The 72,089-nt window shown below is 37.5% G+C and overlaps 1 protein-coding gene and 1 non-coding gene across 2 annotated transcripts; both read left to right on the forward strand.

Annotated features, from left to right (window-relative positions):
• Nucleotides 1–8,838: 8,838 nt before the first annotated feature.
• LOC128566749 (trafficking protein particle complex subunit 2-like) lies at nucleotides 8,839–9,924 on the forward strand. The gene is made up of 2 exons (XM_053563769.1): nucleotides 8,839–9,078; nucleotides 9,351–9,924. Exons 1-2 carry the CDS (start codon nucleotides 8,863–8,865, stop codon nucleotides 9,573–9,575), a joined length of 441 nt encoding a protein of 146 aa, XP_053419744.1. The 5' UTR covers nucleotides 8,839–8,862; the 3' UTR covers nucleotides 9,576–9,924.
• A 32,109-nt stretch (nucleotides 9,925–42,033) lies between these two features.
• On the forward strand, nucleotides 42,034–42,134 carry LOC128567132 (small nucleolar RNA U13). The gene has a single exon (XR_008374787.1). It is a non-coding gene; the product is annotated as a small nucleolar RNA U13 (small nucleolar RNA).
• The last annotated feature ends 29,955 nt before the right edge of the window (nucleotides 42,135–72,089 follow it).

Here is a 72,089-nt window from a genome sequence, read left to right on the forward strand (position 1 = left end):
ATTAACATGGTGACAAAAATGTAACTTTAGCAGGACTCAACAGAAGTCTCTACTTCCCAAAGCAGAGGAGGGCTGGCAGGGAAGACAGAAAGAAGGATTGTTAGTCAAAACAGTGAGCGGTCCCCCAGAACAGCTTCACTCTAGGGTGAAGATGCCTGGGAAGGGGTGCTGGGATGGTGAAAAAGAGTGAGAGGGAGTAGCAGGTCTTTGGGAAGAAGGCGGAGAACAAAAAGATGCAGGGTTTCAATAGCGCTATTGGTGACCCAGGGGTAAATCTCCTTGAGGTCTGTCATTCTTCCATCTCTCTCTGTATTTATTCCCGGGCCTAGCACAGTGCATTGCACACATTGCTTTGCAAAAGCACTTAATAGATGATGAAGGTATTTTTAAATGGCTTGAAGTCAATAATTCCTATAAAGTTATCAAGAGAAAGTAAGCACCTTGGAAAAGATAGAGAAAGAACTAAGCTGCAAAATGTGTGTGTTTGGGGGATATGGATATAGTGGTGACCATTCAATTAGCCTTCAGCAAGCTGCACATTGCCAAGCCTTGATTTTTGGTTTTATGCTCCAGTGAATTGGCGAATCTTTACCCTTCTTTCTCTGTGGTGTGTATGAATGACAGTTTTTGGAGACCTTGAAACACACAACTTGGTCCAGGCTGATGAGGCAAGATGATTTCTGGCAGATTACTGATCGTGGAAAGGAGCAGGCACTGAGTGGGGCTGCTGTTCTGGAGACATAGAATATTCACCTTCTTTTTTTTTTTCTCCTGCACTCCAAGGGGCAGGAAAGAAGGCAGAACACTGAGGAAGGGCAAGGATTGAGCTTCCTGTATCTCTTTTGGGTTTGGTTGGAGGAATGATAATTTAGTTCTATCACTTCCCTGTATTTTTAATTATAAGGAGCTGTCACATATTGGCAGCATTTGATAAAGTGTCATATGTGTACCGAGATCATCATCATTACATCAAATCAATGATTTTCTGTGTCTTTGAGAATATTCATAATCATACTGCAGCCTCATATAAAGTGCATTAATCAAATCAGGAAAAATACATTGCAATAAATCAAAAGGCATGCAGAAATAATAATGTAACCGAAAAGGAGGGAGAGAATTGTTGCTTATTCAAAAGTTGATAACAAATTTCAGTGTCTGTCAGTTTACTTTTCTCTCTTAAGATAATTTTGATGCTTAGAACAGTGCCTGAAATATTTAGGTGATCAATATATATTTGTTAACTGAATGAATGAATTTTCAGGCCCTCATACTCATTCTATCACCTGTGTAAATTAATTACAATTACTCTCTTGGATTAATAATGGACTTGTGGAAATGAATCCCTCATTTTTGAACCTAGTTTTAGTGCCATATGTGAGTCATATCTCTATGACTCTCTAGAGATATGTAAGGTAGTGTTATTTCTTAGGATATTTGGTTTTTATGTTCTTATTTACTTTTATTTTTGTTTGGTGAATTTGTGTGAAATTAGTCTGAGTATCAGAGTAGTAAATTTAAATCCATATATCAGGAAGTGACTTTAATGCATTTATCTGGGCCATTAAGATAAGCAACTATTATATAATCAGCTACTTTTGATTCTGACCTAAAAACTGGGTGGATGGGATCACACTTTAGATTAATGGCAGGTGGTTGGGCCTCCTTATTCTATATCCATTCCCAATTATAGATAAGTTATGTGACTCTTGAGTGACATAGTGGTGTGAGGGTAGCTATGTAGGAAAGTCCCCACAACTTGCCTCCCTTGCTGTGTTCAAAAGGGAATTTCTAGGTAGGCCAGGGAATTTTTGTTTCATTGTAGTGATATAAACCTATGATAGCCCATCTCATTCACTAAGTATACCAAAAACTCTTGACATAAAAACAAAAATTTAGGCTGGGTGCCCATAGCTCAGGGGTTAGGGTGCAGGCCACATGCTCTGGGGCTGGTGGATTCGAACCCGGCCTGGGCCTGCTAAACAAATAAATCAAAACCTGAGCATTGTGGTGGGTGCCTGTAGTCCAAGCTACTAGGAAAGCTGAGGCAAGAGAATCTCTTGAGCCCAAGAGTTTGAGGCTGCTGTGAGCTATGATGCTACAGCACTCTACTAAGGGTGACAAAGTAAGACTGTCTTAATTAAAAAAATAGAGAGTGAAAAGTAAACAAAAGAAAATTTAAAAAAATATATAGCAAAGACTCATGTATTGAAGTAAACAAAAGTAGGCAGATTGTGAAGAAGCAATCCATAGGGGGTGGGATTTTCTTTATTTTCTTTTCTTTATTTCTCTTTTAACTTTGACACAAGGGTGGACCTCAATTGTGGAGCTACTTAGCAGAGGTTGTTGAAACTCCGGAAAATACCCTGTCTCTCTAAGAGAACCAGGGAAAGGGACATATGTGGCCCTTTGGAGAGGAGAGGGTAGAGGAAACCCTTTTTTCTGTGCATGAATCCACACAAGTCTTGAACTAAACCACTAAGCTATGCATTTATGATTAAGATACAAATAAGGTAACACAGGATTAGAGATATAACCTAAAATTTAAAACATTGCTCACAGAAGATGAGGCAGAATTTATAATCTGACCCTAAATGAGTTAATTGCCTGCTAAAACAAAAGCTTTAGCACTCTTCAGAGAACTATGATAGGACCCAGGTTCTATAGACAATAATACTCATAAGGTCCAACATACAATCTAAAATTATTCAAAACAAAAACCAAACAGAAACAAAACAGGAACATGTAATAACAAATTTTCAATGGAAAGGACAATCCACAGAACTAAACCCAATATAATTCAGATGTTAAGCTATTAGAAAAAGATACTAAATAATCTATAATGTATATAACCTAACAGGTAAAGGAAAACATAATACATTTCAACAGAGAAATAGAAAGTGTAAAGGAGAACAAAATGGAAATTTCATAACTGAAAATATAATATCTGAAAAAAGTATCTTACTGAGTATATTTGATAGCAGAATGGAGATTACAAAAGAAAGAGTCAGTGAACATGAAGGCTGATTAATATAAATTATTCAACCTGAAGAACAGAGAATAAGACAGATTGAAATAAACAAGCAAGCAAGCAAACAAACAAAAACAAATTATACCCAGAAATTCAGGCACCCATGGGACAATATAAAAAATATAATATATAAAAATGAAGTTCTAGAGGATAGGAGAAAGATTGAGATAGAAAAATATTTGAAGAAATAATGGCCAAAACCAATTTTGTGAAAGGAAACAATTTATAAAATCAAGCTTGATGAAGAGTAAACAGTATGGACTCAAAACAAAACAAAACAGAACTATACCTAGTTACAATTGAACTGGTGAAAATAAAAGATAAATATAATGTTGTAAAAGCAACTATACAAAACACCTTACATGTGGGTGAACAATAATTTGAATTACTGTGGATTCCTCATCTGAATCTATGGAGGCCAAGTGACAATGGAACATTTTTAAAGTGCTGAAAGAAAAGAATTGTTAATTCACAATTCTAAGTCCTATTTTAAATTATTTCAGATTTTAAATTTAAATTAAAATATATACATTACTGAATGAAGGAGACTTCATTACAAGATGAAGAAAATTTGTCTCTAACATAGCTCCTTTATAAGAAATGCTAAAGGATGCTTTTCACGATGAAGAGAAATGATGCTAGAGGGAAAATTGGTTTTTAGGAATGAAAGAAGGTGAGATGGTACATAGCTGGATAATTATAAAAGACTGTTGTTTTCCTTCTTAGTTCTTTAAAATACATATGATTGATTAAAGCAAAAATTATAACACCGTTGGGTGAAATTTTAAATGTATGTGGGTGCAACACATATAGCAACTATAATATATACTTCGGTTGGAGAGAGTGGTAAATGGCCAATTTGATTTAAAGTCTTGTCCATTTTACATGAAGTGAAACAATATTAACTCTATGTAGACTATGAAAGATTAGGTACATATATTACAATTCCTAGAGAAACCACTAAATGCAATACAAAAGGATATAGCTAAAAATGTAACAGGGAAATTAAAATGGATACTAAAAAATATTTAAATAACCAACAAGAAGGCATCAAAGGAGGAGCACGAAAACAAACTACAGAGAGAATAAGAGAAAAGAAATAACAAAATGGTTGACTTACATCCAGACACACCCTTAATTACATTAAATGCTAATGGCTGAAACACTAAAATTAAAAGGCAGAGATTGACAAAGTGAATAAAAAACTCAGGATGTTATGATATACTTCTTACAAGAGCTGTACATAAAATATGAAGAGACAAGTTGCTTGAACATAAATTGATGGAACAATATATACCATGAAAATAATAAACATTTCAAGGTTGGATTGATTTTTTATAAGTTCAGATTAAATAGATTTCAAGACTCAGAGTATTAAAGTTAAAGAGATATTTTATCATATGACCATTCATTAGGAAGACAAAACAATTATAAATCTGTATGCTTCTAACAATACAGCATTAAACTTACTTTCCAGATCACCTGGCTACCTTGGGAAAGGCAATGTTCAGCCACCTTGGACACTCCAAGGTGTCCTCATGCAGAATGGCTTCAGTTAGTCATGATGAACAGGGTGGCCATAAAGTTTGTGTGCAATTGCACACGGACTTTATGGCCACTCTGTGTGGTCCTTGAGTCACAGTTGGGTCTAGTGTAAAGTTAGGGGACCTGATTGTTCCTTCATCATTCACTAGTGTTCAACTTTTCATTTTTTATTTTTCAGGTATTTCAAAGTGATGACTACAAATATGAAGAAGAGAAATACAAATTAAAAATTAAAAAATTAAAACCTTAGCTTTTGAATCAACCCTGCATAGTTTTAAAAATTTAGCAGGCTCATTTCTTTATTTTTGTTGTTGTTGCAATTGCCATGGAAGTCTTCTTCATGAAGTCTTTCCCCAGGCCAATATCTTGGGACTTCATTCAACTAAAAAGCTTTTGTACAGCCAAGGAGACAACAACCAAAGCAAAGAGACAACCTACACAATGGGAAAGGATATTTGCATATTTTCAATCAGGCAAAAGCTTGATAACTAGGATCTATAGAGAACTCAAAGTAATCCACATGAAAAAAGCCAACAATCCCTTATATCAATGGGCAAGAGACATGAATAGAACTTTCTCTAAAGACGACAGACGAATGGCTAACAAACACATGAAAAAATGTTCATCATCTCTATATATTAGAGAAATGCAAATCAAAACAACCCTGAGATATCATCTAACCCCAGTGAGAATGGCCCACATCACAAAATCTCAAAACTGCAGATGCTGGCGTGGATGTGGAGAGAAGGGAACACTTTTACAGTGCTGGTGGGACTGCAAACTAGTACAACCTTTCTGGAAGGAAGTATGGAGAAACCTCAAAGCACTCAAGCTAGACCTCCCATTTGATCCTGCAATCCCATTACTGGGCATCTACCCAGAAGGAAAAAAATCCTTTTATCATAAGGACACTTGTACTAGACTGTTTATTGCAGCTCAATTTACAATCGCCAAAATGTGGAAAGAGCCTAAATGCCCACCAACCCAGGAATGGATTCACAAGCTGTGGTATATGTATACCATGGAATACTATTCAGCCATTAAAAAAAATGGAGACTTTACATCCTTCGTATTAACCTGGATGGAAGTGGAAGACATTATTCTTAGTAAAGCATCACAAGAATGGAGAATCATGAATCCTATGTACTCAATCTTGATATGAGGACAATTAATGACAATTAAGGTTATGGGGGGGGAGCAGAAAGAGGGACGGAGAGAGGGGGATGGGGCCTTGGTGTGTGTCACACTTTATGGGGCAAGACATGATTGCAAGAGGGACTTTACCTAACAAATGCAATCAGTGTAACCTGGCTTATTGTACCCTCAATGAATCCCCAATAATTAAAAAAAAAATCTAATCTGTCTCCTTGGCACATTTGAAAAACAGTCCTGAATTATGTGTTTTCTTTGTGGAAATGAAATTCCTGTCCCCATTTGTTCTAAAAAAAAAAAAAAAATTTAGCAGGCTCTTCTTTTTGGCAGAATACCATGCCAAGTGGTACAGAAGCAGATGATATAACCTTATACAACTGAAAAATAATCTTCAAGTACTATAGGCTGATTCATGTTCCACCAAAATTCACATGTTGAAGTCGTAGGCCCCAGTTTCTCAGAATGTGCCTGTATATGGAAAGAGGTCTTTAAATAGATAATTAAATTAAAATGAGGTCATTAGTCTGTAGGTATGTTTATATGTAGAGGAAATTGGGATTCAGACATACTCAGAGGGAGGACCATGTGAAGACATAGGGAGAAGATGGCCACCTGCAAGCCAAGGGACGAGACCTCAGGAGAAACCAATCCCCCTGACACCTTGATCTCAGATCTTCCAGTCTCCAGAATTGTGAGGAAACAAAATTTCTGTTGTTAAAGCCACCCAATCTTTGGTACTTCTTTATGGCAACCCTGGCAAAGTGATAAACTAGGCAAATGTCACAGAAGTAGCAGGAGAAAAGTATGGTCCTTCCAAGACTGAGCAACCCCTAAATAATCTGCAATTGCAAATCATTCCCTGCTGTGCAAAGGTGGTCATTCCTATCCTAGGATTTTATTGTTAATACTCAATAACTTTTATTGTTAAGTTTTTCAATATGTATGGGTAGGTACTCACGATTTTCCTGTGTAATGAGAAAAATGGAAGTAAATTATTATTTCCATAAAATGTTGGAGTGGATGTAATTGTAGCTAACAGGATGGTTTTATTATTTGGGGAAGGACACTGTTGGCCAGAGCCAATTCATTAGACTGGTCTGGCAGGCTGTTGGTATTATTATTATTTCTAGCCTTTCCTAGATTTCATTCTTTTAGATAAAAACATGCATATCAGCTTTGGAGTTTGATTGCCTTATGGGCATAAAGCTTTGCATATTTACTGCCCATGAATCATACCAGCATGTGAAATGCAGAGAAGATTCAATTTTTCCTGCTAGATGCACCTCCAGCCGTTTAATTAAAATATGTATTATTAATAAAACTATATTTAAGTCATATTTTTTACAGATATGACTAAAACATTAAGTGCAAATTGTTTCATACTTTCATAGTAATTTGCTTTTAACGTTTTGTGCCTTAATCAAGGTAGCACGCTAGTCAGAGGTTTGTGATACTGCAGACTTCTCAATGATGAAATTGAGAAAAAATAAGTGGAGTGGTGACAAATGAAAGGACACATTTGCTTTTCAGAAAGACTCTATGGTTTTATTGCAAAAGGGATCTGTACTGAATTGGCAAGTGCAATAAAAGAAATAGCAGGAAAGAATAGTCTCTATTTTAGCACATAGCAATGACATTTGCCATTTGCACGACAGCTTTTTGCATGTTTCTGAGCCGGTGCTGTGTTTAAGCCTTGCAGTCTGCCTTTAGATGTCACAGTTGTTCTTCCACTGAACTGAAATGACTTCAGTTCTGTGTTCACAATTCTTTCACTTTCCAGCATCCTTGTATAATCAGTACTACTGATGAAGGGCACTAGCGCTCACTTGCACAGTCCTTAGGAAGGGATTGATTCACAAAAGTTTTATTAAAATAGGTGGGAAAAGCAATGGCTGGGTGACTCTTTAGACATTGTATAGCTTGCTGTAAGAATATACCCCTGGTTTATGGAGTTTGTTATTCCTGATACAATTTCTGAGCTCTTGCATTTGGTGAAAGTGATGATAGTGAGAAGTAGGGCAGAGAAAACAGAAAGGAAAAAGGTTTGTATGCAATGACTTCTTACTATTTGCCAGACATTATGCTAATTATGTCAATAATTAGCCAATTTCTGTTATTTAATCTTCATGACAAAACTTCAAGGGAGAAATGAATTTCTCCCAGGTTCACATGAAGAAAAGTAGGCCCTGGGAAGTTACGTGACCAGCGCAGCTGTGCGGCTGGTAAATGACTGAATCCAAAGTCAGACCTTTGAATTTTAACTTCAAAGCTCAAGTGCGCAACTATTATATATTCTCTTGCATATTGGGCTTCCATGAATGCATATTTTTTATATGTCTCTAATTAATCCTGTGACCATCATCAACAACTTCCCCATGTCACAAGTGTCGGTGTCGCAGGGCCGCTGACCAGCAGGGACGAGGACACCAACGGAAGGATCAAGGGCACTTTATTGTAGAGATGATACAGCTCGGGAAAACAGCAAGCTCTCCTCTTCCTTCCTCTTCTTTCTCCTATCAATCGATCCTCCCCGGTTACAAACTCTCTGGTACTTATATCCCCCGGGCTTCCGCCTCCCCCGCATCCGGTGCTAGCTCTCCGGACTTTCCAGCCACTCCACCTAATGGGAACCCTAGGGGAGGCAACCTCAACAGTTGCTAGGGAAGGGGCTCCATTATTGGTTGCCTAATGTAGTACAAGCAGTTAGCGCGTCATCTGTTTCTGGGGAGCAGCTGTCTCTACAGGTTAGGTTTTTCCCATCCCTCTGCCATTCTAGGCCAGCGGCGGTCACCGTCCTACAGGTCTCTCCACAACAAGGTCTCCAGACAGTCAACGGCTCTTGTTCTTACACTTGCCTGCTCCTGCCCTTTGGTAGTCCTGTGGTCCTTCCCTTCACCTCACTGCTTTTCTTTCTATCCACAGTGGAAGTCTAGGTTACTCCAAGTGGAGTAATGGTGAACCCTCCATTTTGATGTGTTCTTTAACATAAGAATCTTACATTGTTATGCTATTTAGCCTTTTTTAATTAAATGCATTGTAATAGTTCTTTGCTAAGTGGCCTGACTACTAAAATTTAATTTTTAAAAGTAATTCATTTGTCGTCTGCATCTTGCTGCAGGAGCCATATATTGAAAACAATGTCTGGAAGCTTCTACTTTGTAATTGTTGGCCACCATGATAATCCAGTTTTCGAAATGGAGTTTTTGCCAGCTGGGAAAGCTGAATCCAAAGATGACCACCGTCATCTGAACCAGTTCATAGCTCATGCTGCTCTTGACCTGGTAGATGAGAACATGTGGCTGTCGAACAACATGTACTTAAAAACTGTGGACAAGGGCGGCGCCTGTGGCTCAGTCCGTAAGACGCCGGCCCCATATACTGAGGGTGGCGGGTTCAAACCCGGCCCCGGTCAAACTGCAACCAAAAAATAGCCGGGCGTTGTGGCGGGCGCCTGTAGTCCCAGCTACTCGGGAGGCTGAGGCAAGAGAATCACTTAAGCCCAGGAGTTGGAGGTTGCTGTGAGCTGTGTGGCGCCACAGCACTCTACCGAGGGCCATAAAGTGAGACTCTGTCTCTACAAAAAAAAAAAAAAACAAACAAAAAAAAAAAAAAAACTGTGGACAAGTTCAACGAGTGGTTTGTGTCAGCATTTGTCACTGCAGGGCATATGAGATTTATTATGCTTCATGACGTAAGGCAAGAAGATGGAATAAAGAACTTCTTTACTGATGTCTATGATTTATATATAAAGTTTGCAATGAATCCATTTTACGAACCGAATTCTCCTATTCGGTCAAGCGCATTTGACAGAAAAGTTCAGTTCCTTGGGAAGAAACACCTTTTAAGCTGAATGCAGAAAAACTCCGAAACAATGTTACAACAATGGGGTATACTCAGGAATGTGTACATTGTAAGTAACTTGATTAAATAGCCTGGAAACTTTTACTTGTAGTGTCAATTTATCTAAACCTAATGAAACTGCTATTATATTTAAACATAGTACATTCTGTTTCATGACACTTACAAATAGATCAATATTTGCTTGTAAACAGTGTTATTTATAAAAAGCTCCTTATCATTATTAAAATATTTTTTATTTTAGAAGTTGAGAATAAGATTTTAACTTTCCTAATTCATATAGTTTGATCTTGATATAACAGTTCAAAAACAAATGCCATAATCAAGATTTGATAGATTTAAAACTAAAAAGATGGCTTGGCGCCTGTGGCTCAAGAGGTTAAGGCACCAGCCACATATACCAGAGCTGGTGGGTTTGAATCCAGCCAGGGCCTGCCAAACAACAATGATGGCTACAACCCCCCCGCCCCCAAAAAAAGGCCAGGTGTTGTGGTGGGCACCTGTAGTCCCAGCTACTTGGGAGACTGAGGCAAGAGAATTGCTTAAGCCCAGGAGTTGGAGGTTGCTGTGACCTGTGATGCCATGGCACTCTACCCAGGGAGACAGCTTGAGGCTCTGTCAAAAAGATAAGGGAATTGATAATATATACATTGGTTTACTTATACCTTTAGAGATGTTGTCATAAAAACTTACAGACAGTATACCCAGCACTACCTAAGAAACCAGAGATTTTTGCAGTGCTAAATGTCATGGGCCTGCCTCTGTCATGTCTAGATCCTTCCAGAAGTTTTAGAGTCATAGATCCATGTTTATCAAGTTAGGAGGCTGGGACCACTTACAGTTCACAGTGACCTGGGTTGCTTCTGTCACCTTGTTGTCGTCTCCTTTCTTCAGACTGCAAACTAAAGGCTAAGTGAACCTGTTGATGTCTATACTTGTAAAAAGTTGTGAAGCAGTCTTAGAATCACTATCAGAGAAAAGCCTGAAGTACACTAACATTTATACTATTAGCCTTTTAGACTGTACGTCGGAGGGGGCTGCGTGTGTGATCTTACAGTAAAGTAGTGAATGTCCGTGGAAAAACAAGTAATCGTATATTTTCTGAGTTAATTGTGAGAATGTGAAGAATTTTGTTCCATTCTGAATTTGAGCAAGTAATTCTAAGCTTGGTCTTGTATACCTGTGTGATCCATTTGAAATTGCTACCATCAGTTTTTACCCTATTTATTTGATTTCTTAAATAAAGATGTTTGTCCAAAAAAAAAAAGTAATTCATTTGTGACTGTAGAGCCTGTAATGATAGAGTTCAAATTTAGTGATGTATCCTCCTGTATTTTAAAATAAGCTAGATGAGAAGTTACCGGCTCTATTAAAAAGGAGATAGCATTTTAGCATGTTTTCTTTCCATATGCGTGTGTCTTTATGTGTATATACATGTTTGTGTATATACACACACACACATAGACACACACACACACACATATATAGTGTGGTTCTGACTACATGACATCTATTTAGGTGGTATTGACCTGGATAGTTCTCCTTAATAGCTTGGAACTAAGTCAGGTTATAATACAAAAATGTTCACTCTGTTTGCTATGGTACAGGCACTTCTCATACTAAATTCACATTTCAGAGACACTTGTCTTTTGCCTACAATTTCCCCATTTTTCCACACCAACTAGAGCAGTTGAAACACATTGCCACCAGAAAAATGGATTCCTTTTTCTTATTTCTAACCATTGAGGGAGTTGGCTTGCATTTAAAATAATGATGACGACTATGCTTAAAAACCAAGGGAAATAAGACAAAATAAGATCTAATTTTCCATAATTGCCAAAGGATATCTAGACAAAGAAACAGAAAGCTCCCAAAGCCCAAGACAATCTAAATTCCAAGAAAAAAAGTGGCAAATTCCTGAGTCTGGTTTTGCAGGGTGCTGGCAAGTTTCTGTGCTCTGTACCTTTTAAAATTGTCTTTCCCTGAGCATCCTTGGAGAGAATTCCGTTGGCTTCCCAGAGGGTCTGCTGCCTCTTAACTCCATGGAACTCCTGGCATGGAAATTAACCAAACTCCAAAAAGCCTTTGTGTTCTGGAAAACAAACAAAACATACTCTGAGGGACTTATTATTTGCAACACTTAAATTCCAAAGCACATGCATGAGCACACACACACAGACTTATCCGTATTTCAAAGTCTGATGACCTGTCTTGAAAATTTTGTAACTAGGCCCCCAAAGCAGCATAATCTCTCTCAAACCAGCCCAACACATACAAAGTAAAAAAAAAAAACTAAAATAAATACAATTATCTGGGTACCACAGTTGCACAAACACAAACATTCAAAGAAGAAAAGCCTGAGAGGAAATAATCTAGAGAAAGCCAGTGACTCTGGCAGGCAAGGGTAACAGAGAAGCCCTTTATGGGGTGGCAGCTGTTAAAACACCAATCATGCCATATGGTCCGATTGAGCAAGACTTGGCCTCTGAAAATATTGTTGAGTTAGGTGCTGCTTTTTCCACTGTGCCACATACATTTTCAGAATTGGAAATGTCCCAGGGGAGCCCCATGGCAGCAAAGTGACTGAGATCTGTTAAAGTGTTATCTGGTGCATATCTTATTTATAATTCTCCATTCTGCTCTCTGAGTCAGGGGAAGTTCAATAAGTCTCATTTTCAGGCAGATATGGATGAAATAAGACATGGAAAATTTACTTGAGTGAGTTTAATCAGTTTTGTTTTTAAACTTACATATGGTTTAAGAAAAATTGAAATGCCTTAGTCACTTTCTTTTTGTGTTTAACAGTCCATCCTGTGAGATTGGACCATGTTCTTCCTGATCAATCTCTTGTTGGTCCACCCCAAATACCTACTATTGTGTTTATAATGAGAGGGCCTGCTGCAAACAAAAGTTGTAATGCTCACCTACATCCCTAACTTCTCTCCAGTCTGGTTTTTGGAACACTCATTTTTATTTATGTTTTATTTATTTATTTTTTATTATTTCAGGTTGAGGGTACAATGTTTGCATTTGTTACGTAAAGTCCCTCCTATAATTATGTCCTGCCCCCCAGAGGTGTGCCATACACCCTAACATTATGCCCATTAAGGGCACACGCATGCCCTCCCTCTACTTCCCTCCCAACTCCCTCATACTTCTACTCCCACACCTTGAATTGAGTTTTTTTCTTATGTGGATATTAGATCGTCTACTGGCTTCATATAGAATGGAATGCTCATTTTTAAATTGAAATTTTTAAAAAGTAATATTGTGCCGGTGTTTATCCTAAAGGGCTTCTTCCAAATACTCTTCTCAACGTTAGTAAGAGCCTTGTGAGAGGTGCCCCAGTTCAGTTCTTCCTTCTGCTAATGGCTCCTAATATAAGCAGCTATCATTTTTTTTCCTTTTTGAATGAGCAATGCAACTGAGAAGTTGATGAATTACTTGCGAGCTTGTTGTAGATATTTCAGAAAAAAATTCAGAGACGTTTAAATTTTTTGGTACATTTTGCTTAAATTGTGAAAAAGGTCACAAGTAAGAAAAACAATTTGATGCCTCAGGAAACCTGTACCTTTTTTTCTTTCAAATGCAATTCTTGAACCCTAAGATGGACTGTGTGTCTGTCCTTTGTGGACCCACAACACACAGGGCAAATCTTTTGCACTTAACACTTTGTATTCAATGGATACGCTTCGTGTTTATTTCTCTCAGTAGTCTGAAAGCTCCTTGATGGCAGGCACTCTATCTGATTTATTCGTATGCTCAGTTACCTAACAAATATGTGTTTAACAGAACTGAAATGGGGGTAGGGAGTAGAGGGAACTACACTTGGGGTAAGAACCTACATTTATTTTGGAGCACTCTTTATTTAAGAGCTGAGAGTGAATCTGGCTACAAATACCTGCCAGGTTTTTGCCAAACTTTTAATCTTGGATTTGCTCATTCTCCTTTCCCTGGGCATTTGCCGAATCTATTGATTTTAGAAACTTTTCTCTGGTTAGGCATGTTATTGTACGATAATTCTCTGTCATGAAAATTAATTTCTAGACCCTTAAACATAAATTTGCAAAAGATTCTTCCATTTAGAAGCATCTCTCCTGTGTTCGCTTGGTAGTCTCTACCATCTGTGGACGAGACTACCAATATTTCTACGTGTAATATACAGTTCTAAGTATTTTCCAATTTCTGTTGTTTTTTGTAAGCAATGTGTTATTTAGAATGTTATTTTTACTCTAAAAATGATTGTTCATTTAAACTATCCTTTTCTATTGATATCACTATGTTGTAGAAAATGTTATCCACATGATATGGATTTTTTAAAAAATATATTTTATTATTTTTAGGGCAATTTTAGGTTCACAGCAAAATTTAGCGGACAATGCAAAGATATCTCCTCTATCTTCTATTTCTACACATACATAGCCTTCCCCATTATCAACATCCCACAAGATTGGTACATTTATTGCATTGACACATCATTATCACTCAAAGACATTCAGAGTTTACTCTTGGTGCCACTAATTCTGTGAGTTTGGACAAATGTGTGATAATATATACCCTCCATTCTGGGTAGTATCATACAGAATAATTTCACTATCTAAAATGCTCTGTGCTTTGTGTTTTCATCTCTTCCTCCCCTTTAATCCCTGGAAACCACTGATCTTTTCACTGTTTCTATAGTTTTGCCTTTTTTGAATGTCATACAGTTGGAATCATATACATATAGAAGGTGGCCTTTTCAGACTGGCTTTTTTCACTTAGCACTGTGCATTTAAGGTTTCTTGTTCTCTTGTTGTGTCTTGATGGGTTATTTTTTTTAGCACTAAATAATATTTTATTGTCTGGGTATGCTACAGTTTATTTACTCATTCACCTACTGAAGGGCATGCTGGTTGCTTTCAAGTTTTGGCAATTGTGAATACTACTGCTATAAACATCTGCATGTAGGTTTTTGTGTGGACATAAGTTCAACTTCTTTGGGTAAACTCCAAGGGGTATAGTTTCTAGAATCTATGGTATGAGTATGTTTAATTGGTACCAAACTGTCTTCCAAAGTAGCTGTCATCATTTTGCCTTCCCTCCAATGAATGAAAGTCTGTGCTTCATTCATTGGCCATTGTCTTATGTGGGTAGTGATATATCATTGTTGCTTTAATATGTATTTCTCTGATGACAAATTTCTCCATGAAAAGACACAACTACCAGAATAGCAAAAATAACATATTCATGGAACAAAAAGAACAAAGTTGGAAGACTGATACTACCTGACTTCAAGACTTGCTTTTAATAAATAGCTACAGTACCCAAGACATTATGGTATTAGAAGAATAAACAAATATACCAATGGAACCTACTAGAGAAATAGACCTACACAGGATACAATCAGCTGATCTTTGACAAAATACCAAAGGTAAGACAGTGAAGAAAATATGCTCTTGACATCTGCAGACAAAATATTTGCCTAGACCTAGAGTTTACGCCTTTCACAAAGTTCAACTCAAAATGGATCACAAATTTAAAAATAAAAAGCAGAACTGTAAGATTCCTAGGAAATAACATAAGGGAAAAATCTAGATGTCCTTGGCTCTGCCAATGGCTTTTTAGAAAGAAAGAATTGGTAAACCAGACCCCCTTAAAATTAAATATTTCTGCTTTGCAAAAGATACTGCCAATAAAATAAAAAGAAGATATATAAATGGGAAAATAAGCACACGAAAAAATGCTCCATATTATATGTCATCAGAGAAATGGGTTCTTTTTATTTATTGATCCTTTATGGCCTAGAATAGTCAATTTTTAAAAAACGTATGTACACCTAGATGTAATGTATCACTAATTATTCAATATAAGATTCTATATATGTCTAGTGTTGTTCAAATTTTCTCCATATTTATTTGTTTCTTGAATCCCTGAATCTACATATTTTTGGAAGAAATGCATTAAAAATCGTTCACAGCAGCCTCCACCTCTCAGGTCAGTTTTTTGTTTTTTTTTTTCTATTTTTAGTAGAGATGGGGGTCTCGCTTTTGCTCAGGCTTGTCTCAAACTCATGAGCTCAAGCAATCAACCTGCCTTGGCCTCCCAAAGTGCTAGGATTACAGGTGTGAGCTATCACGCCCTGCCTATCAGTTAAATTTTTAAAAAGAAATATATATCTTTAATCATTTGTTTGTTCTCCTTTCTCTGGGAATTTGTTGAATCTATTGTTTTAAATTTTTATGCAATAATTCTCTGTACAAAAATTAGAATAGGTGTTGCCTTAATGTTTGCTCTCCTTTATATTAATATTGCCTGACCAGTTTTATTTTGATTAGTTTTACTATCTCACATATATCATATACATACTTAACATGTGTATATGTACACATACACTATATAGACACACACACACACAGAGTTCATTACCTTATATCCAATATTTTTATTTCATTGCATTTTAACATTTCTGTTGTAAACAGACCTGAACTGTGATTTTTGTTTTTTAAATTTTATTCTAATCTAAGTACAGATGCTCCTTGACCTATGATGAGGTTATATACAGATAAACCCATCATAAGTTGAAGATTGTGTTGAGTGAATATGGCTTTTGTACCATTGTAAAGTAAACAATTATGGGTTGAACCATCATAAATTGGGGACTGTCTGTATTCCGTCTTTCACCAAGAAAGTTTAATCTATTTACATTTAGTATGATTATTGTCTTAGGGGTATTAATTTATAACATCTTATTTGCTGTTTTATATTTATTATACTTTATTTCCTTTTTCTTCTTTCTATTTTTAATTGTATCAAGGTTTTTGTTGTTTTGGTTTTTATTTTGCTTTGTATCCTTTTAATATGAAAGTTATACATTAAATGCTTATTCTTGTTGTAATTGTTCTGAGTTGTCTGCAATTGTCTTTTAGTATACAGTTGACTTAACATTATCTAAAACAGTAAATATTTCTATCCTCCTATTGAACAATGTTTTAAAAATACTTTAATTCAAATCAATCACTGATGTATTTTGTGTAATTGTTGATCAATGTTTTAATTTGCCCTTGTATATAATGTCTTTAATATACTTGGTAATTACTATAAGTTGTATTCTTGAATTTTAAGAGTTATTCTTTCTGTACATTAACCTACTATTGATAATTATTTTGCGTACCATTTTTTTATGTACTTATCCTTATTTCTTTTTATTCAAAGAATGCCCTTTGAGTTTTTTGTTTATTTGTTTTCTATAATGGATTGTCTATAAATGGTAAAAATTTTGGAGTTTCTATGTCTTAAACTATCTTTGCTTTTGTTCTTTAAAATTATAGTATTACTGGCAATAGAATTTTATTTTGACAGCTATATTCACCAACTATTTGAAAATGTCATATCAATGTCTTTTGACTTCTATTAGGATAATTTCTTTCTTGGGTTTTTTATGAGTAATCTCTTCCCCTATTAGCTTGTAAAATTTTCTTCTAGAAGTTCTGTTTGTTATTACTTAAATATGGCTATTTTTAGTTACCTTTTTTGGTCATATTTCACCATGGTCTCTCTTTGTTATATGGTTATTATTTTAAACATACCTTTAATTTTTTTTCTCCAAATTATTATAACTATTTTTTGTAATGCCATTTCTTATTTGTTATATTTGATCCTGCGTCATGGTGGGCTTTTTTTTCTTTCTTGTGTTTCACTGTGTTTGACGGAATTTTTTTCCTTTGTTTTCTTGGAAAGTTGTACATATCTTGGGTAGAATATATTTTCTTATGGTTCAATTATACAATTTTTGTTAAAATATTAGAAGTTTTCATTTATTAACTTGGAATTCCAACAGCACAGGGATAGCATTTATCCTTCCACATGTGTGCAAGGTACAATGTTGAAATCTTCATTTTATGTGTAATTTTTCCTTCCCAGAGACAGGGCCATAACAGCAATCTTCCTTGTTATGTCTTCAAGTCAGTAAACAGAGTTTTCCTGTTTCTTTTTACTAGCTGGGTAGGACCTTAAGGATGTTGGTTTTATAAAATGGTCTTTGTCTCAGCTCCCCTTCCAAGATCACATTTCTTCATTTCTGCCTTGGCGTTAAAACTGCAGTTCCTCAATGCCTAGGATAACACCTGGCTTTAAAATGCATCTTGGTGTCTGAGCTTTTCCATGAAACTATTGTCTTAGCTTTAATTCTCTCCTTTATTCCTATGTCTGGAGGACTTACCTTCTTTTTAAGTGTGGATATGTATTTAGACATAATTTTTAATATCTTTAATCTAGCATCTGGAATTTTATTACATCTATGGGTTATAGCTAATGTGGAATGCCTACTAACTCAATCTGCCGTGATGATGACACTGGGACTAATCTATTCTTTAAAGAAGAAGAAAGGGGTATACAAAAATACTTATTAAAATACATTAAGAAGAATTTTATAATTTATTTCTAATTCTACATTTTTAAAAAATCAACAATTTGCTTTGGGTCTGTGTTAAAATTGTTTGCTTCGGTTCACTCAGAAAAATTATCCTCCTTAAGTTCAGTTGAGAGGCAAAAAATATTTACTATCTTTTGGGGTACAAAGGGCCTAACTGAGACCAATTTGCTGTTACATTATGTTCTGTGCAGGAAAAAGGAAGGAATATGTTATGCTTTTTATGTTTGTTTTCGTGTCTTTTAATTGGTGTTTGAAATCCTCAGCGATTTGCCTACAGGAACCATTTGAAGACTGTTTTCAAACTTAAGCCAGTGATCCTGAACACACAACTGGAATCAGGACTGTGCAGATTTGTTTCCCATTCTAATTCCACAGGTAGCACAGTCCTAATATATGGTAGTGCTCTCAAAATATGTATTAAATAAGCGCCACCTTGTGAATGGATGAACATGTCCACAACAACTCTCTAAAGTACGATAGCAAAAATGTGGTATATAAGTTATTGCCGGAGAAGTGCTGCTTTACAAAATTGTCCTTATCACTCAGTGGTTTGAAACAATAATTGTTTATTCTTACATTAAGGTGTTTGGCTAATATAGGCCATATTCAGCTGGGCTCACTCATGTGTCTGTGTGTTGGGGATTGAAAATCCAGATTGAATTCACTGAAGGTGGCTTGGCTGGGCTCCAGTGTCTCTCTTCTCTTGGAGCTGCAGGTATCAGTGGGCTGGTCTGTATCTGTTATTTTAAGGTCAATGGCAGAGGCTTTTGGCAGCAGAGCAAGTCAATTGCACTATACTCATAAAATGTTTTCGTTTGCCCCATGTTGACTAACAACCCATTGGCTTAAACAAGTTACTTCAATTCATAGAAGTATATTCCTCCCAGGGAAGGGAGGAGAAGAGAGTATATTTCAGAACAATATCCAATCTACCTCCTGTGGGAAAAGTTGGAAATGTATTAAGGCTTAGTTCACCAAAGTACTTTATTGAAGGCATCTATTCACAACTGTAGAAATTTATGAAACTCTTCTTTTAAGAACTGCACTGTGTTCTCTTCTTATTATTATGAATGGCTGTTGTTTTCTGAGTACCTACCATGTGAGAAGCAATTTATATATACTTTTGAAATCAAATTCTTAGAACATTCCAGCAAAGGAAATATTTTATTCATTTATTTTTATTTTTTTATTTTTGAAAAAGTGACTCAGAATGCTTATATCACTGACTCTAGGTCAAACAACTTATGAATGGTGGAGTATGCATTCAAAATCCAGTTCTCCCTGAATTTAAAATCCATGCGGTTTATCCATGCTGTGTTTTCACAAATGCAATCCTAAAGCTATTTCAAAGGGATGAGTTTCCAGTCTGAATAAGAAACTGATATGAAGACAAGATTTAACTTTTTAGAGACCGCGTTTTCTTAACTATGGATTTTTTTTTTAAGGGAAAATGTCTCTATTATTGGTTTGTATAGAATCAACTAATGAAACTTTCTGTAGATTTTTCAAAGGAAAATCAATTTGTTGCTTTACTTCCTTTTAGCAGTATTGTCATTTTAATTGAATATTTGTACTTGTGATTACATTTTTTTCCTGAAAACTTGATTTGCATTTTTGAAAGACAAATATATTTTGATTCAGGATATCCCAGAAACTCAAACCTTCAAATGTTTTCAAATTTCAAAAATACATTTACAATTTTTGAAAGTAATTTTCTGAGCATTATATCATAAAGTAAAAGTTCCAAATTATTTTCCCTGGTGGAAATGTCTGCAGTAAAACGATGTTGCCTGACAGTTTTATAACTCCAGGACAAACTAAATGAAAAATGATCAAGTAAGGAGATATATCTATCTTTATCAGTTTAAAAATGGTGGAAATATTAACAATTATGTTAGTTATTGTTGTTTGAATTGGTGATGAAGAATAGAGATGTGTGAATTGATGACTGAATACAGAGTGGCGATTCTAGCTATTTTTTCCTCTGTTACCAGGTTTGCCTTCAACTAGGTATAATCTTAGTAAAGCAATGTTGCCCTTCAGTGAACTAAAAATGTACAAGCTCCCCCAGGATCAAGCTATTCTGTCATTTATTTTGAACTTAACACTTCATCCTGACATTATTTTTGACTTGGAAAAACTTCACATCGATAGTTTATCTCTTCCTTTTCTTTGAGACATAAGAAACTAGGTTGATGGATGGAGAAACTCCGTTGTGGTTTTTCAAAGAGGTATGTGGGGGGGGCACTACAGTGTTAGATTTGAGGAATTTATTGATTTCAAATGTAGTTTTGTGGAACACTTAGAAGGCAGAGCATCCCCAGCCCCTGTGAGTCCTACTGTATAATAGCCATCCCCTCTTCTTTCTTGCTGACAGAATTCCAGTGTTATTTCTGCAGCAGTATTGATAATTCCAAGCTTTTGTCCTGCTCAGATCACTGCTCCTTGAGTGTGAAATGGAACTTGGAGCTAAAGTAACCTCTTTTTTTCTGCAAGCCCATAGTGACACAGACATTGGCCCATCTGCCTGATTTCATTGAGCTCTTCAGCCAATTTGGGAACCACTCTCTTATAGACTCCTTGTTATGTGAGGTATTCAAATGCTTTTCTTATTTTAGCTCCTATCAGTTGGGTGTTCTGACATTTGCAGCCATATTCATTCCATATAGTATGTGAAAAATCCTAATCTCTTCATTGAAGAAGTTTAGGTGCAATCTTTTGGCTTCATTTGTATCATTATTCTTTTTATTTAAACTTACCTTCTTATTTGTTTGTGACTTGGTCTCAGCCCTAGAAAAATGTTAACTCTTCTCACTTCTTTATTCATCTGGTAATGGGTAGAGTGAAAGGTGGCCATCTTTGTACCATAGTGTTTTTATCAGATGGCATAATCACATTAAGAATTCCTAGAGTGCATTAAAGACATTGAATGAAATAATTTGGCTAAGAATAAATTGATTTTTTTTCAAATCTCAGTTGAAGATGGATTTATTCCTTAAATTCCTTTACTAATCATTTATTTTTTACACTGGGGGTCTGTTTACTGATTCTTTATGTATTTTTTCTCTACCATTTTTGAACATTTTAAGTATGAAGAATTGTTAAAACATACCCAAAGCACTTCATAGCCACAGTGTCCAATCAGGTGGTAGTGTGAGGGAAGTGCAGTCAGTATCTGTTCACCTTTGAAGCAGTGTAAACCTACTAATTTAAATACATTCGGAACAAATCCCTCCCTCTAAGAACAATGAATGTGGAGATGAACAGTTGTATTTGTTTGACAGGTGTCTCTTTCAATTGCCTCAAGCTGTCAATCAACAGGTCAGGCTTGCTGAAGAAGACTGGATCTGAAAGTAATGGGAGCTAGAATGATCTTTGTATAACCACACCATGCTGGCATGTCCCCTGTCCCTAGATGATTGTTAATATTAGAAAATCCATGGCTTAAATGTCTTGGATTATTTGTTCCCATGCCACATGTTCCAAGAAAATTCTCTCTAGGCTCTAGGTGACTGATACTATGTAGGGATTCAGTCTTTCTTTCTCTGGGCAAGTTATCATCATTACACTCACCTATTTCTGCATCAATCAAAAAGTATTCCTTAAGCCACAGCCTACAGCAGCTATCTTGAAAACCCTCATCACATCTTCTTCCTCTTGCACAGCAGAAGCAGTTCAAAATTTGAACACAGTGTTTACTTCACAGAAGTTCCACCCTGTACTATTCCACAATCAGGTTTGAAAACTGTGTAGTTGTGGGAGGGTGCTTATATTTGAGGATTTGTAAAGTTTGATCACTAGAGCTTCCTTTTTAAGTTGTGATTGGCTAGACTACCAATGTCAGGCATGAAATGGCTTTGTGGAAAATCTTTCCAGCAGGTACTATTTTTATCAAGGACTCATCAGAGCTCCAGTGCCAAGCATTTCAGCTCAGATCCTAAGTGGGAAATTATTCTTTTTATCAAACAATGCATTAAATCCCTTCCTGTTGCTGTTAAGTATCCCTTTTGAGGATGAATGGGAGATTGGCATTGGATCCCACCATGTGTGCTTCATATTCTGTGTATAGACATTGTAAAAGAAGTGTAATTATCATCAAAGGGTGTGGGTTCCCTTTGCAGTAAGATGAATGTAATTGTCACTATGTAGTGTGTGTTTCCTCATCTTATCTTCACACAGTACAAAGTGAAAAGACTATCGTTTTAGAATTCCCTGTGTTATGAATGATTCTGATCAGCTGACTGCTGCTTTTGTGGGGAATAAAATATCTCTTTTAAGTGGTATTCTCTCAGCATAGGCTACATTTCTAGCTGTGACTATGTAATACAGACAACAACAGATTCCCTCCTCATTTTATTATCTGTTGATCGATGTACCATCTATTTTACTGTTAATTCAGTCAACACTCTTTGAACTTCTATTATGGGTCTGACATTTGGTTGTATGTCCAAAGGACTCCATGATCCAATGTGGGAGATGAAAATCCACAAATAATTACACTGCAGGATCATATGAGCTGATTAACATGTGAGCAGAGGCAGGAAAGAGTCTCAGAGGAAATGGCATTTAAACATCACTCCGTGTTAGTTTTTAAAGGAAACGAGGAGGAGGGAGGGCAGCGAAGAAGAGGAGATGGGCCTGGAGACACAAACAAGGAGTTGGAAGTAGCTAATTCTGGCTGAGACTCTGCTGCCTGAGGAGGATGCGTGCTGGGAAGGTGGCTTAAATCAGGCGCCTGGGAGTCTGACTTGCAGTTGACTTGTGATATTTGGACTTTGTCTTGCAAGTGGAGAGTTCCTGAAGGCATTTAAGCTAGAAAGAGACATATTTTGATATGTGTTTTAGAAAGATGTCTCTGGGGGCAGCATGGGGAATCAGAGCTGATTCCTTTTTATCGTCTCTTGGTACCTACAGTAGTATCATTCACAAGCAGACAAGTTAGGATGGCTTTATTATTACCCTGTTGGGATGAAGGCTTCAAGTAAGACTATGGAAAGTAGGCTGCCCTACCTGCCATTGAACCCAAACCTACCTGAAATATAAAGATTATAGTTTATTCATCTTTGCAACATTAGTAATACGTGATCCATGGCATGATGAAAAGAGCACAGCTTTTTTGAAGATCAAATTCAAATGCCACCTCTATAGCTTAATATATGTGTGGTCTTGGCTAAGTCATTTTGCCTTTTCATCTATAAAGTAGGGATAATAATGCTTCTTTTGCAGAGTAAGAACAATTATGTAAGATATAATATGCTCATGCCACCAATCCAGGAATGGATTAACAAGCTGTGGTATATGTATACCATGGAATATTTTTCAGTCCCTAAAAAAGATGGAGACTACATCTTTTGTACTAACACATTCTTCTTAGTAAAGTATCACAGGAATGGAGAAGCAAGAATCCAATGTACTCAATTTTGATATGAAGACAATTGATGACCTGGTGTGCCTTCCTTCCCCAAGAGGTGTGCCAAATACGGTGAACCCCACCCCAAGGTGGGTGGGGAAATGGGGGAGTGGAGAGAGGGAACGAAGCAGGAGGGTGGAGTTCATGGTAATTGGCACATGTCTTGGGGAAGGAAGGCATTTATAAGAGGAACTTTGCTTAACAAATGCAAGTAGTATAACCTGGATCTTTTTACCCTCAATGGATCCCTAAGAATAATAATAAAAAAAAAAGATATAATGTACTCATATGTAATTCTTAATATGGCCATAAATATAGTAAACTGCACAAATAAGAGAGAAAAAGTGTTAAGGAATCTAAAAGAAAGCCATTGCCCTTCGTATATACTTTGCTGTTCACTAGAGAGCTCTGTGTCCAGCTTAGTATACAGAAAATGCCTTTGCCATCCATGTCAACTGAAACCGCAGACCTTCAACTGCAACCAAATATTCAAATGCTTTCCAACAAAAAGCATAAAAAACACCACTAAAAGGTTAACATTAAAATTAACAGTTTCATTTTTTAAATTATTAAGTACATAGTCATTAGATTTTTTACAAAATAATGTACATTTTTAACTACTGTATTTTGCTGTGTGAAATGCACACATTTTTGCCTAAATTTTTGAGGGGGAAGAAAGGATGCATATTATACAAGGGTAGTTAGTCCATATTTATATTAATGTTTTAAATTCTTTCGTTTATTAAAATGAAAGAATAACTTTAGAAAGCAATAATGATATCTGTATGCAAAATTATACCAGGGAATATAGTAATCAGTTTTGCTGAAGTTATAATGACAGAAGCTTTGTAAACAGAGGGTAAGTCAAGTGACATGGAAGGCCAGGGTGGGATGCCTTCACCACCACTTCAGGCTGATGTGCCCGGAACAAGCTGTGCTGCCCACGAGCTTGCCTGGTCCTTGACCAGGCTGGTGGTGAACTGGTGTGTGATGGCCTTCACATTACAGGCCCTGTTCCAGCCACATGCCACGAGCAGCTCCATGCAGCCGGCACTGCTGTCTAGCATGTAGCCGTTCTCCAGGAGTGGGCTGGAGAAGGGAAACAAGAACCAAAAATTGTCAGGGAAGGTGAGATTGCGCAGGATGAACTTGGCACTGGTCTCCTTCATGTCCTGCCACAGAACCAAGTCCTTGGTGCAGCTTCACATTCCAGTGGAAAAGGCTCTTGTCCACCAGCACCACGGAGATGATGCAGTCCCTGAGGTGAGCAATGCCCTGCAGCACCTTCATGAAAGGCTAGATGCGCACCCATGGGCAGTGCTGCTGGCACACCTTGGGCACCAAACTGCCACCTGCTGCTGCCACTGCAGGGCCCGACCCTACCCTGATGTCCCCCGCCTGCTCCCTGGAGCCCCTGGTGCCCCTGGCACCTACCCACACCCCTACACATCCCACTGCTTGTCAAGGGGCTGGGCGGTACTGCTGCTCTTGCCTTTGCAGAGCCTGGGGCTCGTGTTGCCCGTGCCCTTGGGGTGCTGCCGTTGCTGCTTCTTGTGGCTGCTGTTCTTGACGCTGCCCTTGCCATTCCTTAATAATACAAAAAAACAAGGACCTAAATACAAACAAATATTTGCATTAAAAAATTAAAACAAAAGATTTTTTTTTCCTGAAAGTTTGGGCCAAAAACGTAGGTGTGTATTATACACAGGAACATATTATCCAAGACAAACTAGAGTATATCTAACTGGAGTTTCTTGAATGCCTTATTTGATTACAGCTAAATTAATGTGGTCCCCCCATCCCACGTGGAAAGATTCTCTACCTCTGCACTAGATTCTCACAGTGGGTGTGTCTGAGAGTGGATTGTGAGTTGGAGGCATAAAGTGAGAACTGCTAAATCAGTTGTGATATACTTGGACCATTTTCAAGCTGTTCTGTATTTCTTCAGCACCTATATCCTGAGGGTACTACATCTGGACTTACCCATCTTTATAAAGTCCAACTGGAATAAGATGAAAAAGATAATTTTATTTCCACTTTATAGGTAGAACTAACAGGGCTACTGAGAGTCAGAAATTATCCTCAACTCCCTAGAGCCTTAGCTTCCAGAACTTAGGTCTTCTACATACAAGGAAGATGTATTACTTTGGGGGTATTAAAAATTTATAATGTAGCTCTCATTTTAAGAACAAATTCCCTTTGCCACTTTGGTTTTCTCCAGGAAAATGCTCCTTGGGCTTATTCGTGGGATGAAGTTCTCTTAACAAGCAGTTGCTTCATCAGAAATTTGCCTGTGCAGTCCCCAACTCTAATATTGAATAGTTAATCCCCGCTGACTCTTATAAATTGTGCTTTTAATGCATAAAACTATTTCTGGTGGTTTTATTTTAACATTGTGTTCATAAATGAAATAGTACTCAAACTGAGGTCTAATAGCAAAAGCATGTGGATTGGGAACTAATGCTTGTATTTTGAATAAATGTTCTTACTACTAACAATTGAGAGAATGAGTAGCTTATGTTAGCTTATCAATATTGGCAAATGTCATTTAAAGAAAAAATGACATATCGAATTCCTATTGTCTTAAGTTATGCCACTGCATCTTCTGTTTTTGTTAGCTTTTTTTTAGATGAGTTTAAAATTATCTTTAAGTTTTTCTTTAAGAAACACCCTAATTGCACCATTTCTTAAGATGAAAATAAGTAATTTTTAGGTTATTACTAAAACACGCACAAAATTCACATTTATTTTCTGGCAAGATTTTTATTTGCTTATTTATTTTCTACAAAGGATTTGAGGCAGCTAGGTCAAATTTAAAAACTAAATTTGAAGTTCTTTCCTTTTTTTTTTTTATTAAATCATAGCTGTGTACATTAATGCAATCATGAGGTACAATGTGCTGGTTTTATATACAATTTGAAATATTCTCATCAAACTGGTTAACATAGCCTTCATGGCATTTTCTTAGTTATTGTGTTAAGACATTTATATTCTACATTTAGTAAGTTTCACATGTACCCTTGTAAGATGCACCATAGGTGTGGTCCCACCAATTACCCTCCCTCCACCCATTCTCCCACCTCCTCTCCCCTCCCTTCCCCTTTCTCCATATATTTCATAGTAGGGCTGAGTACATTGGATATTTTTTCTTCCATTCTTGAGATACTTTGCTAAGAAGAATATGTTCCAGCTCCATCCATGTAAACATGAAAGAGGTAAAGTCTCCACCTTTCTTTAAGGCTACATAATATTCCATGGTGTACATATACCACAATTTATTAATCCATTTGTGGGTCAAAGAGCATTTGGGCTTCTTCCATGACTTTCTTTCCTCTCTCTTTCCCTCTTCCTTTCTTTCTTTTCTTTTTCTTTCTTTCTTCTTCTTCTTCTTTTTTTTTTTATGTGGGAGTGGCTGGATTATTCATGTAAGAATTAAGACCAGATGCATTTGGAGTTGTTTATATGTTGGCAGAAGAGAAGAGAGGGAAAATTTTTCATTTGTGTAACGTAGTCCTTGCTTTTTGAACCAATGCTAAGCATAATTGAGGACACACTCGCGAGCAGTAGATCATGTATTTTTGGTAAAACATTTGTCTGTAGGGAGCACTTCATCTTCCCTTTTTTATTTAGGTCAAGTAACAGTATGGTAAGATCCTTTCTCTGGGAGTTAGGTGATACATCTGAAGACTTGAGGTGAGGATTTTCTTATTTTCTTCTGGTATGTTTTCCTCTTCTGTATGATGAAAGTATTGGACTCAATAGTCAATGACATTTTCACTTTTAAATATAGACTAATGGTCAAAAAGCTTACGAAAAAAAGCTTAATGTCTCTAATCACAGGGAAATGTAAATCTAACCCGGTATCACCTAATTTCAGTGAGAATGGTTTTTATACAAAAAAAAATCCTGGTATCACCTAATTTCAGTGAGATGGTTTTTATAAAAAAAAAAATCCCCCACTCTCAAGAGGCAGGAAAAAATTGTCATTGAGCCAATGCAGTCAGAAAGCGTGCTTGAAGAATAAAGTTAATGAGATTGTCTTTTTCGTAAGCAGTGCCTTTGACGGAGCTGAACTAGTGATGGCAAATTCCAAATCTGATGCCAACTTCTTGTGTAAAGAGGCTAACTTCTGCCAAGACAGTTGCTGAGTGAAAAGCTGAGGCTACACATCACTTATTCCCAGCTTTCTGAAGCTACTGGCGGCCACAGCAGATCATCCAGTTTTGGCCGGGGCTGGGTTTGAACCCACCATCTCCAGCATATGGAGCTGGCGCCTTACTCCTTTGAGCCACAGGCACTGCTCAGATATTTCATTGTCTCTGAAAGTGTAAAGGAGCCACTGACCAGACAGAGTTGAATTTTGGCATAACCAGTGGTGTCTAGGCCAGCATCAGACAAGAAATTCTCCAGGGCAGAAAGTATCTGTATTTTACAGGTCTTCATCTTGAGAGAAATAGTACTAGATAACAGAATCGAATGAGCCCCATCAGCATCTGAACCTCATTTAGACAGCCTTTGGACTCAGAATGGAGGGACAGCACTGGCTCTTCTAGGTCTTGGTGCTGGGTTGCTTGCTGACTGCAGAACTTGGAACTTCTCAGCCTTCTTAATCAAAACTAACAAAGACCAGATCAAAATGGGACAAGATCAACGTTACAGTGTTCTGAGAGGTTCATATACCACCTGACTTCGTGCTCAGAGAAAACTCAGAATATGGTTGTTTCCTCCCCCAAGTGTCCTAGAAGCTGTTCTCTTCTACCTAAACACAAAACAAAACCCCAGCAAAGGGAAATGGAAGCACACATTTCTCCTACGCATCACAACATCTCAGGTAACACCTCCCTCACTGCGGCCAAATAAGGATTGAATAAGGTCATGACTCTAAAGACCCCAGGACCAGTTCTGAAACGTGGAAAGGGACCCCATGGATTGGAGCAAGATGGCGGCCGAGTAACAGATTCCTTGCATCTGGGCACCGTGAGTCTGGGGAGATAGGACTCCAGGCATCTCTGGCTGGTGGGATCTGCCTATCATCACCCCTGTGAGGATACAGGGAGTCAGCGAGAGACTTCTGGACCCCAAGAGGAGGACTAAAACAGTGGAAAAATGGCAAGTGGTCACGTGTGTTCAATCAGTCTAAACCCACCCGCAACTGTAAGTTCAGTAGCAGCAAGACTGCAAACCAGAAAGGCCTTACCTGTGAACTGTTTTGGTGTCTTTGGACTTGGCACTCAGTTGAACTGCCTTGGGGAGCACCTGAGCAGGAGTGCGGAGAACTTTGGCCATTGTCTAGGGCCCCAGTCTGAGTCGCTGAATCAGACAGAGCTAATAGTGTTTGGCTGTGGGCCACAGGGAGCCATTGTGAGTGACCTGCCCTGGCAAGCTCTGCCCTCAGGGTTGCAGAGCTAGAAACCGGGTGGGAGCTGGTAACCTAGCAACTGAGTAGCCTAAGGGTGGGGTCTGAGCCACCTTGCAGCCCTAACCCTCAGGGGCAGAGTGAGACCGGCTTTGGCACACTGGGTAAGTGGATAGCCACTTCAGCAGTGATTCCAGCGACAAGCACTTTCCTAGGAAAGCTTCTGCTCAGCAAGTTTACAAGTTGAAAGTGCCTTTTAAGTGGGGTGAAGAGAGATTTAGGGTGTCTACCTGCTGGGGTTTGAGAAATCAGCAGCCTCCAGTCGTATCAGAACTGTGATTAACATCTCATACCCCAGAAGACCACGTGTTGCCCAGACAATATTCAACAACATATACGTACTGCTTTGTTTTTGGTTGTGTGTTTTTCTTTCTTTCTTTTTTTTTTCTTTTTGTTTTGGTTGTTTTTTTGTTTATTTTGATGTTGTTGATGTTGTTTTGTTTTTTAATTTTAACCTTTTCCATACAGATCTTTTTTCTTTATCAATTTTTCTAGTTTAATTATAATCTCCCATTGCTGCCTTTTTCAATAACTAGAACTTCATTTTTGCTAGTGTTTCTATGGCTATTATTTGGTTTTTCACCCAATTTTATCCCATAAAGTTTTCTGTTTTCTTGTTTTGGTTTGATTTATAGCATTTTGTCTTTCCTCTCTACTTGGTGGAGGTGGGGTACTGTGTCTGATCAGGTTAGCAAAGAGCTGCTGACCTCAAGGGAACCACCCAACTAGGCAACCCCAGAAGGTGGGTTATTTTTTAAGGTTGTGTCAAAGTACCCTACTGTACACCTATATTGCTATGTCTCCCTCTTCGTGTGCCTCTCTTGTTTTTGTCAATATTCCTTTTACCCATCCCCTCTCCTCGCTCAATTTTTTTTTTCTTTTCACTCAGTCCTCCTTTCTTTCATCCCTTTCTTGCTCTTCAACCTTCTCACCCTTCTGGTCCTGTACCAAAAGGACTCACCGAACCCTTAGTCCATAGGAACGAGAATTTAATGAGGAAGAGGAAGTGAAAGGAAAATTAGGGCAAGGAAACAGATAAAAGAAATCACTCATGAGGAATAATCAGCAGAAAACTCCAGGCAACATGAAGAACCAGCCCAGAACAACCCCGCCAAGGGACCATGAGGTAGCTACTGCAGAGGATTCCACCTATAAAGAAATGTTACGAATGACAGAAAGGGAATTTAGAATATACATGATGAAAACAATGAAAGAAATGATGGAAACAATGAAGGAAACTGCTAATAAAGTGGAAAATAACCAAAAAGAAATCCAAAAACAGAATCAAATAAGAGATGAGCGATATGAAGAATATAAAAAGGATATAGCAGAGCTGAAGGAACTGAAACAGTCAATTAGGGAACTTAAAGATGCAATGGAAAGTATCAGCAACAGGTTAGACCATGCAGAAGAAAGAATTTCAGAGGTAGAAGACAAAGTTCTTGAGATAACTCAGATAGTAAAAGAGGCAGAAAAGAAGCGAGAGAAAGCAGAACATTCACTGTCAGAATTATGGGACTTTTTGAAGCATTCCAACATACGAGTTATAGGAATCCCAGAAGGGGAAGAAGAATGCTCCAGAGGAATGGAAGCCATACTAGAGAATATTATAAAAAAAAAATTCCCAAATATCACCAAAGATTCTGACACACTGCTTTCAGAGGGATATTGGATCCCAGGTCACCTCAACTCTAACCGAGCTTCTCCAAGACACATCGTGATGAACCTGTCCAAAGTCAAGACAAAAGAAAAGATTCTGCAAGCTGCCAGGAGTAAGCGCCAGTTGACCTACAGGGGCAAATCCATCAGAGTGACCACAGACTTCTCTAATGAAACTTTCCAAGCAAGAAGACAATTGTCATCTACCTTTAATCTACTTAAACAGAACAATTTCCAGCCCAGAATTCTGTACCCTGCTAAGCTAAGCTTAAAAATTGATGGAGAAATCAAATCATTTACGGATATACAAACATTGAGGAAATTTGCCACAACAAGAGCAGCTCTACAGCAAATACTTCTATCTGTTCTGCACACTGACTACCACAATGGATCAGCATCAAAGTAAGAACTCAGAAATTTAAGGACAGAACCTAACCTCCACACTGATGCAAAAGATAAAACTAAACAATGGACTCTCACAAAATAAGATGAATAGAATACTACCACAATTATCAATTATCTCAATAAATGTTAATGGCTTGAATTCTCCACTGAAGAGACATAGATTGGCTGACTGGATTAAAAAACACAAGCCATCCATTTGCTGTCTGCAAGAAACACATCTGGCTTCAAAAGACAAATTAGAGCTCCGAGTCAAGGGTTGGAAGACAATTTTTCAGGCAAATGGCATTCAGAAGAACAGAGGAGTTGCAATCTTATTTTCAGATACTTGTGGATTTAAAGCAACTAAAGTCAAAAAAGACAAAGATGGTCACTTTATATTGGTCAAGGGAAAAATACAGCAAGAAGATGTTTCAATTCTAAATATTTATGCACCCAATTTAAATGCTCCCAGATTCTTGAAATGGACCCAGACCTTAGTCAGTCTGAGCAATATGATATCTGATAATACAATACTGACAGGGACTTTAACACTCCTCTTACAGACCTGGACAGATCCTATAAACAGAAATTAAACAAAGATATAAGAAATTTAAATGAGACCCTAGAACAACTGTGCTTGATAGACGCATATAGAACACTCCATCCCAAAGATAAAGAACATACATTCTTCTCATCACCCCATGGAGCATTCTCCAAAATTGATCATATCCTTGGACACAAAACAAATATCAACAGAATCAAAAGAATTGAAATTTTACCTTGTATCTTCTCAGACCATAAGGCACTAAACGTGGAACTCACTCTAACAGAAATGCTCGACCCCACCGAAAGGCATGGAAAGTAAACAATCTTCTGTTGAATAACAGATGGGTGCAGGAAGAAATAAAACAGGAAATCATTAACTTCCTTGAGCATAACAACAATGAAGACACAAGCTACCAAAACCTGTGGGATACTGCAAAATCAGTTTTGAGAGGAAAATTTATCACTTTAGATGCCTACATTCGAAAAACAGAAAGAGAGTGCATCGACAATCTCACAAGCCATCTTATGGAATTTGAAAAAGAAGAACAATCTAAGCCTAAACTAAGTAGAAGAAAAGAAATCTCCAAAATCAAATTAGAGATCAATGGAATTGAAAACAAAAGAATCATTCAGAAAATTAATGAAACAAGGAGTTGTTTTTTTGAAAAAATAAATAAAATAGTTAAACCATTGGCCAGACTAATGAGAAATAGTAAAGGAAAATCTCTAGTAACCTCAATCAGAAATGATAAAGGGGAAATAACAACTGATCCCACAGAGATACAAGAGATCATCTCTGAATACTACCAGAAACTCTATGCCCAGAAATTTGACAATGTGAAGGAAATTGATCAATATTTGGAATCACATCCTCTCCCTAGACTCAGCCAGGAAGAAATAGAGCTCCTGAACAGACCAATTTCAAGCACTGAGATCAAAGAAACAATAAAAAATCTTCTAACCAGAAAATGCCCTGGTCCAGATGGCTTCACACCAGAATTCTATCAAACCTTCAAGGAAGAGCTTATTCCTGTACTGCAGAAATTATTCCAAAAAATTGAGGAAGAAGGAATCTTCCCCAACACATTCTATGAAGCAAACATCACCCTGATACCAAAACCAGGAAAAGACCCAAACGAAAAGGAGAATTTCAGACCAATCTCACTCATGAATATAGATGCAAAAATTCTCAACAAAATCCTAGCCAATAGATTACAGCTTATCATCAAAAAAGTCATTCATCATGATCAAGTAGGCTTCATCCCAGGGATGCAAGGCTGGTTTAACATACGCAAGTCCATAAACGTTATCCACCATATTAACTGAGGCAAAAATAAAGATCACATGATCCTCTCAATAGATGCAGAAAAAACATTTGATAAAATCCAGCATCCTTTTCTAATTAGAACACTGAAGAGTATAGGCATAGGTGGCACATTTCTAAAACTGATTGAAGCTATCTATGACAAACCCACAGCCAATATTTTACTGAATGGAGTAAAACTGAAAGCTTTTCCCCTTAGAACTGGAACCAGACAAGGTTGTCCTCTGTCACCTTTACTATTCAACATAGTGCTGGAAGTTCTAGCCAATACAATTAGGCAAGACAAGGAAATAAAGGGAATCCAAATGGGAGCAGAGGAGGTCAAACTCTCCCTCTTTGCTGACGACATGATCTTATACTTAGAGAACCCCAAAGACTCAACCACAAGACTCCTAGAAGTCATCAAGAAATACAGTAATGTTTCAGGATATAAAATCAATGTCCACAAGTCAGTAGCCTTTGTATACACCAATAACAGTCAAGATGAGAAGCTAATTAAGGACACAACTCTCTTCACCATATTTTGAAAGAAAATGAAATACCTGGGAATATACCTAACGAAGGAGGTGAAGGACCTCTATAAAGAAAACTATGAAATCCTCAGAAAGGAAATAGCAGAGGATATTAACAAATGGAAGAACATACCATGCTCATGGACGGGAAGAATCAACATTGTTAAAATGTCTATACTTCCCAAAGCAATCTACCTATTCAATGCCATTCCTATCAAAATACCAACATCGTACTTTCAAGATTTGGAAGAAATGATTCTGCATTTTGTATGGAACCGGAAAAAAACCCGTATAGTTAAGGCAGTTCTTAGTAATAAAAATAAAGCTGGGGGCATCAGCATACCAGATTTTAGTCTGTACTACAAAGCCATAGTGGTCAAGACAGCATGGTACTGGCACAAAAACAGAAACATAGACACTTGGAATCGAATTGAAAACCAAGAAATGAAACTAACATCTTACAACCACCTAATCTTTGATAAACCAAACAAGAACATACCTTTGGGGAAAGACTCCCTATTCAATAAATGGTGTTGGGAGAACTGGATGTCTACATGTAAAAGACTGAAACTGGACCCACACCTTTCCCCACTCACAAAAATTGATTCAAGATGGACAAAGAACTTAAATTTAAGGCATGAAACAATAAAAATCCTCCAAGAAAGCATAGGAAAAACACTGGAAGATATTGGCCTGGGGGAAGACTTCATGAAGAAGACTGCCATGGCAATTGCAACAACAACAAAAATAAACAAATGGGACTTCATTAAACTGAAAAGCTTCTGTACAGCTAAGGAGACAATAACCAAAGCAAAGAGACAACCTACACAATGGGAAAGGATATTTGCATATTTTCAATCAGACAAAAGCTTGATAACTAGGATCTATAGAGAACTCAAATTAATCCACATGAAAAAAGCCAACAATCCCATATATCAATGGGCAAGAGACATGAATAGAACTTTCTCTAAAGACGACAGACGAATGGCTAACAAACACATGAAAAAATGTTCATCATCTCTATATATTAGAGAAATGCAAATCAAAACAACCCTGAGATATCATCTAACCCCAGTGAGAATGGCCCACATCACAAAATCTCAAAACTGCCGATGCTGGCGTGGATGTGGAGAGAAGGGAACACTTTTACACTGCTGGTGGGACTGCAAACTAGTACAACCTTTCTGGAAAGAAGTATGGAGAAACCTCAAAGCACTCAAGCTAGTCCTCCCATTTGATCCTGCAATCCCACGACTGGGCATCTACCCAGAAGGAAAAAAATCCTTTTATGATAAGGACGCTTGTACTAGACTGTTTATTGCAGCTCCATTTACAATCACCAAAATGTGGAAACAGCCTAAATGCCCACCAACCCAGGAATGGATTAACAAGCTGTGGTATATGTATACCACGGAATACTATTCAGCTATTAAAAACAATGGAGACTTTACATCCTTCGTATTAACCTGGATGGAAGTGGAAGACATTATTCTTAGTAAAGCATCACAAGAATGGAGAAGCATGAATCCTATGTACTCAATTTTGATATGAGTACAATTAATGACAATTAAGGTTATGGGGGGGGGAGTAAATGCAGAAAGAGGGATGGAGGGAGGGGGGTGGGGCCTTGGTGTGTGCCACCCTTTCTGGGGGCAAGACATGATTGCAAGAGGGACTTTACCTAACAGTTGCAATCAGTGTAATCTGGCTTATTGTACCCTCAGTGAATCCCCAACAATAAAAAATTAAAAAAAAAAAAAGAGAGAAAAAAAATCCCCAATCACAGATACTGGCATAGATAAAGCAAGAAAGGATTACACTATTGATGGGTGTCCATACCAGTATAACCTCTAAGGAAAGTTGTATGGACATACCTCAAGGAACTATAAGTAGACTTACCAAACAGGGAAAACAGTTATTTTATCAAAAAGAAACATGCGGGTGGCTCCTGTGGCTCAGTCGGTAAGGTGCCAGCCCCATATACCGAGGGTGGCGGGTTCAAACCCAGCCCTGGCCAAATTGCAACCAAAAAATAGCCGGGTGTTGTGGCAGCCACCTGTAGTCCCAGCTGCTCGGGAGCCTGAGGCAAGAGAATCGCTTAAGCCCAGGAGTTGGAGGTTGCTGTGAGCTGCGTGATGCCACGGCACTCTACCGAGGGCCATAAAGTGAGACTCTGTCTCTACAAAAAAAAAAAAAGGGACACATGCACCTGAATGTTTATTGCAGCATAATTCCCAATCACAAAGAAATGGAATCAACCCGAGTGCCAATCGATACATAAGTGGATTAATAAAATGTGGTCTCTGTATATCATGGAACACTACTAAGCCACAAAAAGGATGGTGAACTATACCTTTCCTAACAACCCAGATGGAAGTGGAGACCATTCTTCTAAGTGAAGCTTCATGAGAATGGAAAAACACCACATGTACTCACTATTAAATCAGAAGTAATCGTTTGGTGTACACCTTTAGTAGTAAAACTCAACAGAAAGCAAACAGGAAGGGGCAGGAGGGGAGGGATAAATTCACACCTGATAGGCACAGTGTATATTATCTGCTGAGGGGCCCACTTATGACTTTGACTCAAACTGTCCAAAAGAAATTCATGTAAACAAAATATTTGTACCCCTGTAATACTATGCAATTAAGAAAATCTGTGAAGCTGTAGCTTCCAGGATTAAAGCAATAGTTTAACGCCCATTCAGAGGAAATATCCTAGACATTACTAGGGAAAGTAAGTTTTGGAGACTATTCTGAGAAATTTGTACAGACAAAGCCGTTTGATCCATGCCATTGTAAAGAGTACTAAAATTTATATGAGAAAGAAAGGAAAACTATTAGCTAGGAAAAGCCTCTAGTTTGGTTTAGGCATGTTTCATAGCGTTCGACGAGAGATATGAATTTTAAACTAAATATTAATGTTTAGAATCTAGGCTTATATCTGGTGAAGAGCACTTCACAATTATCAACTCACTTTCATATTAGAGAAATGGCAAGCTTTTTTCTTTGACTGTTTGCTGTTTTCAAAGATACAGCTAGTGGAATTTTGAAATGGGTCAACCTGCTTTTAACCTGGCTACTGTTATTCAATTTTATCAATTCTTCATTTTCTATTAGGAGAAAATCTGTTTCCTGACTTCAATATATAAAAGGTAGAAAGATCACTAAACAGCCTGAAGCAGATAAATATTGACCTAATCAAACGCAGACTGCCAATAATTAGAATAACTTGTATTTTTGCTGTGAGACCAGGAGAATGTTGAAGCATAACCTAACTTACTTTTTCTCTTTTTATTTCACTTATCTCTTTTTTTGTTTGTTTTTTTAGTAAACATCTGTTTTCTATTAGATTGTTTTATCCTGTTCACCTTCATAAATGACAATTAAGTCCATCTAGCCTGTCAATAGCACGTCATTTATTTGTTGCTACAGCTGAGCCTGACCTTCATTGATTTTATTGGAGTAATTTGCTAGAAATGATTTTTTAATGTTAGATTTAATGCCCAGGCACTTCATTGTCAGATAATTGAAGTAAATTGTAATTTTTTTTCTAACCAAAATGCATGAAGTATGGGGGGAAAAGGATACATTATTTTCAAGCATTATTTCCTATTAGGACAGAAAAACATACGTTTTACATGATGTCATTCACTTTTCAAATTGGCAAACATGGATTGTTTTTGAGGGGTGCTCCTTTTCTCTCTTTTTAGCTTTTCTTTAAGGATACCTGAAGTAGAAATAGGAGTTACTAATGAATTAGCATTCCAAAATGACATTGCAAATTATATCAGATATATATGTAAATCTGTCAAGTAACTACAACATCAGCTCTTACAACATGGACCTTGTTATTTTGATTTAACTGCAGGTTTAATTATGAATATCCTGATGTTGTATAGATGTACTTAGCTTATCTTATTCCTCTAGTATCAGTGCTAACAAACATAACAAAATATATCCTATTGTGCTCTTGGCTCTCCACAAAGTTTGTCAAGATAATAATAAACTTTTCAATCCCTGAGTGAGGCTTTCTTGCATTTGCTTATTTATCCCATTGATGTTAGGGAGGGTCATATTATTGCTATATCTGTGCAGCAAAGGAAATAACTGAAACATAGATTTTACATTTTGAAAATTGATCATGAATACACGCTTCTTTCCTTGATGTGTTTGTTGTATTCCAAAGTTAGCAGGGCTGGGCCAGCAAAGTTTTGTCAGCAGAGCTTGTGCTCTTGTTTTTCTGGAAATGAATTTGGTTTCAAGTAAGGGAGACAGACTTTTGAACTCAAGTTTAACCATTAGCAAAGAAACATGCTTTTATTTGCACTCTATATAATAATGCATTGTTGAATAGGAAGGTCTCTAATACATTGGAACAAGTCAAAGGGTAGTGGACAGAATTTAAGCCTTCTTTTTTTTTTATTGTTGGGGATTCATTGAGGGTACAATAAGCCAGGTTACACTGATTGCAATTGTTAGGTAAAGTCCCTCTTGCAATCATGTCTTGCCCCCATAAAATGTGACACACACCAAGGCCCCACCCTAAGCCTTCTTTTTTAAATGAACATATCCATTTTTTTTTTTTTTTTTACTCTCTTGGGAGTGGAATCAAGGAAAGTCATCTCATAATCAAAAGCAAAGAGAATATTTAATCAAAATTCTCTGGAAATCTCTTCTAATGGTAGCAATTTCTCCATTTATTCACAATTGTTATGAAGTAAAATAAACTAGAATTTTAAAGGTTTTTTTTTTTTTTTTTTTTTTTTTGTAGAGACAGAGTCTCACTTTATGGCCCTCGGTAGAGTGCCGTGGCGTCACACAGCTCACAGCAACCTCCAGCTCTTGGGCTTAAAGGGTTTTTTTTTTTTTTACGTATTTTATATAGTTAAAGCATTTCTGTAAAGGATTGCCTTATTGTCAGTTTATAAACTAAAACTATGACAATAGGGATATTGGTGATGCAATAGGTCTCATTTGTGTTGTCAAAGACTTACCCACTGTCTATTTTAGTGAGTATTATAACATCAACTTTAATAAAAAAACAGATTATCACATCACCAGATTTTTAAAATTCAAACTTGCTGCATCTTGAAAAGCAGTTCTGCACAGGTTTGGGAATAATTGTTCCAAACATTATCTATTCCATAAAGTTCAGCAAAAGTAGAATCTGCTTTCAAATTAGGAGCTGATGCAAGAATCTCAGAGTAGAAAGTAAGAAGGCAACAGTGTCTCTCCTCAATAGGTTGGGCCCTGGGATTCAATTTTAATTTAAGCAGAAATTGTGGGAAAATAGCTGTAAGGAATTGAGGAAAAAAACTTCTTGCTTTTAAATTGTCATGTCTCCCTTCTGTCTCTGTTCCTGTCAGTATTATTGATATAAAGAATCCATCAACATATTTTTATGGGTGATTAAGAAAGGCTGACCTTTCCTTTTCAGGTACAAATAGGTAGTTCTTCAGAGGCTGTAACTGAATGACAAGATAATTCTATCCATTTAATATTGAAGTGATGTTGATAGTATCATTCTTCTAGTGTTGGAAACAGGACAGTGGAGAGGCCTTTTCTGCCTCAGCCTGTTCTGCCCTGGGTGATGGATTTTTCCTCTGACTAATCGCTGTCACATTAACCTGCAGTATTTCATCCTTCAGAGCTGTCAAGATAATGACGATAATCCAAGTGGCTCATTGTAGGTAAAGGAAATTATATGAGCAAAGTAATATCATAAAACAGTGTTTAAATATTTTAATTTCATTTGTCAGGGCTGCCCCAACACTTCATTACACATATAACCATCTCTCATCAGTGGAATTAGTGCATTATTCATTACTGTTAATTATTTTCACATAATGGCTGCCCTGATATATTTAACCTCCACATTATATCTCAGATAATGGGTCTGTAAAATTGAATTGTGTGAAGAGTGGAGTTCTAAAGCTCATTTGCAGAACATCAAAGAACAAAGAAGAGGAAAAGAATTCTAAATGGGACATTTTGCCCAGCTGGGGCCAAACATTTGTTTCTGTCTGATTTGCATACAGAAAATAGGTGGAGGAGAAGTGGTTTAATGCTGTATGGGCTGTCTGCTTCTATTACACAACCAATTAGGATTTGTTAATATCACACACATCAGAAACAGCTTGAGAATTATAGCATGGAACTCAGAATAATGCAGAAAGTACTGTACACAATATATACAAAATGGAATTTCCTTTGGGGTACAATTGTAATGGACAAAGATGGAGAGAGAGAAGAACGGATACTGTTGCATTTCAGATTATTTATTTTAATGAATAACTATAATAATAGACACTAAGTTTTGAAAAGAAAATAGCCATAAAAGACCATTCACTCATTCATTTCTACTGTGAATTTGCCACTTATATTTATATGAACACTTTCTCAGTTATTTAACATTTCAACATTCATGCATCGATTTAGAGTCACCAGTACCAATGCACGGAGGCCAAGTTTTTGCAATTTAATTCTTCATGATTGTTTATTACTACTCTTTCATTAGAACATTTGACAAGCTCAGTGATCTGGTTAGCCATGGCCAAACATGTCTGTATCCAAGTATATTTTATTCATACATTTTCAGTGTAGTTGAACCAAAAAGCTAACTGAAAATGATAGAATCTCAGCCAAAATCTACTGAGGGTGAGACTAAGACATGCATATGTTTTATTAATAAAAGCTCTGCAAGTAATTCTAAGGGACTTCCTGCATTCAGAACCTGTGCTCAGGTTAAGGGAGTGTGTGGCTCATGGAAGACTCATTCATATTCCCCCTTTACTATTTTTAATGCCTCCTTAGTTCTTGTGTTTTTTTAAAACACTAAAAATATTTTTAAAATAAATTTTATTGTGCATATTTGAGGTTTACAACATGATGTTATGGGATATATACAGACAGTAAAATGATTACTAAAGTAAATTAACATATCTATAGTGTCACATAGTTATAATACTTTTTTTTTGGTAACAAGAGCAGCTAAAATCTACTTATTTAACAAAAATCTCCAATCCAATGCAATAGTCCTTATGTTGGACATCACATCTCTATACTTGTTCATGCTAGATTGTACCCTTTGACCTACATCTCCTTCCCACTCAACCCTCCCGACCTCTGGGAACCAGTTTTATGTGTTTTTTACCTCTTTTTTTTTTTAACCTTTCCTTCTTCCCTCCCTCCTTTCTTCCTTGTTTCTCTCTCTTTTTAATGAGATCATGCAATTTTTGTCTTTGTCTCCCTAACTTATTTTGCTTTGCATGATGTCCTAAAGGTCCATTTATGTTGTGACAAATGTCAGGATCTTTTACTTTCTTTTAAGGCTGAGTATTATTCCATTGTATACTATGGCTATACATGTATTTACACATTTTCTTTATCCATTCATCTATTGAAAGACACTTAGATTGTTTTCATGCCTTGGCTATTTGAATAGTGCTGAAATGAACATAGAAGTCAAGATATTGTTATGAGGTGGTGATTTCATCTCCTTTGGGTATATATCCAGAAGAGGGATTATTGAATCTTCTGGCAATTCTATTTCTAATTTCTTTAGGAACTTCCATACTGATTTTCATAAAGGCAACCAATCTACACTCCTACCAACAGAGCTAGGGTTCCCTTTTCTCCACATCTTCACCAAATCTGTTATCTTTTGGCTTTTTGGTAGTAGTCATGCTAATGGGTATGAGATAACATCTCATAGTGGTTTTAATTTGTGTTTCTCTAATGATTGGTGATGTTGAGCACCATTCCACAGAAACTTGCAGATATTTTTAAAGTTTTTTTTCTAGAAATGGCTATTTCTTTTGCCCATTTTTTTATAGTGGGTTGTTATTCTGCTGTTGAGATGTAAGAGTTCTTTATAAATTTTGGATATTAACCACTTATCAGAATGTGGTTTGCAAATATTCCTTCCTAGTCTGTAGGTTGCCTTTTCATTTCCTTTGCTATGCAGACACTTTTTGGTATAGTTCCATTCATTTATTTTTGTTTTTATAGCCTGAGATTCTAATGTGATAGCCAAAAAAATCATTGTCCAGGAGGGTTTTTTGGTATAAATTTTTTGGATTCAACTCTAAAATTTAGGCCTTTTATCTATTTTGAATGGACTTTCGTGTATGGTATAAGATGAAGGTACAATTTTATTTAATTCTTTTTATATGTGGAAATCCAGTTTTTCCAGCCCCATTATTAAAGAGACTATCCTTTCCCCATTTCTCTTTTCAGTGTTCTGGTTTAAAATTAATTGACCATAAATGTTTGAACTTATTTCTGAGTTCACTGTTCTGTTCCATTGGTCTATGTCTCAGTTTTTATGCCAGCACCATACTATTTTGATTGCTATAGCTTTGTAGTGTAATTTTAAATTGGGAATTGTGATGCCTCAACTTAGTATTTCCTTTTTAGTATTGCTTTGGCAATTCTTAATATCTTGTGATTTTATATATATATATATGTGTGTTATTATCTCTACTTCTGTGAAAAATGCCATTAGAAATTTATTTTTGATGGTAAAGTATCATGACTTAAAATATGTTTTTATTAATAAATTTTTAATTGACTAATAAAAATTGTGTATATTTATGTAGTAAAATGTGATCTTTTGATCTATTTATACCTTGTAAGATTTAATCAAGCTAATTAACATATCTATCACCTCAACAACTTTTGCATGTGTATGGTGAGGATGTTAAAAATCTATTCTTTTAGCAATTTTGAAATTTACAATACATTATTACTAACTGTGGTCACCATTCAGTGCAATAGATCACAAAAATTTATTCCTCATTAAGCATAATGATTGGGTTTTCACATTCAGGTGTGAGATGTGCCCCCCTCCAACCTTGTTAGGATGGCAGCACCTTACCCATCTGATGAAGAAAAAAAAGGAAACATATTCCTCCAGTCTAACTGAAACTTTGTACCCTCTGATTAACATCTTCCCCTTCTTCTTCTGCTCTCTCCCTCTACCAACCTCTAGCAATCGCCTTCCTACTCTCTGTTTCTATGAGACTAGCTGCATGATTTGTATGTATTTTCCTTATTTTGTGGGCTGTCTCTTCATTATGTTAATTACATTCTTTGCTGTTTAATGCAATCTCATTTGTCTGCTTTTAGTTTTGTTTCATTTGTCTGCCTATTTCACTTAGCATGATGTCCTAAAGGACCTCTGAAGCCACTAATCTTGGACTTTTCTTTGTTGGAAGATTTTTAATTACTACTTCAGCCAATCTATCTACCTATCTATCTAAACTTTCTATTTCTTCCTGATTCAGTCTTGTAGGTTATATTTTCCCAGAAATGCATCTGTTTCTTCTAGGTTATCCAATTTGCTGGCATGATCCTTTTCCTGTCTGAGGTGTCTGTTGTACTGTCTCCATTTTCATTCCCGATTTTGTTTATTTAAGTTTTTTGTCTTTTTTTCTTTGTCTAGCTAGGGTTTGCCAAATTTGTTTATTTCTTCAAGAAACCAAATGTTGAACTTATAATTTTTTTAATTTTTTGTTGTTTATATAATTTACTTTGGTTCTGGGTGGCGCCTGTGGCTCAGTGAGTAGGGCGCTGGCCCCATATACCGAGAGTGGCGGATTCATACCCAGCCCCGGCTGAACTGCAACCAAAAAATAGCCGGGCGTTGTGGCCGGTGCCTATAGTCCCAGCTGCTCGGGAGGCTGAGACAGGAGAATCACTGAAGCCCAAGAGCTAGACATCATGGCACTCTACTGAAGGCGGTAAAGTGAGACTCTGTCTCTACAAAAAAAAAAATTACTTTTGTTCTGATCTTTAATATTTCCTTTTTTCTACTAAGTTTGAATTAGTTTGTTCTTTTTCTGGCTCCTGGAGACACAATGTTAGTCTATTTATTGGGATTTTTCTTTTCTTCTTTTATAAAATAGGCATTTGTTGCCATAAAGGTCTTTGTCTTTTATGACAGTTTGTAACTTAAAGTCTATTTATCTGATGTACATATAGCCTCTTCTGCTTTCTTTGTGTTACTATTTGCACGGAATATCTTTCATCCTTTCATTTTAGGTTGTATGTCCTTAAAGTAAGACAAGTCTCTTGTAGGAAGCATATAGTTGTATTATTTTTTTATTCATTTAGCCACTATTTTTTAATGGGAGAATTTAGTCTATTTTCATGCAAGGTTATTTTGATATCTAAGGCATTACTCCTGCCATTTCATCCATTGTTTTCTGGTTGTTTTGTATGTCTTACATTCCTTTTTTCCTCTCTTCTTATTATCTATCCTTAATTTTTGGTGTTTTCCTGTAGTGCTAAGCTTTGATTCCTTTCTTTCTTGTTTATGTATCTACCATAACTTTTATCCCCCTTCTGGTTACTGTGAAACTTAAATGAACCTTAGTTTTGAACAAGAACAGTAAGTTCCATCTTGAGCAAGCTCATATAGTTGCCATATAGATGGTAGCAACTATATCTGTCTTCTTAGTTTTTGTTTGTTTGCTTGCTTGTTTTACTCTTATCACAGGGGGCAACGTAGACAGTCTCAATAACTGCTTGCTAAATTTTCTGACTTTCTCAGATCTTAACTGTTGTATTGAAATTAATTTCTTCAAGCCTTTTCCTTTTGTGAGAGATTTTTTTTCTTTTAAAAATCAAGTCCCATGAATGCGATTCACTGTTTTTATGGCTCTTGCCAAGTAGACTTCTAAGAGTTGCTTCAACTAATACTACCATACCAATGTATAAATATAACAACTTTATTTTAACCTTGACAGAATTGGCTATTAACATTAAAGCATAGTTTTTGTTAAAATACTCTAACAGGTGAGAAATGACATCACTATGCTAACACATTTTTTTCTTACTATCCTGGTTGAAAATCTTCTTCTTTGTTTTATGTTTCTTTTTATGTGAATAATCCTTGAGTTATTTAAGACTTTCGGTCGTTTATCTACTGATTGCTTAGTATGTTCTCTTTATAGAATAAATGGATTATACTTTTATCTTTCTTATTTACTGCAAACATTTTTTTTACCATATGTTGTTTTCATTTTTCTTTAGCGTTTCTTTATTTGTACCAACGTTTTCCTATTTCTTATGTAGTCAAGTGAATCAATCTTATACTGATTTTTCCCCTTTGTTATCAAGGATTAAACATTACACAATTAGCACATTTTGAAGATTGATTAGGTTAAGTCATGAGGAAAAATATAGTGGAGAAAGTCTAACCACAGAGTCAAAAATAAAATTAAAATACATAGTGTGCCACACCTTTTGGGGGCAAGACACGATTGCAAGAGGGACTGCCTTACAATTGCAATCAGTTTAACCTGGTTTCTTGTACCCTCAATGAATCCCCAACAATAAAAAAAAATTAAAATACATAAAATTATAACTTACTCTCTGTCTATTGCCTCATCCTTTTATTTTAATAAATTAGGTAAGCTCCTTTCTTGAATATCCACCACAAGAATAGACCTAGTTAGTCATTTTCATTCATTTCATATTGTTAAATTTTTGTATAGCAACAATCCATTACATTATTCCCTATGAAATAAAGTCTGAAATTATTGCCTAGGAATTCAAATATTTCTTTTTTTTTCTTCCTTTATGTAATTTTTTACTTCAACATCAACTGGCCAATGCCAAATGAACAATTGCTCAGTACTCATTTATAATATTTAACATTGATTTTCTATTGTGTATCAGTGAAGTGTTGGAAATAAGTGAAAACAAGCCCTGCCTTCAAGAAGCTCATGGTGTAGTCATCTCCCTTTTCCTGGAATATTCCTTGTATTCACCTTCTTCTAGATCCTTGTTCTATTTGCTCAGTATATGCGAATATTCTTAGGTCTTAAATATTCTTTAAAGCACTGCAGATTTTTAAGGATCCCATGCAAATTCAGCTCTCATTAGTAAACCTTCTCTGTTCACTACACCCCTGTTGGAATGAATCACTCTATTCCAAACATCCCCAAAGAATGATGTTTTATCTTTATTATGATATTTGATTTTTATGATCTTCATAATAGAATTATTGATGCATTCCTCTGTCTCCTTCACAAGGTTATGACACTCATGACAATAGTAATTGGATCTTATTCAACTTTGTATACCTCATTGTGTATAGCAAGGCCGAGCCCATGGTAGGAAAATATTTGTACTTTTTTCCTGTTCATTTGATTGAAAGCTTAAAATCCAAGATTTTAATGAATTCCTTTGGTATAGAATCACAATTATTATGACTTTTGCCATCCTCCAAGTTATATATTTATTAAGAGATGCTATGCTTTTTGTGTGACTCAAGTTTAGTATCTACTTTTCAGTAGGTATTCTTGACTGATAAGCTGAAAGGGTGTCCTTAAATCCGTGTAGAGAACCTACTGTAGCATTTATTCACTTAGTTTTTTTTATGTATTTCTGTTTATACAATCTTTAAAAATGGCACAGAACATCATTTAACTAGTTGTCAATAGATGTTTGATAAACCAATGTTATGATTGAAAATCCTGCTTTAGTACCATACAAAATGTTAATTAACATAACTTCTTATTTTCATCATTTGCTAAAAGATTTATGTCACAACTGCCAAGTGACAAAGGGGTTCTGGCTCTTTCCATTAAGTATTAATAAAATGTCCTGCAATACAGATCCCCTTTACCTGGTTCATCTGGGAGTTGTTTGGAAGAGATCTATTTATTTCACTTAGAATTTGTTACATTCTTCCATTTCTGTGGCAAATCCCAGGGCACCATCATGGCATAGAAAGGTTGATGTTCATTTGTTTAGACACTTAAGAGAGATTACTTTTTGCTGCCAGTGTCAGACTATGTCAAAAGTGGGGTCCCTCTTTTATTTTTACTTGGCAACCCTATGAATGAAGACAATCTGTTGTATCTAATGAAAATGACTTTTATAAACAAGTCATCTCTCACTACTTGCTGGACAAAATGCCAACGTCAATCCTAGGGAAAAAAATGGGAAGTTAAGAAAGGTTTTTGTTTTTTTTTTTCATTATTGCCCCACATGGTCATCTTGGAAAACATCCCTTTTTGTATGACTTGCCTGTTCTCTTCTTTTATGTCCCTCTATCCAAGATTCTGTCTTTAATTCTATTTATTCTAGAGCCATATCTCTATAGTCTTCCACTTTTCTCAGCTATTGCTATTTTAATAGGGAGATAAAAACATCTTCTTATCTCTTGCTCTGACCATGGCACTATACTAAGCACCTCATAGACATTATCTCATCAATCCTTAAAGCAATCCCATGAGGTGACTATTATCATCACTATCATTTTTCAAACAAAATAACTGAGTCTTGGTGAATTTAAAAGATTTTCTCAATGTCACAAAATAACTGAGTCTTGGTGAACTTAAAAGATTTTTCCCAGTGTGGCAGATGGTAATTTCCATAGATGGCCATAACACTATCTCTTATCCTGCACATTCTTCTACTATGTGATCATGCCACTCCTCCCATTAAGAGCTTGGGTCTCTATAACCTTTGTTTTGAATCTGGGTGAGCTTACGATGATTCCACCTAACACAATAAGGCTGTGGTTCTGACTTCTGTATCTAGAAGATATAAGGACTAAAGCTTCTGCCTCCATCACAGCATTCTGAACTGCCATGTGAGAAGTCAGATTATCTTGAGGCTGCTGTATTGTGGAGAAGCCACACCACATGGAGAGGTCAGATGCAGATGCTCTGTTTGGCAGTTCTAGCCTTTAAGTCATTTCATCTCCAGTGCCAAAAACGTGACTGTGGCCGAAGCTGTCCACGACCCTCCATCCAGACCAGCTCAGCTACCAGTTGAGAATCACTGCGTGGCTTTAGTTAGTGCTACAAGGAAAAAAATTATCAATGAGATGAGCAGTTCTACAAATCTCTAACTCACAGGATATGAGAGCAAAATAAAATGATATTTGAAGTCATGAAGTTTTGGGTTATTTGTTATATGGCAAAAGTAACTGAGACAACTATAAGGTGGTAGAATCTGAATAGGAGCTGAACATTCTGACACGAGTTCTCACACTTAATTCTTAAAGATGAAGAAACACCCAGTAATCTATGACACTTTCTGACACTAATCACATGTAACAACAACCACAAGTGCTGAATTTCTAGTGGTGAAATTTTGGTACCAACGGAAATATTGTTGGGGTTCCTCAAACAAATCATGGTACTAATTATCTATTTCATACTTGGAAGACATTAGCCCTGATTATTGAGTGTCATTTATTTTATTTCTTACTAACTAGAAAACATATTGCTCAACTTTTTAATGGAGTGCAACACACATACACAAAAAGGTACAAATCATCAGTGTATGATTTAATAAATGATCACAAAGTGAACCCCCTCGTGTAATCCCTGCTCAAGCAAGTGATAGACCATCTCAAGAATCCTCCCTTGAGCCATCTCCTAGTCTTTCTCTCATCTTTAAACTTGTGCCCCAGTCCTAGCAGTCTTACAACACATTCATGTTTTGTTAATTACTTTTTTAGTTTGGGGTCGGTACGAAGTGTAAGTAGGATTATAACTTTTGGTGTGAATTTATCCGAAATTTAGTGCTGAAATCTCAAACAGGAGGAAAAAATACCTTCTTACTTTTCTTTGCCATGGCTTTTTACTTTTTATACTCATTATATTTTGAATGAGAATTAGCTGAGAAACATAAAAGTTAACCGGGAGTCAGGATACCTGGGTCTGATTTTCATTCTGCTGCCATCCACTTTGCTTATTTGGGGGGATTTGGGGAGAAACAAAAAGCAAGTCTGGATCTTATTGACTCTTTCTCAAAGGGACCTTGGTATATGCATGTTTGTTTGATCTGCTGTTGTTGGACACCTCTTCACTCTTGGAATCTGTGGAAGATGAGGGGCCCTATCATGTGCAGATTACAATTGATTGCTTCAGTTATTGGTCCTCTCATAAATAACATAATTTATATTAGCCAAGTAATGCAGATTTAAAGATACCTTAGGGGGATTTGATCCATTAAGAGTTATTAAGGCATCACAGTCTAATAAAATGACCTGAAGAGCCATAATATCAGGACTATGGATTTAATGTTCTCTCTCCCCATCCATGAGCATGGTGTGTTCTTCCATTTGTTAATATCCTCTGCTATTTCCTTTCTGAGGATTTCATAATTTTCTTTTTTTTTTTTTTCCATTTTTTTTCTTTTTTATTGTTGGGGATTCATTGAGGATACAATAAGCCAGGTTACACTGATTGCAATTGTTAGGTAAAGTCCCTCTCGCAATCATGTTTGCCCCCATAAAGTGTGACACACACCAAGGCCCCACCTCCCTCCCTCCGTCCCTCTTTCTTCTTCCCCCCCATACCTTAATTGTCATTAATTGTCCTCATATCAAAATTGAGTACATAGGATTCATGCTTCTCCATTCTTGTGATGCTTTACTAAGAATAATGTCCTCCATTTCCATCCAGGTTAATATGAAGGATGTAAAGTCTCCATTTTTTTTAATGGCTGAGTAGTATTCCGTGGTATACATATACCACAGCTTGTTAATCCATTCCTGGGTTGGTGGGCATTTAGGCTGCTTCCACATTTTGGCGATTGTAAATTGAGCTGCAATAAACAGTCTAGTACAAGTGTCCTTATGATAAAAGGATTTTTTTCCTTCTGGGTAGATGCCCAGTAATGGGATTGTGGGATCAAATGGGAGGTCTAGCCTGAGTGCTTTGAGGTTTCTCCATACTTCTTTCCAGAAAGGTTGTACTAGTTTGCAGTCCCACCAGCAGTGTAAAAGTGTTCCCTTCTCTCCACATCCATGCCAGCATCGGCAGTTTTGAGATTTTGTGATGTGGGCCATTCTCACTGGGGTTAGATGATATCTCAGGGTTGTTTTGATTTGCATTTCTCTAATATATAGAGATGATGAACATTTTTTTCATATGTTTGTTAGCCATTCGTCTGTCTTCTTTAGAGAAGGTTCTATTCATGTCTCTTGCCCATTGATATACGGGATTGTTGGCTTTTTTCATGTGGATTAATTTCAGTTCTCTATAGATACTAGTTATCAGGCTTTTGTCTGATTGAAAATATGCAAATATCCTTTCCCATGGTGTAGGATGTCTCTTTGCTTTGGTTATTGTCTCCATAGCTATACAGAAGTTTTTCAATTTAATGAAGTCCCATTTGTTTATTTTTGTTGTTGTTGCAATTGCCATGGCAGTCTTCTTCATGAAGTCTTTCCCCAGGCCAATATATTCCAGTGTTTTTCCTATGCTTTCTTGGAGGATTTTTATTGTTTCATGCCTTAAATTTAAGTCCTTTATCCATCTTGAATCAATTTTTGTGAGTGGGGAAAGGTGTGGGTCCAGTTTCAGTCTTTTACATGTAGACATCCAGTTCGCCCAACACCATTTATTGAATAGGGACTCTTTCCCCCAAGATATGTTCTTGTTTGGTTTATCGAAGATTAGGTGGTAGTAAGATGTTAGTTTCATTTCTTGGTTTTCAATTCGATTCCAAGTGTCTATGTCTCTGTTTTTGTGCCAATACCATGCTGTCTTGACCACTATGGCTTTGTAGTACAGACTAAAATCTGGTATGCTGATGCCCCCAGCTTTATTTTTATTACTAAGAACTGCCTTAACTATACGGGGTTTTATCCAGTTCCATACAAAACGCAGAATCATTTTCTCCAAATCTTGAAAGTACGATGTTGGTATTTTGATAGGAATGGCATTGACTACGTAGATTGCTTTGGGAAGCATAGACATTTTAACAATGTTGATTCTTCCCATCCATGAGCATGGTATGTTCTTCCATTTGTTAATATCCTCTACTATTTCCTTTCTGAGGATTTCATAGTTTTCTTTATAGAGGTCCTTCACCTCCCTTGTTAGGTATATTCCTAGGTATTTCATTTTCTTTGAAACTATGGTGAAGGGAGTTGTGTCCTTAATTAGCCTTTCATCTTGACTGTTATTGGTGTATACAAAGGCTACTGACATTGTGGAGATTGATTTTATATCCTGAAACATTACTGTATTTTTTGATGACTTCTAGGAGTCTTGTGGTTGAGTCTTTGGGATTCTCTAAGTATAAGATCACGTTGTCCGGAAAGAGGGAGAGTTTGACCTCCTCTGCTTCCATTTGGATTCCCTTTATTTCCTTGTCTTGCCTAATTGTATTGGCTAGAACTTCCAGCACTATGTTGAATAGTAAAGGTGACAGAGGACAACCTTGTCTGGTTCCAGTTCTAAGAGGAAAAGCTTTCAGTTTTACTCAGTTCAGTAAAATATTAGCTGTGGGTTTGTCATAGATAGCTTCAATCAGTTTTAGAAATGTCCCACCTATGCCTATACTCTTCAGTGTTCTAATTAGAAAAGGATGCTGGATTTTATCAAATGCTTTTTCTGCATCTATTGAGAGGATCATATGGTCTTTCTTTTTGGCTCTGTTAATATGCTGGATAACGTTTATGGACTTGTGTATGTTAAACCAGCCTTGCATCCCTGGGATGAAACCTACTTGATCATGATGAATGACTTTTTGATGATAAGCTGTAATCTATTGGCTAGGATTTTGTTGAGAATTTTTTGCATCTATATTCATGAGTGAGATAATACCAACATCGTACTTTCAAGATTTGGAAAAAATGATTCTGCGTTTTGTATGGAACCAGAAAAAACCCCGTATAGCTAAGGCAGTTCTTAGTAATAAAAATAAAGCTGGGGGGCATCAGCATACCAGATTTTAGTCTGTACTACAAAGCCATAGTGGTCAAGACAGCATGGTACTGGCACAAAAACAGAGACATAGACACTTGGAATCGTATTGAAAACCAAGAAATGAAACTAACATCTTACAACTACCTAATCTTCGATAAACCAAACAACAACATACCTTGGGGGAAAGAGTCCCTATTCAATAAATGGTGTTGGGCGAACTGGATGTCTACATGTAAAAGACTGAAACTGGACCCACACCTTTCCCCACTCACAAAAATTGATTCAAGATGGATAAAGGACTTAAATTTAAGGCATGAAACAATAAAAATCCTCCAAGAAAGCATAGGAAAAACACTAGAAGATATTGGCCTGGGGAAAGACTCCATAAGAAGACTGCCATGGCAATTGCAACAACAACAAAAATAAACAAATGGGACTTCATTAAACTGAAAAGCTTCTGTACAGCTAAGGAGACAACAACCAGAGGAAAGAGACAACCTACACAATGGGAAAGGATATTTGCATATTTTCAATCAGACAAATGCTTGATAACTAGTATCTATAGAGACTCAAATTAATCCACATGAAAAAAGCCAACAATCCCTTATGTCAATGGGCAAGAGACATGAATAGAACCTTCTCTAAAGAAGACAGACAAATGGCTAACAAACATATGAAAAAATGTTCGTCATCTCTATATATTAGAGAAATGCAAATCAAAACAACCCTGAGATATCATCTAACCCCAGTGAGAATGGCCCACATCACAAAATCTCAAAACTGCAGATGCTGGCGTGGATGTGGAGAGAAGGGAACACTTTTACACTGCTGGTGGGACTGCAAACTAGTACAACCTTTCTGGAAGGAAATATGGAGAAATCTCAAAGCACTCAAGCTAGACCTCCCATTTGATCCCACAATCCCATTACTGGGCATCTACCCAGAAGGAAAAAAATCCTTTTATCATAAGGACGCTTGTACTAGACTGTTTATTGCAGCTCAATTTACAATCGCCAAAATGTGGAAACAGCCTAAATGCACACCAACCCAGGAATGGATTAACAAGCTGTGGTATATCTCTACCATGGAATACTATTCAGCTACTAAAAAAAATGGAGACTTTACATCCTTCATATTAACCTGGATGGAAGTGGAAGACATTATTCTTAGTAAAGCATCACAAGAATGGAGAAGCATGAATCCTATGTACTCAATTTTGATATGAGGACAACTAATGACAATTAAGGTTATGGGGTGGGAGGAAAAGCAGAAAGAGGGACGGAGGGAGGGGGGCGGGGCCTTGGTGTGTGCCACACTTTCTGGGGCAAGACATGATTGCAAGAGGGACTTTACCTAACAATTGCAATCAGTGTATCCTGGCTTATTGTATCCTCAATGAATCACCAACAACAAAAAAAAAATAAAAAATAAAAAAATTTCTCTCTCCCATCAGCTCTCTATGGAACAAACTCTGCATGGTCTAATCTTTCTCAAATCTGCAGATATTAACTTCCCTCAGTAGGATATTGCAGACACTAGAAATACATTGGTTATTTTGCCCAAGTAAAATATAATGCAATACACATGCATTATATTTTACTAACAGATTCACTAGCTATGTTTAAAAAGTTAAGAAGGGTGACATTAATTTAAAAATGTATTTTGTTTAACACCATCTATCCAAAATATAATCACTTCAACTTCTAATAAATATAAAATTATTAATTTCATGTTTTTCTTTCTTTTTTCTAAGTTTTTAAAATTTGGTGTATATTTTATACTTAATAGCACATCTGAAGTTAAATGTAAATTTTCATGAGAAATACTTGATCTGTATTTAGATTTCCAAAGACTTATGCGGAACAGTTTACCCATGTTATATTAAAGGTTTTCTATCATTGAATTTATCACCCACTTTCAAATTTAAATTTAACTCAATTAAAAATAAATAAAGCTAACAATGCATTTTCTCTGTTACATTAGCCACATTTCAAGTGCCTGTATGGATAGTGTAGGTTTAAGTCATATGCATAAAAACTATATATATGCTCACACAAAATCTATAGAAGTAAAAACTTCAGCCATGCAAACATTTATTTTCACACATTTTTTTCTCCCATATAGGTTATGAAATATGAATAAATAGTTAATATTTTTCACATTGACTACTAAAATTCGTTCTAATATTAGATAGACTTTTTCTAACATACTTTACAAATTTTCCTGACTTGTTAAATAGAGAACACTGAACATAATCAAAACTTTTCTTGTTGAGCTAAGGCCCTGGTTATAAACATCCATAATGGTATTGTGTTTTAATATAGTCTTGCCTTTGGGTGTCGTTTTGGCTGGACCAGGGGCTGGCACACTGCAGCAGGGGACTAAAAGTGGACCTTTTTTGCTCTTTAAATAAATTCTTATTGTAATAGAGAGCACAGACTCATCCGTGTATTGTCTTGCCTCTTTCTAAGCCACGATGGCAGATAGAGAAGTTGTGACAGACACCACATAACCTGCAAAATCTAAAACATTTACTATCTGGACCTCTACAGAAAAAATTTGCCAATCTGTGGAGTAGACCAGGTGAAATGACCCAGATAGAGAGCGCCTAGGTTGATATGTCTGCTTTTTATCATTCTCTTTATTCCCACTGTTAGCAAGACACCGTCTCTTCCTGGTTATCAGGGCTTCTACATGTGACAACTTGTTTGTTGCTTTACATTACTATGGTTTTAGTAAATGAGTAACAAAATTCAGTAGATGTTTCTTTCTTTTTTTTTTATTGTTGGGGATTCACTGAGGGTACAATAAGCCAGGTTACACTGATTGCAATTGTTAGGTATACTACAAGCAAATTGACCACTACTGATTTAGCATCTTTTGGAGTGTGTACAGATTTTTTTATTCTCATTTCCAATTCTCAGACATAATGGCATCTGCTTAGTCCCCTACCACCTAGTCCACTAGCTCCCATGGCAAATGGTGAGCTCAGCGGAGCTAAGTCACTTAGAGTCTGCATACACACCTTGCTGTTTTATGATGCTCTGCATCAATCCTGATTTTTCCATCTTAGAATGTCTCATTCCCTCTTCCTGGCTCAAATATGGCTACTCCACCATTCGCACCTTGGGGAGAACTTCCCTGACCTTCCACAGCTCCCACCTCATTCCTGCTTGCCTCCAGTGACCCCAGGACTATGAGTATCTTCGTCATAATGTTTCTCACACTGCCCTGCAAGGTTCCATACCCATTTCTGCCCACAAAAGGAATTGTGAGCTCCTCAAGGGCAGAACTTACCTGGTGATTTCCTGCCACATAGCAGGAAATCAATAAACATAGGTGGAACTACTTAACTATAGATGAGTATATCCTTTCAAAAAATAAGCCACAAATTATAGGATAATTGTTAGGTAATAAGAATCTTAACTCAAGCAATTTTTAATTGATATTTTACAGTTTAAAAAATCTGCTTAATGGAATTAACTAAATTATCAGATTGACTGTAACCTACAGTATGTAAATGCAAAATAGTCATATGTCCTTTTCCACGAGCACAGGTCAAATATTAATTGGGTAAAAAATCTGAGACAATGAGAATCTTTTATTCCTTTAGTATGTAATAGTGTATGTCTAAGTTTCCTTAATACTGAAATTATAATGATTTTGAGCCCCTATTTCTCAGACACTTGAAATATTTCCCTATGTCCCATAATCTCTTCCTTCAGCACTGGGCCCACAGATACAGATTTCCTATCAGCCACTGACTCTCACTTTCCCTTTGTCTGTCTGCCTCTGTCTCCCTCTGTCTGTCTGTCTGTCTGTCTCTGTCTCCCTCTGTCTGTCTCTGTTTCCCTCTGTCTGTCTGTCTTTCTGTCTCCCTCTGTCTGTCTCTGTTTCCCTCTGTCTGTCTGTTTCTGTCTCCCTCTGTCTGTCTCTGTCTCCGTCTGTCTCTGTCTGTCTGTCCCTGTCTCCCTCTGTCTGTCTGTCTCCCTCTGTCTGTCTGTCTATCCCTGTCTCCCTCTTTCTGTCTGTCTGTCTCCCTCTATCTGTCTCTGTCTTCCTCTGTCTGTCTCTGTCTGTCTGTCCCTGTCTCCCTCTGTCTGTCTGTCTCTGTCTCCCTCTGTCTGTCTCTGTCTCCGTCTGTCTCTGTCTGTCTGTCCCTGTCTCCCTCTGTCTGTCTGTCTCCCTCTGTCTGTCTGTCTATCCCTGTCTCCCTCTTTCTGTCTGTCTGTCTCCCTCTATCTGTCTCTGTCTTCCTCTGTCTGTCTCTGTCTGTCTGTCCCTGTCTCCCTCTGTCTGTCTGTCTTTCTCTGTCTCCCTCTGTCTGTCTCTGTTTCCCTCTGTCTGTCTGTCTGTTTCTGTCTCCCTCTGTCTGTCTGTCTGTCTCCCTCTGTCTGTCTATCCCTGTCTCCCTCTTTCTGTCTGTCTCCCTCTATCTGTCTCTGTCTCCTTCTGTCTGTCTCTGTCTGTCTGTCCCTGTCTCCCTCTGTCTGTCTGTCCCTGTCTCCCTCTGTCTCCCTCTGTTTGTCTGTCTCTGTCTCCCTCTGTCTGTCTATCTGTCTTTGTCTCTCTCTGTTTCCCTCTTTCTCTCTATCTCTCTTTCCCTTTCCGTCTCCCCCGTCTCACTCCCTCCATCTGCCTCTGTCTCTCTCTCTCTTTCTGTTCTCCGCTGTCAGTGTTTCTCTCTCTGTCTCCCTTCCTCCTTTTCTCTTCCACTTTCTCCCTCCCTCCTGTCCTACCTCTTTCCCCCACAGACTTTCAGAACAGGCACAGACAATAGTCAATCCATAATCAGAAAAAGAACATCTCTGTGAAGGAAGCGTAACTTGCAGAGAGCCAATGCTGTCTACACAAGAAGCTACTCTGTATTACCACCCAGACCAGTTGAGCTCTTTCTGGCTGCTAGCCTCAAAAATCTCCATTTCAGAAAAAAGTCTTTACATTTGAAAATGGAATGGACTCATAGGTTGATTTGCCCAGAACACAAGGAAGAGTCTGCTTCCAAAAACAATGTTCAAAGGGTATTAAATGTTGCTTTTTAAAAAAAATTTCCCAGCTACTTTATTAAACATTTTAAATACCTTTAAGGCTTAGTTTTAACAAGGGCCCCACAATTTCATGTGGGAGAAGAGAGAATCATTGTGTACCATATCCATTCTTAGGAGACATTTTTTCTGTTGTATGGTTAATACTCCCTAGACCATTTCTAGGAAATATTCATGGAAGAATATAAACTAATCCCATTGTGATTTTATAAAAAAAATACATTGAATTAATATTCTAGCAAATCTATTTATTTCTTACAATGGAAAAGAAATCAATCTACATGGAAAAATAAAATATGAAGCTACTGAAGAAATGTGCATTCAAAACAAACTGAGATCAAGAAATTGTAAGACAGGTTCACTGTCAATGACCAGCGTGCATTCTGCACAGAGAGGCAACTTCTCAGGGTGCTCCTTAGGATTCTCTCTCAATAAGAAGCCTTCTCCTTTCTAAATCTCTACATCTGGTTGAGGATCAAAGTCGATGCTCAGGGGAGACTTGTGATCTGAATACCACCATTTTCTGATAATAAATAATTCCTTATTTAGATCAGAAGTATAATAGATAGAATAGAACACAAAGGTTAGAATTGCTGATCTCTATAACCTAACACAAAGGGAAACGTCATTCTTCAAATTGTTCTTCACCTGTCTTTTAGATGAAGCCTGAAAGATTTTGTTTGCAAAAAGCTGTTGAGAGGTTAGAAGGTCATTCCTAGCTACAAAGCTCCTTAGGGTTTTCAAAGTACTTAGCCATTCCCTGAATGTGCCCTTTCCCTGGGCAATGTTCAAAGCTTCCCTAGAAGACTCTTCAATATTTCTTTTTCCACAGTCAAACCAGGCTCATTGTTTGGAAGAAAAGGATTAGGTGAGTGTCTTTGAACTGCATTTTGAATGGACTATGAAGTCAAGTGGCCTTAAATATATACATATAATTAATTAAAAAAAAAAAAAGGATTTAAAAATGTTGCCTATCATGATGAGGGAAAGTTGTGGTTGATGAGGAAGTATATTATGTTAATTAAAAAGCAAACATGTCTTCTTGAAAGTGCTGATGTCAAGGTTTTATCCTGCATTTGCCATGTGAAGTTTGATTTCAAGATACAAGGCAACTTTTTGAAGTGTTGCTATTTGATTTGTAGTAGCCTTTACATCCCAATAGCTACAGGGACAGAGTAGAGATTTAAAGCAGTATCAGGATTAATCAGGCCAAAAGATCCTCTGCTACCAAGTAACTGGTTAGTATACATTTACTGAGCACAAACTATATGAAAGTCAACAGTCTACTTGTTGATTTTGTTTCCCTAAATCAAAGTTCAATTCTAATTTTTTTCAAGGCTTATTATAAGAAAGGTGTATCTCCTTTCTATAATTAAAGACAAAGTGGGCCAGCTTATACAGGAGCCAGTTTTCACAGAGTTGAGTTAGAGTTGAGATTGGTATTTATACCTGCAACTCTTAAGGGTCCTAGCAATGCCTCTTCTGTGAAATAAGTCAGGAAAGCTTCATCCTTTCTTTTATTGCTCTAGTTCATGCTGTCACATACACTTTAGAGTCGTAGGTATTAGAAGTCAGAGGAATACATACAATTGACCAAAGGTGAACTTTAAGCCAATCTTTGTCTGTACTTTCAGCAATTCCATACAATGGAAGAAAGTCTTTTGCCATTCCAAGAAACCTATACATATTTTTAAAGTATTTATCTAATAATTTCCAGATTTTGCCATCATTCTAAGCAGATTTTATTCCCTCACGTATAAGTGGTGTGAGGGGTGATGTGTGTGTACACATGCATGTGGGCATGCAAACACACACACATACACACTGGTTCTGAAGACTTGCCGTGGATACAAGAGATGGGAAGGAAAATCAGGGACTAGTTGTAGACTTATCAAGCCAGACATCATTTATTCTGACTGAGTGTTGAGGAACCTGAAGACTGACCTGAGTAAAAGCAGTTAATTCCTCCCAGGGACAGAAGTAAAACCAGAACCCCGATGTCCTGACTCCCAATTCAGTTTTACTTTTCTCTACTTCTTCTCATTCAAACCCACTTCCCATGAAAAGTAAAATTCATAGCAAGAAAATACAGAATGTAATTCTAAATTTTTTTTCAATTTGAGAGTTTAGCAACACAATTTTGAATACATTTACAACCAAAGTTATAATTCTACCTACACCTTTTACCTGCCCGAACCAAGAATGATAAATTATTATCAGGTTGCACAACCTGAACACCAACCAATCAGAATGACTGAAGCACAGCTAAGAGGAAAGTTTGGGCCACCACCTAATCGCATTATTCCTTACCTCTTGCCATGTTGCTTTCTGTCCCTTGCCTGGAGTTCCAGAGGCCCTCTACGGAGCTGCACTGAACCCAGGGCCAGTTGGACAAGGGCTCTGAATCCTTTCATGCTCTCCCAAGATCCTCCTCCCATGGTACTGAAGCTGATAGCTGCCCGATGACTGCCCCCTTCTGGGGTATGTCTTACACTATACTGCTCATCACCCAGAACCGCAGCATTGTCTTACTGCAGTATCACCTATCATGAGGACTTTGCCAAGACAGTCTCCCATTTGTCTCATTGAATTTTATTTTTCCCACCTTCGCCGTGGCTGCAAAGTCACCAATGAATGCAGGATTTGAATCCCTTAATGCCTCATAGGATCTGCCCCCATCCTTCCCACTCTGTCCTTTACTCCATCACTCCCATATTCCAGTTATGCCAAAGCTCAGCCTCCTTCAAGTCTGAGTCTGCCTAAATTCTAACAGGTCCTCTCCCTGAGTGAAAACTTCATGTCCCTTTATTGTCATTTGCCTATGGGAAAAAAAATAGAGGAGATTTTATTACATTTGATGGTTACTCCTTATATGTTATGTTCATTCCATATTTGTAAGTTGACAAAAGATAACTTAAAAATTTTTTTTTCTCTCATATGAGCATGTACTTGTTACTTATTGGTTTCATATTAGTATTAAGTATATTGGATGCTTGAAGGAAGGGCTCAATTACAACTTGAACTTTACCTAAGAAACACAAACAATGTAACCTAACCATTTGTATCCTCACATTAATCTGAAATTTAAAAAATCAATGTTTTAAAAACCTAATGTATTTCATTAGTGAACTGGGTAAATAAAGATTAGATTATGATATATTTATTCTATGGAGTACTATTAACATATATTAACATATAACATATTAACCCAAGAATAAATGAATCATAACTACCTTTAACAACATGAGTCAATTTCACAAACATGATATTGAGTAGAAGACAACAGATTCAAAAAACTATCTACCATAGCATTATACAAAATTCAAAAGCACCCTACTGGGTTAGGAGTCAGGAGAGTGATTATCTTAAAGGGGAATAAGCGAGAAAGGATTAGAAGGTGGCTTGAGATGGAATTCTGAGAGCTGGCAATATTCTATTTCTTTTTCTGGGCAGTGATACATGGGGTGAGTTCACTCTATGATAACTTTATCAAAGCATGCACTTAGATTTGTGCATTTTGTATGTGTTCTATTCTCCCATAAAAAGTTGAGAAACTTGTGTTTTCTAATAAGTAGGAAATAAAAATAAAATAAATCATATTTAGCATTATTCAGAGATAATGTTTCCTAATTATGAGATATGTGATGAGGACCTTAATGTAACTTGAGGAATCACATCAGCACTGTCTGATGCTGGTGTCAGAATTTTCACCCATAGAAAGTTGACCCTCATGGTTAAGGCAAAATCCTGTGATATGTAGATAGTGGTAAAAATTGTGTCATAGATTTATTGGGTGTTCTCTTATTCTTAAAGTATAGGAATTAAGTATGAGTAAATGGCATCTGATTGTCGAAGGTACTTCACTGAAAAGATGGTTTTCTACAGCAGGGCTCTCATGGTGCCCATAGATTCACTCAAGAAAGAAATCTGTGGCAGAGATTCAAGTGACTTCATCCAATGGCATGAAAATAATTAAGCCCCCAAAGTGGTGATGCAAAGATTAATTCCTTCCGATACAGTGGATAAACCTTACCGGCCCTGCCTCTCAAACCTCAACAACTTTCAGAGAACCCTGTATTATCTCTATACCAACTGTTTTCATTTTTTTTTTAGAGACAGAGTCTCACTTTACCACCCTCAGTAGAGTGCCTGACATCACAGCTCACAGCAACCTCCAACTCTTAGGCTTAAGCAATTCTCTTGCCTCAGCCTCCTGAGTAGCTGAGACTATAGGTGCCCATCACAACACCCAGCTCTTTTTGTTGCAGTTATCACTGCTGTTTTAGCTGGCCAGGGCTGGGTTCGAACCCACCACCCTGGGTTCGAACCAGCCGTACACACTGAGCCACAGACACCACCCCAATTGTTCTCCTTTTCAATCCTGCATCCTAAGTTTCCCAGTTCACTTTATTACCTCGTCCAAACTCTCCAAATCCTACCTTAACCTAAATGGTTTCTAAATGCCTGAAATTACTGTGAATTTTGTTAGAATAAAAATCTTAGAACTTTCTTTGCCACTACACAAAATCAGTTTCCTCTCACAACAGTGTAATATTTGCTAGGTTTGTATATTTCTCTAGCATTTTTATTGGTGTGCTTTTTAATGTTCTTTGCGGAAATAACAAAGGCAGGGTCTGCTTACCCTAGTGTGGACAGACTGGCACCAGAATCAGAACACTGCTTTGTGTTGGTGTGTGTGGTGAGTGTGTGTTCACATGTGTGCATGCCAAAAATTCCCTTTCAATCTTTTCCTTTGATTTTTTTCTCAAATATTCTTTATAGCTATCATTTCAAAAGCTATCCTCAGGCTCAGATACATTCTGGGATGTTGTCTTTTTGTTGGAATTAAGCAGTGGTGAGGCTGGAGGTCAGAAGGGCCGTTAACCTGGGAGCTAAGTTTGGACAAAAAAGGAAATGTTTCACTGGACCCAGCAGACATTTTAGGATATCAGATGCTCCACTCTACAATGATTATTTGTATAGTTAGCTAAACCATATGACCAAATTCCTATTGATGGATTCAGGTTGAAATTGTTAAATGAATTGATTGAATCTCTTCAGTGGACATATTATTATATGATACGCCTGTGCTACTAGTAAGAGGGGATTGGGAGACAGGCTCTAAGATACAGTAATTGTCTTCAAGTTTACAAGGTATAAAAATACAAGATTTACCTGGGAGAACGATATGTGCATCATTTGTGAGTGAAAAATATCCCTAATATTCAAAGAACTACCACATATTAAATATGAAAAGTGAACAGAATAAAAGGCAATTCTTAAAAGAAGATATGCAAATAGGCAATGGAGAGACTTAATTTCACTACCAGGCAGCAAATGCAAAACAACACAGTGAGATTCCACTTTTTTTACTTTAATCTTAACCTTGATCCTGAACCTTTGTGTTGGTAAATATTTAAAAGATTGATAATATTCAGTATTGGCAAGACTGTGGGGAAACAGACATTCAAATTTATTAAAGGTGGGAAGATGACTTAGTTTCTGACTTTATGTTTTGGGAATGTAAACTGGAAGCATATTTAATAATTATATTTTTCAAATCAAGCTTTATTTCTACAGTTCTATTCCGAGAATCTACAAAGAAATAAAAGCACAAGTATAAAAAGACAAAGATACATTTATTTAGCATAATATCAATTATCAAGTTATAGTAAATAGCAGCATGCCAAATGTCTATCAATGGAGAAGTGAATACAGGGATTCCTTAGCGATATTATAGCTTCAGTTCCATATGACCAGAATAACTCAATAAAGAGATTTTATACAAGGTTTTTGGTTTCCCAGTGCATATAAAAGTTAGGTTTACAGTCTATTAAGTGTGCACTAGCATTAGTTGTAAAAATGTACATATCTTAATTTTAAAATACTTTCTTGCTAGAAAAAAAAAAGCTAATAATCACTGAGCCATCAGTGAATAATCTTTCTGCTGTTGGGGAGTTCTGGTCTGATATTGATAGCTGCTGATTGATCAAGGTAGTGGTTAAGGAAGGTTAGGGTGGCTTTGCCAATTTCTTAAAATAGGACAACAATGAAATTTTCCCCATTGATTGACTCCTCTTTTCATGACAGATCTCTCTGTAGCATGTGATAGCATTTAACCCACAGTAGAACTTTCAAAATTGGAGTCAATCTTCTTAAAGCCCGCTGCTTTATCAACTAAATTTATGTAATCATCTCTGTATCCTTCACTGCCATTTCAACAATGTTCATGGTATCTTCACTAGGAATAGATTTCGTCTCAAGAAACTCCTTTCTCTGCCCCTCTATAAAAAGTGACTTCTCATTTATTCCAATTTTGTCTTAAGATTGCAGCAATGTAGTGACATAATCAGGCTCCACATTTTTCAAATTATCTATTTATTTATTTTTAGAGACAGGGTCTCATTATGTCTGCTGAACTGGAGTGTAGTAGTGTAATCATAGCTTATTGTAATCTCAAACTCTTGGGCTCAAGCAATCCTCCTGCCTCAGTCTCCTGAGAAACTAGGAATACAGGCACATGCCACCATCCCCAGCTATTTAAAAAAAAAAAAATTGTAGAGACAAGTTCTCAGTATGTTGCCCAGTTTGTCTCGAATTCCTGGCCTAGAGATATCCTGCCACCTTGGTCTCCTGCTGTGCTCAGATGAGAGACGCAGGATACCACACTTAGAAGGTCCCGTAACTAATTTTAGTTCTTGTACTTTTTTCAGATCTGCAGTTACTTCCTTCAATGAAATCTCAAACCTCTTCAAGTCATTCACGTGGGTTGCAATTAATTTCCTTCAAACTCCTGGTAATGTTGGCATTTTTGTATTTTCTCATGATTCACAATGTTTTTTAATGGCATCTAGAATGATAAATTATTGCCAACAGGTTTCCAATTTCCTTTGCCCAGATCCTTTAGAGAAATTGCTCTCCATGGTAACTATAGTCTTATGAAATGTATTTCTTTCTTTTTCTTTTTTTATTTTTGGGGATTCATTGAGGGTTACATTTGTTAGGTAAAGTCCCTCTTGCAATCATGTATTTCTTAAACAATAAGACTTGAGAATCAATGTGACTATTTGATCCATGGGCTGCAGAAAGGATGTTGTGTTAGCAAGCAGGAAAACAACATTCGTCTTCTTGTACATCTCCATCAAAGCTGTTCGTAACCAGGTGCATTGTCAGGGAGCAGTAATATTTTGATAAAACTCTTTCTTCTTGAGCAGTAGATCTCAACAGTGGGCTTAAAATATTCAGCAAACCATGCTGTAAACAGATGTGCTGTCATCCAGGTTTTGTTGTTTCATAGAGGACAGGCAGAGTAGATTTAGCATAATTCTTAAGGACCCTGGGGCTTTCAAAATAGTAAATGAGCATTGGCTTCAACTTTAAATATCCAGAGGCATTCCCTCCTAACAAGGAGACTCAGTCTGTCCTTTGAAACCAGGCATGGATTTCTCTTCTCTAGCTATGGAAGTCTTGGATGGCATCTTCTTCCAACAGAACGCTGTTGAAAATCTATTGTTTATTGCAGCCACCTTCCCAAATGATTTTAAGTAGGTATTTTGGATAACTTGCTGCAGCTACTACATCAGCACTTACTGCTTTACCTTGCAGTTTTATTTATGAAGATGTTTTTTTTCCTTCGTGGAAACTTCATGAACCTACCTTGGCTAACTTTGCACTTTGCTTGTGCAGCTTTCTCACCAATTTCAGCCTTCATAGAATTGAACAGAATTAGGGCCTTAGTCTGGATTGGGCTTTGCATTAAAAGAGTGCTGTGACTGGTTTGATTTTTCATTCAGACCACTAAAACTTTCTCCATATCAACAATTAGACTGTTTTATTTCTTATCTTTCATGTGTTGACTGTAGTAACACTTTTAATTTCTTTCTAGACCATTTCTTTTGCATTCTCAACTTGGCTAACTGTTTGGCACAAGAGACCCAGCTTTTGTCCTATCTTGGCTTTCCGCATGCCTTCCTCCCTCAGGTAAATCAGTTCTAGCTTTTGATTTAAAGTGAGAAAAGTGAGACTCTTCTGTTCACTTGAATACTTCCAGGCCATTCTAGTTTTAATTGGCCTAATTTCAGTATTTTTTGTCTCTGTAAATAGAGAGCCCCAAGGAGGAGAAGGCAGTTGGTAGAGCACTCAGAACACACACTTACTATGTTTTCCACCTTATGTGGGCCAATCTGTGGCACCCCAAAAGAATTACAATACCACATCAAAGGTCACTGATCCCAGAGCTGTGTAACAGATAACATGATAATGAAAACATTTAAGATACTGTGAGAATTACCAAAATGTAACATAGAGACACAAAGTGATCACAGGCAACTGGAAAATGACATCAATAGATTCACTTGAGACAGAACTGCCACAAAAACCTTCATTTTATAAAAAGCACATTCATTATCTGCAAAGCACAGAAAAACAAAGCACAATAAAATGAGGTATGCCCGTAAGTAAATTGCAGTAGAGACACAGAATGAAATTTTATGCAGCTATTAGAAAAAAAATGAGTCAGACCTGTAAGATGATTTCATTAAAAAGTTACAAGAAAGAAAGTGTATAAGAAATAGAAACATATCGTGATGGGTTTCACAGTGCATGTTTATATGCTTTATACAAATGTTGGAGCAGGTATGTAAACTTGCCATGATGGAGCAAAAAACAGTGCCGCTTGCTGTCAATCCTTTCCACAGGCCAGAAATGACTTGATATTGACTCACCCAATGAGCCATCACTGAAACTTTAATGTGCATAAAGCTGTGCAAGCCCCAGAGGAGAACACCAACACGTGAGGTGGGGCAGCTGCTCTCTAAACAGACTTTAAATCCAGTTAGGATGAAAATGAACGCATATGAAACACCGTGAATGGGACAGAAAAGCGTGTAATTATGAGCTAGGTTATATGATATTGACCCAGGCACTGTGGAAATCCAAAGGAGAGGTTGATCCAGAAAACTGAATGTAGGCTGGAGTGCTGCTTGTGGAGAGAAAGGCCTCAAGCTGTGCTCAGAGAGCCCTCTGCTTGCATCTCTTTTGTCTCTTTTTTCCTCTGCTTTCCTCTACCTTAGACTTTTACTGCTGTGCATCTGACATTACCACGCATTTGCCCTTGGTTGCCCATCTTTGTAAATACTTGCTTAGTATTTTGAACTCTGAGTAACTTGGGCCCCAGTTAATCTTCGAAGGAACCTTTGATTCCTTTTCTCTGCCTTGGAATAAGCATTAGATGGTCTTTAGTCACCTACTCAAACTCAATTGGTTTCTCTCTTCCTTGACATGGGTAAACATGGCAAGCACCATAGTTTAATGTCATGGTTCAACTCCAGGTCAGGACCCTAAAAGGGCTTGTTCATTTCTCTCCTCCTAGGCTGTTAAAATTAGTGAGGGCAAACCACTCTGGTGGAATTTTGTCACTCTACATGCAGTTCATTGTGATTACACAGACCCAGCCTCAATTAGGTAATATTTTTTGCAGTGGGAGGGGGTCATTGTGTGAGTGAATATGAACGTCTGCATAGATCAGCATTATTGTTAATCACATCTGCACTTACATATATTTATGTGTACACTCACAAATGCAAAGATGCAGTTTCAAACTTAATTAAAAATAGAAAGCAACCTAAAGTGTGCTAGTATTTCCCCTGACTTCAGCATGATCTACCACTTTGACAAAATTTCATAAATCTCCTGCAATAGAAAATTCTACTGCACAGAACCATTTTATGCAGCAATATAGGTACTTAAAATATTCAACAACTTTCATCATGCTTTGCCTCTTGGTACATGGGATTTTTATGTATTTAACAGTTACATATGTTATAGATTTTTAACAGTATTTTTTACTAATGGTCCCCAACAGTACATTTTTCTGAAACTCTAACATCTGTGTTTTGTTCTTGCAGCTCATGATGATAATCTTCAATTGAGCGTATCTAACCACAGAGGATGGATTAGTGGGTATTTTTTAAAGGTGGCTGGATCCAGTGATGAAAGCTTCAAAAGTGATCAAGTCTTGGTGACAGAAAGGCCTCCTTCCTCGCTTAGTGAGGGGCAATTCCGGAACTGGCATGTGAGGGGCTCCTGCTGCTGCCAGGCCTGCAGCAGGTACACAGAAACGCAGAGGAGAGGAACCGTGGGGAAGGTTCATTTGTTATTTATTTATAAACTTGCCGTGCCATATCATGTAAAATTAACACCTTTAATGGGCTCCTGCCTCAGTTGCTTGAAGGACGGGCTTTCCCCGGCCAAGGCCACCCGCGGGCTTGCAGGCAGTGTTGTGGTGTGTCTGCTTTGGGCTGTGAGCTTCCTGGCGTCTACCTGCTGAAGTCATCCTTGTGCTCAGCGGGTCAGCAAAGGTCTGTCCCCTTTAGAGACAATGTGCAGAAAGTGGAGTCTTTGGGGTTTAAGGGCTGAAGAAATAAGTGGTGATTACTTTGGAGCATAAACACCTTTCTCTATCTGGTTAATGAAGAGATTTACTCCAACATGCATTTGTTATGAGTTGGGGGGTTGGGATGGCTTCTTCTGTGTACCAGCTTCCAGCGGGTCCCATTCCTGTAAGAGTTCATAAATAATCAACATTTACAATGAAAAGGTTTTATACGCATTATCTATTTCTGTCATAAAATTCCCTCATGCTTCTAAGGGAAGACCAGTATAATTTGAAGACAAAGACTCTGGGACTAAAATGGTTTGATGCATTTAAGTGTTTGGGGATTCTGGAGAAAGATCCCACCTTCCACTCATCCACCCCATTGCTCCTGCTTCAGTGATTAAACTTTTAGACTAATTCTATAGCATTATTCAAAGGCAATTAATGTCTGGGAGGGTGGGGACAGAAACACTCAAGAAACACTCGTTGCTTACCAAGTACTGACGATTGCACTTGGTAGACACAGGCTCGTAAAGAGCTTGCGGTCTAACAGTAGAGAGAAACAAGGGATGGGTAATTCAAATCCAACTTCAAATGTTACAGTTGTAACACTCAGTACTAGGGAAATACAGAGGAAGGAGGAATTAACATTGCCTGAAGAAATCAGGAAAAGCTTCATAAAAGAGATGATATTTGAGCTAATGATAGACAAACATTTGTCAAGATGAGACAAAAAATACAATTCCAGATAGGTTTCAAAGGAGCAGTAGGGACGCAGTTATAACCGTGAGATGTATTTGAATGACTGCCAGATCCCAGCCACCATGCACAGTGCCAGGCCCTGCCAGAGTGCTTCAGGAGTCTCAGCTAGTCCAGTTCTTACAAGGGCTTGTAAGAATTATCGGTGTCTTATATGTGAGAAAACAGAGGAGGCTCCCGAGGTTAAAAAACCCGCCCAAGGCTGAAATTCAAACAGAGGCCTGTTTACTCTCTAACTCATGCCTTTGCTTCAACCTAGCAGCATGCCTGGTTGCGTTTTCCAGAGCCATGAAGCAGCATGACTTTTTGGAGAAGGGCAAGGTCTAATGTGGCTGTGAGGTGAGAGGGAAGGTGCAGGAAAATCAGGTTGTGGCCAGATACTAAAGAGTTTGGAATGCTGTACAAAGTTTGAACTTCATCCTACATCCTGAAGGCAGTGGGAAGCCAGTCATCAGAGGTCAGAAGTCTTTAAGAGAGTGTGTGTGTGTGCACGTGTGTGTGTGTGTGTGTGTGTGTGAGAGAGAGAGAGAGAACAGAAGTATGGCTATTACCACTGTAAGGACTGTAATATCTGATGGGAGAGTGCGTACGTGTGGTGTGTACAGGGCACCAACAAGGTTTACTTCAAACAGTTTTGCAGAACTTGCCAGACGTCTTATAACCCTTATCGAGTGGAAGATATCACCTGTCAAAATTGTAAACAAACTAGATGTTCCTGCCCCATAAAACTTCGCCATGTGGACCCCAAATGGCCCCACCGTCAAGATTTGTGTGGGAGATGCAAAGGCAAACGCCTGTCCTGTGACGGCACGTTCATGTTCAAATACATCATTTAAACAAATGTGAAAAAAGTCCTGAGTGTGTGCCAAGGGAGCAGACGAGTGAGCTTTCCCTTCACTCTTCCACCTCCTTCAAAATACTTCATGAAAGGTGGTGTATTTTGAAAAAGCCAAATAAAGATATTGCAAAACGAGAGAGAGAGAGAGAGAGAGAGAGAAAGGCAGGGAGTGAGAAAAACACATAAAAAGAGATAGGGACAGATTGGAGGGAGGGGGATAGATTTGTGGTTTGAAAGGATAAGTGTGGGGATGTGTAGCAGATGACCTTCAGAGGAAGGTAGCAGGGGTTTCTTGGGTTGGTAGGTGGGATGGGGAGGGCAATCCTATGAGATGCAGCATGGGTCTAAACGTAACTGTGGCATAGAAACATTGAACAATTTAGGATTTGAGAGTGTATAGACTTTAGAGGTAAATCAATCTGCAAATTTCTAACTGTGGGGTCTTAAGCAAATTATGTAACTACTTTACATATTCCCAATGTAAGCTTCAGGTCTCCTCCAGCATGAAAAAGAGGATAATAATAGCATCTTCCACATGAGACTGTTGTGAAGGTTAAGTAACATAGTGATCCAGGTAAAGCCTCTGGCTCACTGCAGATTCCTAGTTATCCATAGCTGTTACTCTGTGAGCACTCTCCAAGGAGGGAACTTTATCAAGTGCTCAGTAAGTCACCTGCAGCGTGCACAGTGGGTGGCAGGTGGAATGGAGGCAGAGGAGAGTGGTGGGGGGCTAGCACATTTTCGCAGAGTGGGAGCTGGGCCTGGGAGCTGTGGCATGATGGTCAGGGCAGACCGGAAAAGAGGAAACCAAAAGAAGATGGAGAGCAAGCAGTCCTTCCCGGGTGGCACTTGTGGGGAGCTTAGGTAGTGTATAGATGGAGTACATTTTGGTAGTGCTGTGATTATTTTGATTAATGCCAATAATTAATTCTGCCTTTTTTCTTCCATTCACTGTGATACTGTAAAGCGGGTTTATCTGAAGACAAATATTAAATAAGTAACTGCAGGTAATAATGTGTATATAGCAAACATTGTCTGCAGTTGGGGACACGTGGCACTAAAGAATGTGGTCTTCCAGAGGACAGAGAAGTTCTCTGGTGTGTGACTCTCTCTCGGCTATGTAGCACAGTTCCTGGCAGAGCGGATGCTTGACAGATGTTTGTTTTACCAAACCATGGACCCTCCTGGGCCTCCGGGACATCAGGGATAGGGTTTTAGCATCCAGCTTAGTGTACTGCTGGCATCTAAGAGACTGTCTCTCGCCCTCTCTGCCCCTGAACAGGGGCATTTCCACTTACCCACAGACTCTAAATTCTCATTGTGTGCCATACGTGCTTGTTGAATTTATAGCAGGTGAAGCAGGTGTACAATCCTCTGTGTGATACTCAGCAGGGGTCCTAATACACTGATTAGGAGCAGGGGCTTAGTGTCACAGTGACCTGGTTTCACGTTCCCATTCTACAGTTAATGGCCACTTAACCTTGGATAATTCATTTAACCCACTCTATGACTCAGGTTTCTTGTCTGTAAAGTAGCAATCTGATAATAAAGGTACTGAACTCATAGGGCTGTTATGAAGGGTGGACAGTATTTAGTAAATACTTATTACACATATTATCATGTTAATATTAGGCAAGCCACGGAGACCGGCAGTTTGTGGTTTCTGTAGTAAGAAGCACAGGGGATGTCCGTTTCGGGAGACAGAACTTGCTTCATCAATTGCTTAGTACAGGACGTGCCACATATGTATTTGAGAAATAAATGGGCAAATGAATGAACCTTGGAAAAAGGAAGTGGATTTTAGGTGATTTGAAGATATTTTGGCATAGTTGGTTTAATAGGCTTTATAGGGAAGATAGATCCATCATGTTTGCTGAGGCAAAAGTAAATGGCCGTTCTCTTTTATTTTTATTTATTTTTAATTTTTTTTATTAAATCATAAACACATAGATCATGTATACACTAATGCATTTATGGGGTACAATGTGCTGATTTCATATAAAATTAGGAGCATTTACATCACACTGGTTAATATATACCTCATCTCATTTATGAAACTCTGAGAAAAGAAATAGCTGAAGACGTTAACAAATGAAAAAACATACCATGCTCATTGCTGGGAAGAATCAACATTGTTAAAATTTTCATATTACCCAAATAAATTTACAAATTTAATGCAATCCCTATCAAAGTACCACGGTCATACTTTAAGGATCTGGAAAAAATAGTACTTCATTTTATATGGAAACAGAAGAAACCTTGAATAGCCAAGACATTACTCAGAAATAAAACAAATCTGGAGGAATCACCCTACCTGGCCACTCTCTTTTAAGGGTGGTGGTCTGTCAACATTCACATCACACAACATGGCCTTTGCTTTTCACATTGTCAGAGGTATCTTAGGGAAAACTGGCTGAGGAGTAAGATGACTTACGCAGAAAGCACGTGGGCCAGTACAGGACTTGGCGAGTATAAGAGAGCTCACAGGGTGCTGCAACTTCAGAGGCTGAATTTATTTTACTCTCCCAAGAAATTCAATAATTTCCTGTGAATATACTGCCTCGAGAATAATATTGCTCTTAAGATATGAGGTGCATTTTGACCACAATAGCCATAGTGTTCCCTTAGCGTGACTAAACTTTAGCCAAGCTTCTTCCTGACTCTGGACCTCTGACCTCACTTTTCTCTTAGAGTATTGTCCTTTTAAAAAGCTGCAATTACAAATTCTTTCTCTCCCCTTTTGAGATGCAAATCTTCTCCACCCAGGAAATGTCTTTTCCAAGCACTTGGGATCTATCTCTTTGAAATGTAATCAGGGACCATGATAGCATCCTTACCTCCCAATCTCTGTGGGAGGAAGGACTCTAATTTCTGTAAGTGCCAGTTAGCAAACTTAGGTGGCCTGATCTCATCCACCAACCTCTCCCTGATGTCTCCTAGTATTTTCTCATTAGCTCACTTCAAGGTTAAAAATTTCCCCTGCTTTTTTTTTTTTTTTCCAGTTAAGTTGAGTTTAATCTCTCTCCTCTATTGCAGTGGTCTTGAATAAATACTTCCTTGCCATTTTTTTTTTTTTACAATTGTCTGGTGTAATTTTTCTTTTACAGTTTCTTGAATTAAAAAGAAAAGGTGAAGATCCACTGTGAACTTACTGGCTGTCATTAAAGCAGGCACAGTACCCATCACACTTAATCAGACAGGTCCCACAATGCCCACAGCCTTCTGAGACTGAAGTTTTATAATTAATGAATGAGCGAGGGTGATGTGTGGATTGTTCTGTTCCAATCCACACTGAAGTGGGTGGTGAAAAGCTCCAGGCTGAAGACCCAGCAGTGTGAGGTCAGCAATACAGAATTAATGCTGCTAAACTTCCTCAGTCAGGACTTGACTAGTCTAAAATGATATGACTCAGAGGACCTGAGCTAGAACTAAAGACACAAAATTTGGGATATTGAAAGGACCAAGCTAAATTTTGTTAAAACTAACTCCATTTTGTCTCACAGCCTTCACTGACCCCACTTTGCCCCACAACCTTCAATTTACAGCTGCATACCAAAGGTGATAGGCAACCTGCTTCCTCCCCCACCCTGGGCTCCAGTGTGTCTGCCCCGAGTCATAACGGCCCCCACCCTCGGCCCCAGTAGTAGTAAATCTTTCCCCTAAGCAATCAGCCCAACTCAAACATTGTTTAGGTCCCTAAGCCCCTATTGCCCACCCCCCTTTTCTTTTCTGTATCCTTAAAACTGCTCTTCCGTCTGCGGTCGGGGCTTCTCTCTGTCCTCCTGCTGCACCAGGAACGAGAAGCCCAGACTCGAGTCTGTGAATAAAGGGCTCCTTTGCTTTTGCATCGGACTCGGCTCCTTAGTGGTCTTTGTGGGGGATTTCAAGATCTGGGCACAACAATATCTTTGCCAAGTTAAGAACTGAGTGAGTTCTGAAAGTCAGATAACTGATTTAACCAGTTGTTTTTATCATAATGCTCAGATCCAACTTCTTGATAAAAAAACAAGTTTTGTCTTGCTAAAATAACAAGGGTCATAACACTTCTTTTCCTAAGACCCTTTCTTGATTTCCTTTCAACTTAAAGATCTCATTTAGGCTTCTTGAAATGGCTCACAGTCTTAGCTCTCTGTCTTTTT

This window comes from Nycticebus coucang, chromosome 15 (genome assembly GCF_027406575.1).
Source record: "Nycticebus coucang isolate mNycCou1 chromosome 15, mNycCou1.pri, whole genome shotgun sequence".
Classification (NCBI taxonomy): domain Eukaryota; kingdom Metazoa; phylum Chordata; class Mammalia; order Primates; family Lorisidae; genus Nycticebus; species Nycticebus coucang.

Excerpts from the sequence above, each read along its gene's own strand:
- LOC128566749 (XM_053563769.1), top strand. The coding sequence starts at position 8,863 with ATGTCTGGAAGCTTCTACTTTGTAATTGTTGGCCACCATGATAATCCA. Across the intron at positions 9,079-9,350 it reads AGGGCGGCGCCTGTGGCTCA|TTCAACGAGTGGTTTGTGTC; the intron begins GTCCGTAAGACG and ends ACTGTGGACAAG.